This window comes from Lutjanus erythropterus, chromosome 4 (assembly GCF_056507025.1).
Source record: "Lutjanus erythropterus isolate fLutEry1 chromosome 4, fLutEry1.hap2, whole genome shotgun sequence".
NCBI lineage: Eukaryota > Metazoa > Chordata > Actinopteri > Lutjaniformes > Lutjanidae > Lutjanus > Lutjanus erythropterus.
This window is the reverse complement of record NC_139320.1, coordinates 26534158-26600681: the sequence shown is the minus strand read 5'-3', so window position 1 is coordinate 26600681 and position 66524 is coordinate 26534158. Positions and strand designations below refer to the sequence as shown.

Here is a 66524-nt window from a genome sequence, read left to right as displayed (position 1 = left end):
ACTTTTCGGCCATCTAGCAAACAATATACTGTTTCATTGTTTTTTTTAGCAAGCAAGCAAGCAAAAAAAAAAAAAAAATACTATTTTGTTAACTCAAACTAGCTAGAAAACAACATATTGTTTTGTTAACTTTTTAGGAGCTGGCAAACAATTCACTACTGTTTTGTTAGGGGTTTTTTTAGCTAGCAAGCAAACAATACAATGTTTTGTTAAGTTATCAGTTGCCCATGTTTTTTCACTTACTAGGTTTTCAACAGTACTCAGAAGTATTTTTTAAAATTTTGTTATTTATTCTTTGATTTTTGGAAGCATGTTGATTCAACTATTTAATTTCAGTTTGAAACTCTAAACTCAGATTTAGATTGGTATTTAATTGTTCAACACAGCTCTGCTTCATTTCAAATAGATTTACTCATTTTAAACCTAGTTTTGCTAAACTCCAACTAGCACTAACCTCAGATTAAATTATTTTTGGATGATGTAACCAAGTCTAATAGTCTAATAATAACAATAGTCTAAAAGTCTAGTTTTTCTTTTATAATCAAACAAAAAAATAATCATTGTTTTCGATGGAAAAGCTTTAAAAATTGTTTTTTGTTCCCTGCAGTTTTCTTATGCAAGCAGGAAACACTGAATACCAAAATATATTTCACTTCCTCTTTACAATAACCATGAGATATTTTGGGGCAAATGGGCCAAAAGTAAATGTTATGAGTCAACCCCCCAAAACAACAACCACATTATTATCACATCTTCTGGTGAATGTTCGTAGTTAATGAAACCTGAATTATGACTTTAAATGAGGACGAGTTGGAACAGAAATAACGTTTTTTGCTTACATATACATATATACATACATACACATATATACATATACATATATATATATATATATATATATATATATATATATATATATATATATATACATATACATATATATATATATATATATATATATATATATATATATATATATATATATATATATATGTATGTACAGTCCATTTTTGCATAACACAGAGAAGTAACTACGGTTGTATTTTTATGATATTTAAATCCATCCATGATACTGTAATACTTAATGTATATGTATACAGTAGTTTCCCTTTTTTAAATGTACAATTAGAGAATTCTGTTCCATTAAACAAAACTTTAAAATTTAAAACTATGTAAAACAAATAGAATTTACATTGCTGCCATAATTTTAAATATTATTATTGAGCCTAAACTTCATAATGACTGCTACACATTATACGATTATACGATAACTAAGTTTTCTACATTAAATTCATATTACAAATAATGTAGATCATCAGATCAGAATCAAGATAGTATTGCATTAATGTTAAATTCTAATATTATGTTATTTTTAAAGTCTGCACCGGTGTGAGCTATGTGAAGCCTGTGATCAAAAAGATGGAAAACACCCCCTCTGCTTTCATAACAAACACACACAGTGGGATGTATTTCAGCAGATTTCTTCCTCGCTTATTTCCCAAGTGAGTCAAGCGGAAACAGGCTTTTAACACCCCACTCACATCTGTGTAGGGGCATTTTTACAGTTCAGTAATTCACACCACTGTAGTTTATTAGTAATGTCTAATTTAAATATAATAATTTAAAATGCCAGACGCTGCTTAAATTCAAAAGTTACATCAATTATATTAAACAGAGTGCAGCTACTGGAAGGTGCCAACTAACAGTTACAGGACATTTTTCTACAGATTAAATCACAGCCTGTTGCTTATATGACAGCAAAGCTTTTAACATGCCACATTTAAACATCTTAATTTAGATTAGAGCAGAATAAACCTGCTGTATATGTGAGAACAACAAAGTCCTGTAAGAGACATTAGTTCTGCAGAAATGAACCTCTCTCTTATTAAGGATGTCTTACCTCAACTGCTGTGATTGTTACAGCCATGTGGTTCAATCTTGGTCACTTGATTATACAGTAGATCTTATGCTGCTGTAACGAGATGTGCCTCTGCTTCCTGTTTGTACCCGCTCTTCTACATCTGCTCTGCTGATTTCTGTTCCTCGGGCTGCATGTTGGTTAACACATTGTTAAAACAGACAGGAGCTTTACATATCAGGCGTCCTCCAGTCATCATGCAAGAGCAGTAATGCAAGTCTGAGTAGCTGCACCCAAAGTTGTTTTTTCGATTTTCACAGGCAAAATGAAACTAGACTGAACTGGTGTCACAGCCTGCATTCTGCTCCTCAGTGGTTTTCTGCTCACCCCACTTCTGCCTCACTGTACCTGCCGACCACTCCTTCCTGATCAATCTACTCCGCTCACCTGGTGTCACCGCTGCAGCTCGTCAGCCAATCAACCCAGCATTCAGGCCTCTTCGGTCTCTAATCCCCAGAGCTTTCATCTCTGGATTGATTCCCCTTTGCTTGTCTGACTGTTTGTCTGGTTTCAGATCCGCTGCCTCATCCACCTCATCTCCAATCTGCTCCTTCCTGGCACCGTCGCCTGAAGCTAAACAGAACTGTTCGGGTCCGTGGGCTCAAGGCTCCACTTCCGGTTTTGGCTCGGTTCGTCTTTCACGCCCGGACTTCAGTACGGTGGCCGGGAGGCGCAAACCAACATTATAAAATGTGAAACACTTTTACAAAGCTTGAGACAAATTTAAATTTTGGAAAACATTTTTATATATAAAACAAAATTACATTACCATAACACATTTACAAATCCCGAAACAAATTTACATTTCAGAAAACAAATTAACAAGACGCGAAACACTTTTACAAGCGCCGAGACATAAGGTGCGTTCGAGATGAGCCAGGCCTGCGCAGAATCGATCAGCGGTGGTCAGCGCACAATGCATGCCGGTTAGATTTGTGTCCGACTTGATCCCGACTTGCTCTGACGTCATGCACACGTGGGCAACGATAACCTCACGAGATCGAGGCGGCCGCAGTTTGTAGAGCCAGATGCCGCAGCTGCCCTCCACCGACTGCAAACGCCTGGCTGTTACCTGATCGACAAGCTGACAGGCTCTGATTGGCTCCTGATTTTGACAACAAACACCACGTGTTGTATAAAATACAAATTTTCTGTGTAATTGTAATATTTAATGCTCGACATATCCGTCTTCTGTTCTGCAAAGAAGTTTTAATCTGTCAGCAGGCAGATATTTAGTGTCTGATAATAATAAAGGTTATATATATATATATATGACTTATCAAAAGAACAGCTTAGTGCTTTACAAGGCAGATAAAAGAACAGATGTTACATGCGTCAAAAGGAGGATCTCTTCTATTTTAACATCAACGATCAAGAACGCACTTTATTTCTTCAGCTATGAGCGTGATCTGCAGACTACAGGTAACCTACAGGTGATCTAACAGGATGTTCGTGTCTCTTCCTCTAGTCTCTCCTAAGTCTGTTGAAAACTGTCCGACTTGATTGCAACTTTTTGTCTCCACCTCCTGCTGCGGCCGCCTGATCTCGTCTACTCTCCAGGCGAGGCGCAGTTCATCTCGAACGAACCTAAAGTCAGCGCTAGGATGCAACAGCGTGAACCAACTTTCGGTTTTCAAAATAAAATGGAAGCTATTGGGCTAAAATGCTAATATTTACATTAAACAACACACACACACACACACACACACACACACACACACACACACACACACACACACAAACATATGTGTATGTATATATATATATATATATATATATATATACATATATACATATACACACATATATACACACACTTATATATTGTGTATTGTTAATTTGTTTTCTGAAATGTAAATTTGTCTCAAGCTTTGTAAAAGTGTTTAACATTTTGTAATGCTGGATTGCACCTCCCGGCCACCGTACTTCAGAGACTGCGTTGCGACTCATTGTCAGAGTTACAAACTATTACCTGTGTTGCCTAGCCTGCTCAAGTTCCTGTTCAGCCTGAGTTATAATAAAGGTCATTCCCAAACATCTGTCTGTGCCGAAGTGCTGCTACCTGTTAAAACTGGTTAGATTTATTTGGTACAAAATCACAGATATTCAGAGGAATTAGCTAATCCTTTCTCATGTAAATATACAAGTTTTATTTGTTTAAGTTGATTAAAGAACTCATAGACATGAGCTCTTTTAACTTGAAATGGTGAGTAGAATGAATGTACTGATATCAATAAACTCATTGAATTATGTTTTTTAAGAAACAAACTGTAATGTTTTGTTAACTTTTTAGCTGGCTACTGAACAATATGCTTTTTTTTTCCTAGCCAGGGAGCAAACAATGATATGTTAACATTTTAGCTAAATACCTCACAGTGCAGTTTATTTTTAGTTGTTAACTAGTTGGCAAACAATGTAAACATTTGTTAACTTTTTAGTTTGTTGCCTAACAGTGTAGTGGTTTTTTCTTTGCTAGTTAGCATGATATTTTAACCTTTTATCTAGCTATATGACAATGCTTTATTTATTTATTTATTGCTATTCTTACTGCCGCCCTCACTTCCTTTCAGTTTATATGACACCTTACCTTTATTCCTCACCTTTTGTACTAGTTCAGTTTTGGCATGATGGGAGCATCCCTGAAACGCCACCACATGATTTCCCAGCAGTTGCCATTTTTTAATCGCAAAAAAATTGAAATATACACTCTGAGCTCCCCTCCTGCCAATAAAGGAGTCGGCAAAAGCCTCTGCAAAAGCCCAGCAATGCATATTTTACTGCGCTTAATAGATGCAACTGCATGTTAGCTTTAAATGATTTGGTTACATTTAAAATAGTTTATACAGCATTAAACTATAACCTCTTCCAGTCACTCAATTGTTGGAATGATTCATAAACCATAAACACACTGCTTCTGCCAGGGACAGAATGAACCACATAATTAAGATATTTTAGTGTGTGTAGGATAATATGGAACTTCCTATACAACAGCCAAGGGACATTATTTAATTATTTAATTATTACTAACTGGTATAAACAAACAAGTAAAATCCCAGTGTAAACCAGTTCATTTTCATTGTGAATTAGAAAATGGTTGGCAGGTCAGCCAGCATATAACTTTGGACTGTGGACTGCAAGGTAAGATACACTTGTATACTTGTTTTGGACTCAAAGCTGCTGCATCCCACAACATCCTACAAACATATAAACACAGATCAGGTCAGGTGTACATTGAAGACATGCTTCAGTTCATATGTTGAGCTTGGGACAGCTTCCATGAAATAATAAAAGTAATGACCAAGACAATAGTTTAAAATAAAAAAACAAAGTGCAACTAATACAGATAATAAATACCTGTAGTCATATACTATTAATTGTCTCTATTTAATATTTAGTTCTGTGCCTCCCTGAACACAGATTTCTCATATAAAGACTGAAGATGGTGCTGTTTGTTTTTCCCAAACATGACATACAAGTTTAGACTTTCACTGTCCTGACTGGTTGAGTATCACTGTTTTATCACCCTCACTTCTTCACTTTTCTAAGCTCTAATTTGAGCAGAAAAAGAAATAGAGAACTTGCACAGTATAAGCGATGTTGATGTGGAAGCACACTGGTTTGAAGCAGGGCAGACGTGATCACGTCACCACTGTGTGGGTACTGGGTGTTGGAAACAATGACATCAAGTCAAAATTATGTTTTTGTGTTATACAGTATGTTTACTCAGCTGTGGGCTTCACAAAGACAGACTTTGACTTTGGTTTAGATATAATAGACAGCCAGACCTCAGATAGACATCTAAATTCATCTGTTGCACACAGCCATTAAGTTCTTGACTATCTACAGGAGGACTATGGCACAATGAATTCTGGGTAAATAAACACCTTTTTCAGTATTATAAAAAAAATGGCCAACCAAGTGACCGCATCCAACCTCTCAGCTCTGTTTACCCTGCAGAAAAAAATATGTGTCTTTTGGGGGAATTCAACAGGTACAAGGACATTTTACCTGAAAAGTTTTGTGAAAAGTGTAACAATACAACAACAACAAAATCTGATATGGAGTGGATGCAGTGGCAGTAAACATCCCATTGTTGAGAGGAGCATGAAATATATATATATAAAAAAAATTTAAGATATAAAAATATGGAACAAGATGCAAAGTAAACATTGCTCTCTCCATAACAATGTTAGCAAACTAGAAATTATGAGCCATGTTTTCCTCTTTTTTTGTTGTTGGGTGCTACTGATCAGACTGACTGTTACCATGGTAACATGGGTCTGTAAGGTATAATTCACTCGAAAAAAATAAATTCAGTCATTATGTACTCACCCTCATGCCGATTAAAGGTAGGGTTTATTATTTTAGTCATGGCAGGGCATGCTGGGGCTTTAGGAGACTTGGATTACACAGAGTGAGCAGTATGGAGGCATTTTATGTTTTTGTTTTTTGTTTTTTTTCTGTTGTTCCATTCCCTCACATTGTTTGGGAAATTCTGCAATGCAGTTTTCCTGTGAAACTACAGCAGTGTTTTGTGGATAAATAAAAACTAAACCTGACCTTCAACTGGTATGAGGGTGAGTAGATAATGTCTGAATTTTCATTTTTGTGTGAACTATCCCTTTAAGCCTGAGTCAACCTGTGGGAAAGGGACCTTTTTTTTCTTACAGTTAGTGAGTCTTTATTTTTGTGAAATGTAGGTCTAATTTGCAATTGACTAATCTATGAGAAAAATTAAGACTAGTCTAGCACTAAAGTGCTAAAGTGTAGTCTAAAACATCTATGTGAAACCGTCTGAAAGTGGATGATTATATTTAAGTCAAAGAAAGCACTGAAAGTACACGATACATCAGCAAAGAATATGTAGTGAAATGGATAAGAATTATCGTAAAATAGTCTGACAATTTCATTTTGACAGGACACCCTGAAGGTAAATCCTTGATTTGAAATGAAACCAGCTGATTAGTTGGATGGGGGGCGGGTTCAAATACGAGTGGAAGCCATCTTGAACGGTTGGTTGACAAGACTCTTTCGTAGTCAGCTAAAAATTACAGAGTACACCTCATAAACACCGCATAGGGAACCGGATATTTAAGGTTTTCAAGGTAAATGTACGTACGTCTAAACTGTTTCTACTTATGAATGCTTTTTAAGCAGATATTCCAGCATTTTGTGGTGGCGTTTCTAATTATCGTTAACAGTTATTTCGCCATCGCTAGCCAGTTTGGTAGCTTGCTAGCAGACGTAGCACGACAGCCGCTCCGGCGGAGCGAACGCTGGCTAATAGCTAATCCTTGATTGTGTGTGTCTAGCTTTGTATTTAAATTAACATTTGGATATGATGTCATGTGTTATTTGCACTGGGATTATAAAACTGGTTGGATTAAAAGGCGTTGAATCCGCTATCCTAACACTTACTATGAAACAGTACAAAATTAGCATGACGCTAGCGGTTAAAGCTTCATGCGCTAGTTAGCCAGATGTCGGTGGCTAGCAGAAGGACGCGTTCAGAAGGGAACCCTGGACTCGCGCAGCTTTCGCGAGATTTCTAGGCGCCGTTTCCAAATTGTGCACCTCGTACAAAGTAATTGTGTTTTATAATGTGGCAAAACTCTGGTTAAAATTTGGCTTGGGTTAAGGACAAAAACGCTTAGGAAAAGGTTAGAAAAAAAATGGTAGTTGTGGTTAAAATCACTCTCGCGAGGTTTTCTGTGGGTCTGGGGTTCCCTTCTACACACGACCCTAGCAGAAGGGTAACTTAGCCTGGTTCCCTTGTAGTTAACGTTGGTTTGACTAAATGGAGAGAAAATGCTCCCGATCAGTGAGGTATTCAGATATTTATCCGCTTATCTTCGTAGAAGGCACAATCGTGGGTAACTGTTCATATTATTTAATGATGGGCTTGACTTTCTGTGTATCAACGCTGTTTCCACATTGTTAGCAAGGGTTAACTAGCGTTAACCACCGCTATGTCGGCTAACTTTTGACGTTAGGCCAGCTGCCCACTGTCAGCTAAGCTAGTTAACCAGCTAAATATGGACTTCGTAGCTCTCCCTATCCTCCTAGTGCACAAATTGCCTTTCCCACACAGCTTCATTCAGTTGTTATGTTATGTTTTTTGGTAGGGTGTTGTTTCTGACATTGTGAATGTATGTTTCAGGTTTGGAGAGAACTGGAAAAAGGACGCAGTGGCTCAGTTATGCTACACAAGATGGCTAGCTAAACAGTCAGCCAGTTCGTGAAAGCTACTTAAGCCCTCCTGGTGTATGGTTTTCCAGATAATAATGGCAGAATACATCTAAGCCCCAATTTACTAAAGAAATCCATGATCACAAGTTTCTAAAACATTGAAAAGAGGAATTTGTTTGCTGTTCCAGAATCAGCAATATTGTTGAGGAGTTTGCTGAGACAAAACATTTAACAGTTTATATTTGGATAATTATTATTGTACAAGTTGAGAGGGAAGGACAATCTTAAGTTTGGAGTGGTCCCAGCACAGCGGACTCACTTGATCTAGAGACTGTTAGACTTTTCATTGCTATTGTAACAGAAAAGTCAAGCTAAGTAAATATGAGTACCGCTAGGACAGAGAACCCAGTGATTTTGGGCTTGTCCAACCAGAACGGACAGCTTAGGGGCTCAGTGAAGCCTGCTGGAGCACCAGGTGGAGGTGGAGGAGGAGGCGGCCCTCAACAACAGCAACTTAACCAGATGAAAGGTGCAATCAACAATGGTAATTCCCAGCCAGCCCCAACTACCAACGCTGTCATCAAGTAAGTTATTTGATTCTAGAAATGCAAGATTTTTTTTATGAGTTCTGTATTTGGTAACTGTCATTTGATATGCCTTTTACTTAATGAGAATATCACCTTCTACAGGCCTGGAGATGACTGGAAAAAAAGTTTGAAATTACCCCCAAAAGACATGAGGATGAAAACTTCGGTGGGTACAAGATAGTGCTTTTAATGTACATTAAATATCAGGGCCAATAAAGCGTCCACTGATATTGGCCTATATGTATCACCATCAGTATATATCAGCTGATAAAGATCTGCTGTAATGATGTCTGATTTGAAAGATTATGCCGAAGCATTTAATTTGAATTCTAAGGCAAAATGCCATATAGAAGCTTAACTTTATTGGCGTACTTGTTTTGGTGTACATAACCAGAAAAACTGAAACATTTGAAGAGTCAGAACTGTTCTTTGTTATTCTAAAAGTCTTAGATTTGGTTTGGTCAGAGCAATAGAATTTCAATTCATCAGCCTTGCTCACTAGATCTTAACCTGTAGTTTATGCACAGCTCAGGGTAAGACAGGTCAAGTGAACTTATCTTTCAAATATAATGTGAAATTCTAAGTATTAGTCATGAGAAGCAAGTTGGCCTAATTATTGGTTATTGATATTAGCTGAAACATTCATTTTATGCGTCCCTATTTTCTTGTCATCGTGAGTCCTGTTAAGTTATTACTATTGGCTATTCTTATAAAGAGTAGGAGTTTATCTCACAATATTTTACCATAAACAAGAATCCTACTCACACAGGTCACAGTTAACTTGTAATAATTACAGAGGTTATCTGTGATCTTAATCCCATGTGAACCTGCCATGTCTAATTTATGAATTAAAAATTCCACTGCAAATTACTTACCATATTTTGCCAAACACAGAGATCTTGTGATAATATTAGTCCTGTGTGAACTGACATCACAGTGATTTGGGTCATAATATTTCTTTTAAAATCTGTTTCTGTTGTCAGAACTGAACAGTGTGATTGCATTTATTTGTAACATATGCAGGAAGTGGGAAGACAACTCTAAACTATATCGTAAGTATGGCTGCTTAAGAACAGGTGCTTCACTTCTGAAATGTTAAAGTTACACAGAGCCTTGACATCATATCTGGAGGGTAATGTCAGTAAATTTGACTAAAGTACAGGTTTTACCGATCCTGTGTGAATGTGCCACACATAACACAGATGTGGGGGAGTGATTTCTAAATGACATGAGGTCCCCTGATAATACTAGTCTAATGCAATTTGTTAATGTGTTGAATGAGGAAAATTTAGCCTCTGTTTTATGCTCTTTTAATTTGAAATATTCATGCGTTTTCAACTATTAGGTGATTAATGCTATATTCGCAGTTATGCCCTACAAAGCATTCTGCACTATGGTCACATCGTAACACATGGTAATTAAAACCTTTCATCTTCATTGTAACGTGCAGTGGTGTGATTAGAGTCAACGTTGATTCTACCCAAGCAATAAGGGAAACATGCTACTCAACTGTGCAATGTACAGATTTTAGTTTAATTTTTTTTTCTTTCTGTTTTCTTTTTATGTATCTAAAGATATAAAGCCACTAATTGTCAATTAGATGGGAGAAAATAAACTTCATTTCTGAAATAATTTACATTTCTGAAATTGGTTAACAGTTGAGTCCGTGTTTTGGTTTTCTGCTCTGTCATTGTTAGTGGGACATAATCCATCCGTTTGCAAACCCTAATTTCTAATTTTCATGATGATTACAGGATGTGACTGCAACTAAAGGCAATGAGTTTGAAGATTATTGCCTAAAGAGGGAGCTGCTCATGGGAATCTTTGAGATGGGCTGGGAAAAGCCATCTCCAATCCAGGTACATTCAGACACTGCGCAGATTTGACCCCTTTTAACAGCAGGACAAGAAGGTATCTGAAGGATGTGCATGGTTTTATAATTATGCAGTTGACAGATCAGTTCCATTCCAGCACCTTGACTTTGACACTAACAACATTTTTTGATACATTTGCAATTATGTTTATTGTTTAATAATAAAATAGCTTTTCATATCATTTAATGCAGCAGTTTACCACTTTTTGCATATGGCTCTTATTTCCCTGCCAACAGTGGGGATTTGTCTAAAATCTGCTTAGTGTGGGGATTAGGGGTTAAAAAATTGGACAGGGTTAGAATTTGATTTGGTCCCAAGTCAGACTCGACTGATGCAGCAAATAAGAAAATGAACCTTTACACTTGATCCCCTGACTGTTCTCCCAGCTGGTCAGAGTTTGCACTTTCTCCATGAAATATATGTTTAATGGATCAGCACCAAATTGTGCACAGACATTTATGATTTCCAGACTATGGATATTCTACTAACTTCGATCCCCTGAGTTTACCCCTAGAACTCTGATGTGGTTGATATTTTTGGGTCTCTTGAAATGTATCAACAACTGTTGAATGGATTGCCATGAACTTTGGTACAAACATTCATGGTCCCCAGAGGATAGATTATGATCACTGTTGTGACACTTGACTTTGCCACCAGTGACATCATCAGGTCAACATGTCATCTTGTTCAGTCTTTTGTTTTATGGGTGTCGGCTGACATGTTTTGGAAAAAAGTAGTATTGTGTATTAATCTGTTACTGTTTTCTCAGGAGGAAAGCATTCCCATTGCACTGTCAGGAAGGGATATCTTGGCAAGAGCCAAGAACGGCACGGGAAAGAGTGGAGCCTACCTCATTCCCTTACTTGAACGCATTGACCTGAAGAAGGACTGCATACAAGGTAAGAGTTTGTTTTCTGCTGTTAAGTCAAGTCAGAAAGGTGACACTTGAGTCTTGTTTAATTCAGTCAAAACATTCAACAAGAGGATGGGACTGAAAATGGAACTGAATACAAAAAAAAAAAAAACACACAAAAACATACTGAATGAGGAAAAAAATAATTCACCTATCAATGCTAATCATTCAAAGCCATTTTTGTGGTAATTAAATCACACCAAGTCATTGGTTGTTGTAATTAGAGCTGAAACTGTTGATCTATAAATTGATTTGTCAACAGGCTTAAAATGAACAGCAACTGTTTTGATAGATAGAAATGACATTTTCAAGCAAAAAAGCCAAAATACTAATTTTCCAGCCTCTCAAAAAGGACGTTCTATTGGCAATATGTGCAACATCCAAATAAAAGCACACCAATCAAGGTTTTTGAAACATTCTGTGTGACTCTCCAGTCAATTTCTGACTCTTATTGTTGCACCTTGATTGTTTTTAGTAGGTTGGAAAGCTTCATTTTGGTATCCAAATTAAGACAAAGCTGGTTCAGGTTAATAAATGTGTGAATTCTGTTTGTGGATCACGTTTGTTTTTTCCAGCTTTGGTCATAGTGCCCACCAGAGAACTGGCTCTGCAAGTAAGCCAAATATGTATCCAGGTCAGCAAACACATGGGTGGAGTGAAGGTAATGGCAACCACAGGTGGAACCAATCTACGTGATGACATCATGAGACTTGATGAAACAGGTAAACATTCTATACAAATGGTTTCCATCTGATGTTGAGATGAAAATAACTGCAAATATAATTAAATGTGGAAGTTAAAAACCTATCGATACGCAATACAAGGTCTGAGATATACACATTACCTAAAATACACAAGTCAACAGTAAGGATTTTAAGTTGCTTTTTGGTGAAATATGTTTGCGATCTACAAGTCTGCACAATTAATCAGTAATACTATTGATATAGCAAAGAGCAAAAGCCAAATTGCAGGAGCAACATTTTTTGAAAATGGAGACTGATCATTTCTCACTAATCAAAAATTATATTGCAGTAGTTTTCAAAACAATCACACTAAGATTTCTTTTCACCGTATCGTGAAGTCTATGTATGTATGAGAATTTAGCATATTTATATATGTATTAAATTACATCTCAAGTACAGGCCAGTGTATATGGTTAATTGTTCATAATGTTCAATGATCAGTGCACATGATGTCCCATTATTGCACTTTTAGCACCATAAGTCATAAAGCTGTAATGATTGTAATCTGCAGAGAGACAGTAATCAACAGAGACAGATGACGGATGTCAGACTGGCTCATACATTAACTGTGGAGTCTGGAGAGTCTCCATCTGATCTCAGTATCTAACTCAGATAATGAAAGGTTTCGATCCTCTTTGGTGGGTTATTGGCAGTCTGCTCTCTCCAAGGGCGATCTATTTATAGCTTAATGGCCACATCACAAAACCATGGTGTGAGGTGGTTGTTCGTTTCTTCTTGGTCAAAGCCATAATTATTGACAAACACTGTTGTTGTCACTATGGAGGAAATGAGTCCTGATTACATCAGTTTGTTGTTGTTGTTGTTGTTGTTGTTGTTTTAAATTCTGCTGGTGGTTGAACTGCTAAATTATTGGCAGACGAGGTGTTGATGATTGGCAGCTAGTCAGAACACATGCTCTGTGGCTGAGTGAATCCTGCCAAATCTCTCCACTGAAGTGCTGCATGCAGTTTTCTCTGCTGCCGTCATCGGCGGCTGAAAATTGCCTCTATGATGGACATGATAATGCTTCACTAAAAGCTATTGAGGTTGAGTCCAACTTTATTTGTATAGCCCAACATCACAGTTTGCCCTAGGGTGGACTTTACAATCTGAACAGTGTGTGACACCCTCTGTCCTTTAGACCCTCAAAAGAGTAAGAGGAAAAACTCCCCGCAGAATATCTTTTAATGGGGAAAAAATGGAAGAAACCTCAGGGAGAGCCATTTTTAAATCCTCAGTGAAGTGTTAATACTGCCATTCTTTTGTACAGATCCTTCATACTTAATATTTATGTACCACTATTTTATTTTTCAGTACATGTGGTAATTGCCACTCCTGGGAGGATTTTAGACCTCATCAAGAAAGGAGTGGCCAAAGTCAATCAAGTGCAGATGATTGTTCTGGATGAGGTGAGTTTACTTTCATTCTCTTTGACTAAGGATGGGGATCTTTGAGATTTTATTGATACCAGTATCTATACTGTTTATACATACTGATACTCTTTTTGGTGCCACTTGACGTTGGCATTTGGTGCCAAAAATAAGACATGAAGTCAAGGGAAGATTTGAAATGATTAAAGTGATTTTATTACTTTTTTTTGCAGAAATCATCAATCGTCAGTTTTACTGTAGTAAAGTCAGCCCACACTTTGAACATTTTGCTCGGCTGTTTATGTAACAACATAAATACCAATAACAGTATTGTTTGTCCAGAAGCTTATTTCACAACTGACCAGTCAGGAACTGGTTCTCGATGCCCATTCTAATGTTTGACCCTTAAAAAAAAAAAAAGTGTGACTTAAAACTTAAACAGCTACTTGAGATCTCTCTGTGTGCCTTCCCCCATGTCCCTCTGTTCTACAGGCTGACAAGCTCCTGTCTCAGGACTTTGTGGTTATGATGGAAGAGATACTGGGCTTCCTGGCCAAACAGAGGCAGATTCTCCTTTATTCTGCAACCTTCCCTCTCAGCGTGCAGAAATTTATGGTACATTTTTACTCATGTTTGATTCATTTCCTATTACGCCTTCATGAACTGTGACACAACCCTGACTTTATCAACTCTTCACCTACTTCACAGACTGCGCACTTGCAGAAGCCCTATGAGATCAACCTGATGGAGGAGCTGACACTGAAGGGTGTGACTCAGTATTATGCTTATGTAACTGAAAGGCAAAAGGTCCATTGCCTTAACACCTTGTTCTCCAGGGTAAGTGTTGCCTGTCTGCACTTGATGATCCTGACTTCAGCTGTGTCATGAAAACAGCAGAGTAGAAGGCCAACTTGAGTGCAGGCTTTTAATGCAAATGGATGCATTGCAAACTTTTGAGCAGTGATGGTGTCTAAAGGATATTTTTGAGGCCATTTTAACACTAATGTATTGGAATTTAGAAATATTTTTATTGGATACTCGGTGTTTGAATTTTGAGGTTTCCAGGCATTTGCTCTGATTTCACCAGGATTTGCTACTGTTGCTCTTCTCTTTCAGCTCCAGATCAACCAGTCTATAATCTTCTGTAACTCCTCTCAGAGAGTGGAGCTCCTCGCCAAGAAGATCTCCCAGCTTGGTTATTCATGTTTCTACATTCATGCCAAGATGAGACAGGTCAGCTCAAAGTACTGCTTCACAAATACCAGCATTAAGATCATAGTACACTGGTGTTGATGGAATATGTGCCAGAGTAGCTGCTACTACTACTTTACTTTTAAAAGTGGTGCATTGTGTAGACACCCATGTGTCTCTACTTGATGTGCTGCTACCAGTCACACTAGTGCTCTATTTCTGGAGTGTTGCTGCTACTGTTTGTTTTCCCCATGAGAAACTGTACATGGTGTCCGGTTATCCAGTGCCCTGTTGCATAAAACCACTTAGGCTACCCTTACATTTTCATCCAGTTATGCTTTAGAAAAATGAGCACCTTATGGATATCCTGGGGACATTGTAAGGGAAATCTCTGATCGCTAAGGCCCTGTTCAGACTTGATATTAACATGTGTCCTCGGCTATCCAATCATAAGTGAACAACTGAAGTTCACAACTGGCATTAGTGCCACACTGAACTCCTGTCAGCCCACAATGAGCCTCATATTTTACCTGCGCTCTCAGCAGCCTCAAAGCAGAGATGGTCTGTGGTGCACTTGGATTTTATAACTGAACCATGAGCACGAAACGCCCTTCTACTTTTTCTGACTGTGTAAATCTGATGTTCTCACATCACAGATGGTGAGGAAAGTCATTAATGACAGAGAGTCCTGGCGCACCGCAGTATCTCCCCTGTCTGCTCTTCGCAGCAACATGATGCATTTTTAACAGGGAACGAAACAAACGCAATTGCTTTTAATGCCAAATTTATTAAAAGGTACAACAGATTTAAAATTCACCATAGCAGTTTTATTTCCTCGCTGTGTATGCAAATAAACGCATGTTTTTATCCACCGCCCACTGGGACAGACAGACACAATGTTTGTTTGTTCTCCCACAAACAAAGACAATAAATTAATGTAACGTGTAACATTTGCCAAAGTCACTAGAGGGCCCAGATAATTACGAATTTGTCAGAGTCAGCTTTTCACAAACTTGATAAAGTATCTCCACACTCAGCCCTCTCTCAAAATGGAGTCTGAGTTTACATGGTTTTTCATAAACATCTGCTGCAGGTAAGAGCCCAAATGAAACTTGAGATGAAACAAATTAGGCTGTCAGTTGTGTAGGAGGTCTTTCAATGTGGCGCAGGACACGTGTGTGTTCACATTGCTGAAGGAATGTGGTCACATGCAGCCCAGACCACCCCTGAATCCTGTATTTTTTTATTTAAACTCACCACTTCCTGTTGACTCCTGTCAGTGTTTGGTTTGTGATCTCCTTTCTTGTGGTCACAGTAATATTTTCATATTTTTAATTACTTAATTTACGGTTTGTTTCACAGCACATTTGCCACATTGGTTAGTTACTTCTTGCCACATCTTCTGCTTGTTTATTTGTTATGGTCAAGTTAAATTTACTTTGTTTTATGTACTTGTGCTTTATATATACTTTGAAAAGACTAACATTGTCATCTGCTGTCCAATTTGGCTTTTTCTTTTGCATTTTTTGTCCATTTTTGAGAAGCTAGCTAACACAGACAATACTGTCTAATAACATTAAATAATGATGCAGTAAAGGCCTAAGGCTGTCCTCTTGCCCAAGGGCTCAGACTAAGGAGCCATGCAATGCTCCTAATTGAACCTCTCAGCTGCGGGAAATATTTTGAATAAGCGAAACTCTTCAGTTTTAAACGTATGCAACTGGACAGAGGTGCCTTGTGATTTGTCAACTACTGTTACAGATTGTCTTGAATACATAAAGTATTTACATCACAGCCTAGTTTTATGGCTTAGCTCATACTTTATGTAGTATTAAGTATGGTGACAATAGAACTAAATGCTGATAACGTGGTGCTTTTCCACAGCTAAAAATTCAAATTGTTGCACTCATGGGGGTTACATGACATGCTGCTGTGTAGTGTCTATATGTGAAGTAGACAGGAATTAATGTGGAGTCTAAATGCTCTTTTCTCTTGTGCTCTCCAGGAGCATCGCAACCGTGTGTTCCACGACTTCAGAAACGGCCTCTGCAGGAATCTCGTCTGCACTGGTAAGTGGCAGAGCCACATGTGTGTACATCTGCTGCATTTTACAAAGAGAATTGTGAAATTCTCTCAAAGCTGTTTTGTTGGAACCAGAAACTACACAACACCGCCAGACTCACTCTGCCCCAGTTTGAGCCGGTATTTTCCATGCAGAGTATTAATGAACACTGCTCAGATTGTGGAAGTTGGAGTTGATAATTTAAATGATTTAAATATCAACCCTGTTTGCCACAGACTTTTCAAAGCGTATCAAATCAAATTACAGTTGACCTAGTTTTATGAACACAAAGTGCCAGCGATGTAATATTTCTTGTCTCTGTGTTGAAACGGTGCAAATATTTTAAGCGTGATTAATATCTTTCTCATACATTTCTTTTATGATGATCTTTCACATAAGTATAAAAATATTGGCTAGGTCATATGAATTGGAAGGGACAAATGTGGTAAATCTTGGCTGAGGGGAAAAAACTGGGAACCTCTGTCATAGAGATGTAAACAAGATGTGGTTGCCACATAGCCTTTTACTGGAATTACTCGCCTAAACACGGAACAATTGAAGCATTTTGTTAAGTTTAGCTGACCAGCCAGAGAACACTGATGAAAGCCAAATGGGATACCACAGTTTAACCACAATGAGCTCACGTTGCCTGTAGGAGAACACCAGACCGTTTGGTTCAGAGTGCACTGATGGAATTGATGATTTTGATAGCAGTAAGATGGTGAGAGCATGGTGAGAGTTCAAAGAAGCGAAATGCTTAGTGTGACACACACTCTTCACAATTATGATGACTCATGCGCACAAACACTGCCGTGGTGTCATGTTGGTTAGACTGGTTTTCTCCACAGGTGTGACCACGTTTTTTTGCTGTTAAGGTTGCAGCAAACAGAACTATTATTATTGTTTACATCTTTTAGTTTTAGTTTGTAGTGACTGGGTCATAATAAACTACTGCTTCTGTTGAAGTTCTTATTCTGCAGATACTTAACATTTTGGTCCAGAAGTATGATGTTTTATTTCTTGCTTTGTTTCCCCTTAGACCTCTTCACAAGAGGAATTGACATTCAAGCTGTGAATGTTGTGATCAACTTTGACTTTCCTAAGCTGGGAGAAACGTACCTTCATCGCATTGGTAGATCTGGTAAGAGCTGGTCATGTTGATTTTGACTGTGCAGCCTCTTGTTCAAGGATGTTATTTTAGGTCAGAAACTATCATTTAAACTCTCTCGTCCTTAATATCCAGGCCGCTTCGGACACTTGGGTCTAGCCATCAACCTCATCACTTACGATGACCGCTTCAACCTGAAAGGGATTGAGGAGCAGCTTGGAACAGAGATCAAGCCCATCCCTGGCATCATTGACAAGAGCCTATATGTGGCAGAGTACCACAGCGAGAGTGGTGAAGAAGTCAAGCCATGAGCCAGTAAGTACACAGAGACCGACTAAACACACAAGTTCTTACTCTTTCAGGATAATTTTAACTGTTTCTGTTTCCCATTGTCTTTTTGATGTCGGTGTAACCTTTTTCACTCACAGGCCAGGATAAAAGATTTTATAATTAGATTGATTAATGACAGGCATTACATTAAGTGTTCTGCTACTGGGCATGCTGGGTCATTGGTACAGCTTACTGGCATCACCAAATGTAATTAAGACATTATTACTGTCATTACTTGGATGGTGCTTTTCCTGCTGTGCCAAGGAAATGTCCTCTGTCAGAAAGGTTGGCCACATTTTTAAATATAACAAAGGCTGTAAGACAGGAAAGAAAATGTGCACCACCTATAAAAGTGTCCTTTAATGCAGTTGTCACTGTGCTGCGACAAGGCTGCAGTTTTTCAACTTGAGACATTGTGTTCGGGCACCACAGAAGGTGTCTGACCTAAAAGTGTCCTTGAGCCAGACACTCAATCTCTACTAGCTGCAGGAGGGACATCCTTCATGCCATTTTCAAGAGTTTTCTGTTGAACAATATCAAAAGTATCTAGAGATGTCATGGACAAGTTTGTTGGCACCTGATCAGAGTCCTTTAATATTTAATTTGTTGATACGGAGTCCAATCAATACTCAATTTACCTAAAAGCTCATTAAATATGCATTTACACATTGAAAGAATGGGTGTAGCTGCTGAGTTTGTTACCATATTTTCCAAGTGCTTCTAAATACTGAATGTATTTTTACTTTTAAAAGCATCAACTTTCATTTATATCTCATCAATGATTTAACAGAAAAATGTGACTCCCAGAAATGGTGTGACCAGTCAGATTTGAGAGAAGACTGTTGGAGTTGGAGGAACTACAGATACTCTCCCCTCACATCTGTACAGTGGTGTTAAAGTTGACTTTGTTACCTCACAGACTTCTGCATTAATTAGCAAAAACTAATATGACCTGCAACCAGAGGTTACATTAGACTTTTCCTTTTCCATCGTTTTAATGGACAGTCATAAAAATTCTGTTATAATCTATTTCTACCCTTGACTTTAATTTTCATTTTTTAAAATGATAGACCATTTTTATATGATTTAATTTTCTAAACTGTCACAGTAACCTTTAATATACAGGACAAACCTAGAGCTTTATAAGGGCATGGAAAGAAACAAAGAGACACTGATTGCGGTCACTGCGCGTGTCAACAGTGGAGGTCTGTTGACAACACAAAGTGCTGCTTATTATACGGCTTTAGATGAACTTCTCCCTTGCTGCAGCTGACAGAACCACTCGTTACGAAGGCTCATCCTCAGTGTTTTAATTTGTTATAGTGACTGACGGCCTTCTGATTTCTGTCACTGTTTAAAAGAAAATAGCCACATGTCATATTAACCAAATGTTTTTTTTTTTAAACTGACAACTGTCTGCGTCAATTTAAGAGAAGCTGCTACTGTATGTATGCACACCCTGTGTAATTAAAGATGGAGGAGAGGTACAGATTGGTTAGCATTCGTTAGCGCTGGGATTTAACAAGTCCACATATTCTGCTGACGTCTGTGTCAGAACTCAAGAGTCACTTGTATCAGCAGGGCTCAACATTAAGGATTAGCTGCTTTCCTGTCGGCCACATGAAGTAAATCTGGAAACTCACTTGTGGTCAAAAAAACAAGCTATTTTAAGTGATTAATCATTAAACCCATTTCTGTCCACAGTGGAATTGTATAATTTCCTTTACAGCACCTGAAGCACTAGCTGAGCACAAATCCATTTAAATTTTTCAGATCAGTCAAAGTATCAGGCCGTTAAACTGTTTCTTCATCCTTTAAGTTGTTGGTCACAAGGGATCATAGGAACCTGTACTTTTGTGTTTTTGTGAAAAATTATAAAATGAGTAACCTTATGTGACACACAAATAAATATAAACTATTACATAAATGGCTGTACATCAAAAACTAAAAGGAGTTGCATCAAATGAGTGGTACCACTGTATTAAAAACAACTTCAGTTTTAATGATATGTGCTTTGATCTAAAGTAAATTAGTTATTTGGCATGTCAAATAAATTATATAGTTATTGCATTCTAAAGAAAATCTACTTTGTCAACCATTAAGGCATGTGAAAAATCTAAATCAAACATGTTGTCATATGTAGCCACACAAGATAAGACAAGTTAACACAGTAAATTTTGTTTCCACCTCTAACAACAGAAATAAAATCTGGGAGATTTTTCTGTACCATACTAAATAGTCATTCATGGGTTAAAGTCATTGTTCATGCAAAAATGACAGAAAATGCTGTTTTTAGCCTCTCATATAGGAAGATTCCCCACTTTTCCTCATTTATTATCATATAAAACTGACAGTCTTCGGGTTTAAGATGAAATGAGACATTTAAAAACATGACCTGGACTTTAAAAAGACTGGGGTCGACAGTTGTCACTAATTTCTAACATTCTACAGATGTTGCAGCTGTAGGATAAAAATCTCAGTTAACTTTTAGCCACTTATAAAGAAAACAATTTGTAGACAAATAAATTTTTACTTTTTTGTCCGGTCAGGTTGGTCTGCAAAAACATTCAACATTGAACCCTGATCAGTCCAACTAAATTTCATATTCATACTCCTCACATATGTGAGTGAAATCCTGGCACTGCAGGCCGACTTAGACGTTAGAAACGTGGTAGAATTAGCATGCTGAGGTGGACAAAACAGAAAAGACAGAATCAGTGCTTGATCAGTTTACTTTAGCTGATACTAAGCCATGAAAATACTCCCAGATGTCTTTAGTAAAATCTTAAATGTGGTTTGGTAAGTTACGAGGTGATGTAACAGAACATTTGAACACTTAAAAGTAGCCTGGACTGTTCTGAAATGACAGTTTGGATGTAAATCTTGAGTGAGAGAGCTTGGGTTACATGGTTGAAAACAATCTGGTCTAATTCAATTTCCCTTTTTCTCTCTCTACAGATCAGTCCATCCTCCATTCCCCTTTGTACCTTTTTTTCACCCCTAACCCCCCCCCCCCCTGTCTTGGAGTTCTTTTTTTATGTACAGTTTCTGTCTGTCTTCCTTTTTTGGCTGCCACCATGAGGAATGTGTATTTTGACGGACGCGTTTCGGAAGAACTCATTTGCCCTTTTCCGGGGCTCTGTGCTGCACCACCACACCCTGAAGACATAAGCACCGCGAGGAAAGCATGGGACCAAGTTGAAAATATATCAATGCACATTGTGACGATTCATATCCACCAATGACACAAAGCCAGCACCAACAGACCGCTACACGACACCCTCCATCCTCCACCTTTTATTTTGGAAGTTTTAACCAATTTGTATCAAGTGCCTTAACAAGCAGTTCAACTCCTCTCTAAAGTAATAACCCTTCATTATCCGCCATCTCGCTCACTTCATACCACACACACTCACGTTCACCTAATTGAAAATTTGTCACTAATTTAATGTCCGACCACGTAGGTGAATCCATAATTGTTTTTGGTTGGTTCATCCGTTTGCAAGGAATGGAGCTAATTAGAGGGAGGCTGGTCTGAAGTATCTTTTCGCTGGCTTTGGCTGCACTTCCGTCTGTCTGGCTGACCCATGAGGACAAACTTGGATTTTCCATGGACAGAGATGCTGGATTTTCTCCAAGAGACAGCCAGACTGCCCAGTTGTTCATGAAGAAGCTTGTGCTTCTAAAAGACCCAGACCCTTTCCTCTGTCTTCAGCATCAAAACACTAAAAAACGAAAAAGCAGCCTCTCAACACCATGAGTCATGAGGATTCCTGTTTCGGTGGAGTTTAATTGTAGGGAACGCTTTTTTTTCCTCTTTAATGTCCTGTGTTTCACTTTCCTATGGATGGCCATACTTAATTCTACGTGACAGACGTGCAGCTGACATGTGGGCTGCACCCGACACCTTGTGTATATACCTTCATTTTAAGATTGTTTTAAACAAGTTCAAAAGGCTGGCTGACAAAATGAAAAGCTTTTTTCCCCCTTCTCTCTTGTTAGCACTGGAGACTTTTTCCTTAATTGCCAGTTTGTTTGATCTGCAATATCGGCCTGTGAATTTATTTATAATTTTAGAAATTGCAGAATTTATTAGAATCTAAAAAAACATTAAAAGACCTTGTGCATGAAATGTTTTTGGAGGAAGAGTTCATCACTGATAATCTTTTTAGCCCCTCCAAATTTGTTGGCGAGTGCAATTCTCAAAAAGCTGCACTTAAACTGAGAGATTGTTTAAATTGTTGCCCGTGTTCTCCTGCGACCAGTGTTAACAAGTGCAGTCTACACAGATGGCTTTGTTAAACTCATGCATTTGAGTAATGAATTCTTTGTTGTCACCAGCCTTAACTTGTGAAACTGACTCTGGAGATGCTCTCTAAGATCTCCAGTGAGTGTTGTCATTGGAAGAGAAAATAATATTCTATCATGTAGTAGTACTACTCGCTGCAGTGCAGCTGAATTGGCAGAGAATTTGCTTTCTGGGGGAGGTATTAAGCTGTTACGTTGATCTGTGTGCTCTTTAAGCACAACTACATTATTTCACAAAACGTTGAGGAGGAAGCTGTGGATTTATTTGCCCCCTGTTGAAGAATGTCGGCCGAATGCATCAAAATGAACCATCTGACCTAAAATGTAGCAGGAATTCATTCTCTGTGCATTGCAAGTTGGCTGGCTTTGACTTAAAAAACAGCTAACAAAAGATGCCTCATTAAAAAAAACACACAACCTGAGCAGCAGGTTGGGCTGCACTTAAAACACAGAGAGATGGGTTCATGCAATAACACTGACTGCACTGCTTTTTGTACGCTCATGATGCCCAGATGAGAGAGGAGTGTGTGGTAGTGCAGAAAAACATTCATAAAAACAATTGGCATGGAGGGGGAATAGGCATGAAGGATTACAGATTTAATGTTAGTTGGACTGATTGTTTAAAAAATAACTTGGGCACTTCAGACTGCTGAGTTTGTGGCTTGATATTTTGGGTTTGGGTTACAGTTTTTTGCTTTTTTTTTTGCAACATGACAACCATATTTTGCATGAAGGTTTTGGTTGGTTGATCAGCTAAAACCTTTCTGCAAATGCGGTTCCCTTTTGTTAAGGTGAGATGCTCTCTTGACTGTTCTAATCAATGAGAATTATTATTATTGCACATTTAATTTAAGCTCTTTTAAAAAGATAGAAGCGTAACAATACTGATCAGTTTAAAAATACCATTTTATTTCTCATTGGTTAGGACTGTGATTCCTGTTTTCTCAGCTCTGTTGTTGTCCCCCGAATACTTGCACATCTAATTTGGCTCATTGTTTGGGTGGGATGGGTGTCTTTGTTTAAAAAAAAAAATCGAAATTAAATTAAACAGTAGTTGAGTGAACAGGGATCACACCGTGCAGACACTTGGCAGCCGTCTGTTTCTTGTCGGCCCACTGGCAATAATCAATGCTTCCAAGGCTAAAATCAACAACTCTTCAAAGTTTTAGTGTTCTGCTTTCTTTGATGGGATGCTGCTTTACTGCCAGTGGCTGCCATGTTGAGAACCTTAAAGACTGAGACAAGAGCATCTTGCCCCAGATTGGGTGATTTAATTGGACAGTTTGTGTAACTAAATTGTCTCATTCTTTAAGGTCTTTTTTTAAAAAAAAAATTGTGGGGTGGGTAAATTGGTGTTCTCGCTGCCCTGATGCACACATTCATCCTCCCTCGATAGTTCTGACAAATTTATGATAAAACACAGCTTTTGTGTACAATTTGGCAAACCTGTCGAGGAGGATGTGAGAGGAGTCCGGTCAGGGTTTCTTTCATAACTGGTGCATCAGTAAAATAACATGGGGAGGAGCCTTTGGGCATTACAGAAACAAGATGATATGATCTAAAGATCCAAAGTTTAGGTACATGGGTATAAAAAGGTTTGACAAAGTTGCCCTTAAATTTGGAATTTTTGTTTTCAAATGAGATGTTCATGTGGAGTACAACTTATTTAAAAAGTCTCCAAATTTAAGTGAAGAATTTAAAGCCTGAGTTCATCTTTTCTTTTTTTGTTTTTGTTTTATTTGATGGAAAATTGGTCGTTATTTAATTGGCAGATTTTTCAGTGGAGCTAATTTTACAATGGACTTAAGTTTAAAGGATGTCATCAACATTATTGGATACGATTTGAAAGTTTTGTTGAAAATAAAGCTCACTGAAATTTATTGTGTGTTGTGAGGGTTTTTTTGTTTTGTTTGGTTTTTCAGTGTCGTGTTAATAAGCTCTCTCAAAGCTAGGTGTCAGTGTGTCTCTGCTGCTGCTGCTGCTGCTGCTGCTGCTGTGTTCAGGCGTCATGTCTCAATATAAACTCTGACCTGGAGGCAGTTCTCAGACCGCAGGCATACTCGTACTCGGGTGTCACGTCTGTTTATAGCTCAAGATGCGCAACTTGATGGTGTTTTGCTTCTTGCTTTTAGTTCCTCTTTTCGCTTGTGTTGAGAGTGTTTTTCCACCGCCATGTGACAGGTGAGATAAATGCCTGAAAGGGGTTTTCCTAAAGAGGTTTTTATATACATGAGAGTGTATTGAGACCGCTGCCTGTTCTGATTCTTGTAATGACGAATTGATGGCTGTAAATCGAAAACGGGTCTCCAGGCAGCTGAGAGGATCCTAAATCTTCAAACTTTTTCTTTTAATTTCAGTTTACCGCCAAAAATAACTTATGTTTAGTTTTAAACAACTTGAGTTCATGCTGTCTGCACTGTTGGGATACTTCCTTTTTGCAAAGCGACTTGTGATTTTGTCCTTTTATGGACTTTCTTTCCTACTGTGTTTGAGTTTTCTGTCTCTGCAGCTTCGAGCTGTTTCGCTCTTGTTTAACAAAATGTTTGTGGGATTACGTCAATGTTCTGCTGCTGCTGCTGAAACCCTGGATGGACTGTGTTTTTGTGTGTGTATAAGTGTTTAATCCTCTGCCTACTGCAGCCAGAAAACATCATCAACAAGTCATTTTAAAAATAATATTTGTATATTTTAACTTTAAGTTGTCAGCAGACCTTTACCCTCACCTGATTATTTTTAGTGACTGAGAGGGTTTTATTGCATCCTTGCAAGACTCTACCCTAAGAAAAAAAAACAGGAATTCATTCTTTAACTTAACACTAGTATACCAGATTTATTTATCAAGTTAATATAGCTTAAAATGTGTAGTATTTTATTTTAAACACTCCAGAATGTCTATCGATTTGAAATGTGTTTAGTGAATATTGTACAGAATTTAATCAACGCATTAAATTTAGTTTCCAAAGAAACATGATCAGTATATTAGAAGTCCCAGCATGCATTGTTTGAGTTAAACTTTTTAAGTTATGTTTTTAGCAAGTTATGTTTTTAAGAAAACATAACTTGCTATGTGTCTCTAATGCACTTTAAGATGAGTCACAGTTTAGTCGTTATTCAAGTGCTCGAACCAAATAGCTTCAACAGGAGCGGCTGAAGGTTAAATTCTTTGTGTGAAATGAAGAAATGACTTTTTAAACTGAGAAAATGTAAAACTTATTTGTATTGCTTGTCACTGTGAATGAATGAATAGTTGTGGATTCAGTTTAATATCTTAAGCTTATTGAACAACTGAGTTGATATCAAGTTTATTTGACTAGAAAAGTTTTTTTTAATCTATAAAAATACTCCAATTCAGTCAGCATAAAAGTTTAAGACCGCACTGACACATGTTAAATTTGTGTGTAATGTATTTTTTTACAGTGTAACAAGATATCAGTGTATTGCACTAATGCGTGTTTGTCCTTATCTGTTTAATAATTCACAACTCTCTAAATGGATTTCAGTGAGATTTACTGCACAGGGCCCATCTTGCATCAGGTGCAGGAAGCTAAACTGTTTAATGATGACAAGTACTTTGTTGACATGAAGCTGAGGGAACATCCTGGTAAGTCCAACGTCAGGAAATGTCCTTTTTTTTTTCATTGTGTCCAGTATGTGGCTGCTGCTGCTTCTTTTTGTTTTTTTCCTTCTTCTCTCTGTGTCTCTTCCTGCAGATGTTGTTTTGGCGGCCTTTCATAACCTCTCGAATGTGTCACCAAACTCGACCGTCCCGCCTATCAGACTGCAGGAGTTCCTCAGTGCGTACTTTGACAAACCAGGGACAGAGTTCGAGTCCTGGACACCAACAGACTGGCACGCAAAGTGAGACCCAGTTATTAGAGGACTCACACTCATTGATGATAATGTCATGTTTTAATAATGACTGGTTTATATGGGTTGATTGTGTGTGTGTCTGTGTCCCCAGGCCAAAGTTCCTGGAGCGAATAGCCGATCAAGAACTTCGGATCTGGGCTGAAGAGATCCACAGTCTGTGGAAGTCTCTCGGCAGAAAGGTGATGATAATGACAAAAGTTGAAAATGAATCACCAACTGTTTGGTAACTGAATAACCACTGAAGTGATTTTAAAAGGAAAAATGCAAGAAGTTCATTGGTTTTAGTGTCTGTAATGTGAATTTGTGATGGTTGTCTTTGTCTTCAGTGATGGTAAACTGAATATCTTTGGGTTTTGTTTTGTTTAAGCTATATTTAGAATATTTTCACCGTCAGAGAGCTTTATCAGACAGGAAACCAGCTGAAAAGGTGGTTTCCTTCCAACCAACCAAACTTCATTGATAAAATCATTAATTTTATCTCGCTGAACTCAGGAGTTGCTTATCTACCGCTGCCTTGAATGATGAGTTTGTTTGTGTTATTGTGTGACTCCAGTGTTTTAAAAGGCTAGTTCTGATTCACCAATGTCACAAAATAACACAAATTAACTAACAGATCGAGGCAGCGACACACCAGCAACTCTTGTGATGTGGGAGGTAAAATTACTAATTTTCCCAATAGAGCCTGGTTGCTTTAGACAGAGTGATGTTTGGCTTATGTAACAATGTGAATTATGTGCAATTTCCCATCGGAAAAGGCTGACGGCAAAGTAAAGTGGTGTACCTCATCCAACCCCACTTCAAAAAAATTCAAACTATCCCTTTAACACCAATGACTCATGACTTCACTCTGACTTCAGCCTTTTGATGTTAAAATACTTTACCTTTCCCCAGGTCCAAAGACCACAAATCAATTAATTTCCCTTAATTTCCTGAATCGACTCAAATTCAACCCCAGATCAACTGTTTGAACAATCAGACAGCATCCAATCAAGTTGCCAGAGAAAACCATGAAGAACTAACATTATGTTGCTGAAAATTATGCCAAAGATAATTTCAGTCTGTACAAAAGCTATGCAGAAGTCAACTGAAAATGAATAGCAGCGTGCAAATTCTTTTGACAAGTTTAAGTTGCACAAAGAACAAAGTAAGTCCAGGCTAGTAAAAAGTAAAAAGTCTAGTAAAAAGTGCACTGGGACTTGAAACTCTTAGGACTTGAGTGCAAAGACTTCAGACTGACTTGTGACTTGTAAAACAATCACTTGGTCCCACCTGTCGTGATGCACATTTTTGACTATTTTCTTATGGTTTGTAGACCAAACAAGTAATTGATACCAAAGATAATTCAGTATATATCCCAGCTTTTTTGAAGTATGTTGCAGGCATCAATTCAGAACGAGTTTATATTTACAAAAAAATTAAGTTAATCAGTTTAAACATTAAACTTCTTGTTTCTGTTTGCAGAGATTTGCAGATCGTTGCATTCCATTTTTATTTGTGTCTTAAACAGCGTCCCAGATTTTGTGGAATTTGGGTTGTAATGAGGTTTTTCAAACTCTTCCAGATCCGTGACAGTGTTAGAGATCACCCTGAGCTCTACTCGCAGATCTACGCCCCACATCCTGTTATTGTGCCGGGGGGGCGCTTCAGGGAACTCTACTATTGGTGAGTGAATGATGAAGCCTGTCTCTCAGCTGTCTGTCTGAGAGTCGGGAGTCGAGTGAGGTCAGAGCGAGGCGAGATCACAGCTGGGCCCAGCCAGGGGTCTCCGCTGAAAGCCCACCTAGGCGCCTTGTGTGCAGACAGTGACATGAGCCGCTCTGTGCCCAACAGGGACTCCTACTGGGTCATCAACGGGCTCCTGCTGTCAGAGATGACAGACACGGCCTCTGGGATGATTCAAAACTTCCTCTACCTTGTCAACAGGTGAGCCTCAAAGCACCTTTCATCCTTCACAGCGCTTAAAAAAGCGTCCGTCCTGCTGCGGGTCTTTCAGCAGCCTCGTTGTGAATAAGTCATTTAGCCACCTAACTCTGGATGTGAAACACTCAGGGTGGGTTTTAAGATTTGTGGAATAAAAGGTTTTTTTTCCTCTCACTCCTACAGATATGGCTTTGTTCCAAATGGTGGGCGGATTTACTATGAAAGGCGCAGTCAGCCTCCATTTCTCACTCTAATGGTGGAGAGCTACTATCAAGCAACCAAGGATAAAGAGTTCCTCAGGTGATATTTAGGCCTGAGCTGATGTCCTGCCAGACACATTATCATTCTTCAGCTGCCTCGCGTCTCCTCCAGCACAGAAAAAAAAGGCATATTAAACGTCAAACCCTCAGAGCGCATGTCTCTCTCTCTGCCTCCGGTGTTTCATTTCTCCCCCAACATGCTTAATTAGGATGTGACACCCCAACGTTTGTGTGTAATGTAAAGCACTGTGGAGTCTGAATTAAAACATCGCTCTCAGCTGTCTGTCTGTCTGTCCCAACTCTGTCTGGTTTAGAGCGGCTCTACCGGTTCTGGACCAGGAGTATCGATTCTGGATGCAGAACCGTTCTGTGGCTGTGAAAGCAGAAGGAGCAGAGTATGTTCTGAACCGGTATCATGTGCAGGTGGGCCTGCCCAGGTACGTCTGTGATTCTAGCTCACCAGCCAAAAAATTTGTGTTTCCTCTCACCTGTAGAGCTATTAATCCATCAGGACAGTTTTGGTGTGAGTTGCAGAGTTTTGGAGATATCAGCTGTAGAGATGTCCGTCCCGTCTCCAGTCAAATGGAGCTAGATGGCGCTCGGCTTGTGGGGCTCAAAGCGCCAACAAAATACATTTGAAAAACTCAACAGCAGCGTCTCTTTTTGAAATATCATGACCTGAAGCAGTATTACAGAAACGTCCTAACTTGCAGGTCATATCTCAACTGTTAGGTAACCATGGTGATTAGGATTAGGACCTGATTTATGAAAAAAGCCATTACAGGTGAAACATTCCTTTAATCAATGTTCCTGACCTTACAAGCACCCTAACTTTCCCAAAGTCTTCTAACTTTAGAATAAATGTTATGATGTCCAAACTTTCACTTTTCCACCTCTAGAAGTTGCTAACTAACTAACTAGCTAATGGTATTGTAAGCCAATGATCGTGTTTGCTAACATTAGCGCTAGGTAACAGTAGCTTATATTAGTTTTTAGCAAAGAGTACCTAATGGTAGTTTTTAGCTAACAGAAGCTTAAGGTAGTTTTTAGCTAACAGTAGCTAATGGTAGTTTTTAGCTAAGAGTAGCTTAAGGTAGTTTTTAGCTAACAGTAGCTAACCATAATGTTAGCTAACATTATGGTTCACTAACAGTAGCTGATGGCAGTGTCAGCTAACTTGTTTAATCAATATAGCTGCTCTTTCATTGCTTTTAAACAATGGATGCTGGATACTGCAGAGTCCGTGTCTGCAATCTTAGTGTACCGTCTTTCTTTTATCTCCTTTAGTTAGCATTGTTGTAAACTGTCCTAAAAGACAGTCTTTAAATTTTTCCACACATGTAACTAAAACCTCTAACTTGTTTATCTTGACATTAAGTGAGCATTGTTGTTTTTGCTCCATCTATATATCTTTCAAATGTATGTTTCAGTTTGTTTTAAAATAAATAAAAAAAAAAAAAAAAAAAAAAAAAAAAAGCCAACAGTTTTCTTAGCTTGGCAAAATGAGAAAAGTGGTGTTGGTTGCTTGGTAACAGACATAAAGGGATGTTGGATTGAGTATTAAAGATTTCCTAACCTGAGATTAGAAGAAGTAAGATAGGATTCGCTTCTGTAATACCATATTGGGTAAAATCTTCCTTTCCTTCCTTAAGACTTAAGAAGTTTCTATAATACAGATTCTGGTTGATCAAGATAATTCACAAGTGTGCATCTACTCATGCTCAGCTGAGGAGTTTACATGCTGCACTGTCACGAGTACGAGCCTCTCATCCATGAGTAGATGCACGCTTCCTTCTGCGTGGTGGTGCACTTTAGAAAAAGAAAATGGTTCCAACATGCCAGATCAGGGTCTGGGGATGATCTTAAGTGTGTCGTGATTTCTGGAAAAAGACATTCCTGGCCCACAAGAGAAGGCTGCAAAACTTTGAAACACAACCAAAACTATGATGGATAAATATCACCACAGGCCAGAATATGCCAGAACAGGCCAAATATGTAGTTTTGATTTTGAGGTGAACTGTCCCTTAAAGATATGTGGGTGTTATAGAGGATGCCTTCATCTAAACTTATCATGTCTTTCTAGGCCTGAATCCTATACAGATGATCTGGAATTAGTTGAAGGACTCACTGATGGTAATGTCTTATTCTAAATATTTTTGTGCCACGGTCATTTTTATTCCATGAGAGAGAAAAGAGAAAAAAAATGAATGTACAGAAGTTTATAATTGCTCCTAAGTAGAAAAGAGGGAACACATTCCCCTGGATTCAAAGGATTGTCTGTGCAAAAACAAATTTGCTCTGAAAATACCTCAGCACCATGTTGTAATGAATATTTAACGTTAAACACATCCATTCTTTCACATCGCCGCAGAACAATTTGTCCACGACTTTTAAGAAAAGCTGTTTGAAGGGAAGAATGTTGAAGTTTTCTGCCGCCAAAATGTGTTTACTCCCATTTCTGAAGATTTTTCCCTTTTGTGCACGAATATGTTTTATTAATAACAAATTGTCACGGTCATTAAGTTATTTCTTCTTCCTTGGAAGAGACGTTTAATTTTCTGTCTCTAAAGCTTTTGAAAAACTGTAACATGTTAGTCAAAGGCTGCATATTTTACTTTTTTACTCATTACAGTTTAAAGCAGGGGTGTCAAACGTACGGCCTGCGGGCCAAAACCGGCCCGCCAGAGGGTCCAGTCCAGCCCGCGGGATGACTTTGCAAAGTGTGAAAATTACAGAGAAGACATTAATTTTAGGGTTTAAACCATTCCTGGAGTAATTTGCAGACACTGTGATGCTGTTCAGTCTGAAAAGGTGAAACATTTAGTGAGTTGTCGTCATGTTTTGAAAGTTAAAGTTTTTGTTGCAAAGCACAAAGTGACTCGCATTTCAGCAGCATTTAAAGTACGAGTGGGCGATTGTAGACTGTGATTAATGGCTTCAGATGGCTCTTAATGTCAAGGGTGGAAGTAACTAATTACAAATACTCAAATTACTGTAATTAAGTAATTTTGGGGGGTAATTGTACTTTTATGAATAGATTTTCAAGTCTGTACTTTCACTGGTACTTAAGTATTACAAGATGTAATCTACTTACTAAGTTGAGTGCAATCTGAATTCATATCCAAACCTTTCATGTGCATTTTAGTAGCCAATAAGGTGATCTGATCACAAACAGACCGATGAAAACCAGGACGTACAAATGCAAAACAAAACAAAACGCTGCAGCAGCACAGGTTTGGAGTAAGGATGTTAATAATTAATGGATATTTATATTATATTTTGACATTGTTTTGTTCGGTGGAACCATTTGTTGAATAAGGAAAATTCAACTTGGACTTAAAATGATGAAAAAATACCAAAAAGAAAAAAAAAGAAAGAAAAAGAAAAAAAATGAAAATGAGAAAAAGAAAACTTGTTTTATATCTTAAAAATGATTAATGATTACTCAAATGTTAGCATTTTCAACTATTGGTTCAGGAAAAGACAAAATATGGAGAGCTGCTGGTGACATCAACAGTTTTAAGTAACTAATAGTCTGAGTAGTTTTTGAGACAAATACTTTGTACTTTTACTTAAGTATATTTCTAACACCAGTACTTTTACTTGTAACTGAGTAATATTTAAGCAATGTAGCAGTACTTGTACTTGAGTACAGATTTTTTTTGTACTCTTTCCACCACTGCTTAATACACAGAATTTTGTGTTTAACATTATCAATTAGTAAATTGTGCTCAATTTTAACTGTGTTCTCAGTATTTATTTACTGTTAGACCAGTCGACAAGTCTAAATTAAACTTGTTTAATCGACAGTGAAATTAGTGTCCAGGAAAATCCCTAAAGACAAACCACCAGTGTTGAGCCAGCAGTATGAGAAATGTATGCCTGAAAGTATGAGCACACCTAAGTTTTTGATGAAAAGTGGATCCATTAAAGATAATATTATCACAGTCCTGAAGCTAACTTCTATTAGCCTCTTTATGTGTTAGCATTGAGTTAATGGACTAAGTACTAGTTATTTATCTATATAAAAAAGTCCAATCCAAATCCAAAAATCAAATCAAGATGCTTTTTTCTCCCACTACTCTTGAGTTGTGGTGAGTAGTTGGGGAAAATTGAACCCCCAGTGGAAACGGACAATTCAGTCTGATATCAGGCTGATGTGTTTTCTTTGTTGTGTTTTGTTTTTAATTGTGTTCATATTTATTAGGGCCGAACCAAATATTTTTTAACAGCTTCAAAGCTTCTACCGTTGTGATGGTGATCGACATCCAAAAGAGTATTTGAATTGATCAAAATCAGGCTTGTGCATGTGAGTGCAGAGAACAGTAATCCACCAGTGAAAATCATTTCTGCTCCATGTGCATAAATGTGGTCCCATGAGCACGGCGCTGTGAGGAGCACTCAACCTGCTCCTTAAGGTGAATTTCCAGAGTTGGGAGGCAGGGATGGCATCTGGTGGTAATGCACTTCCTGCTTTTTTACCAGCAGTTTTAGACTAACAGCCAGTTAATAACTGTAGTTTTCGAAACCCTCATGTTCTTTGTCAGCATGATTTTGTGGTACATAATGACTAGATTGGCCCTGACCTTTACTTTGAGAAAAGTTGTAGATAACTGCTCAGAAAAAAATCATTTGTTCCAGACCTTACAGTGATGTATAACTTTGCTTTCAAAAGCAACAAAGGACAAAGGACGAACGGCACACAGAAACTGTACATGTGAGAAACTCTCATCAAGCTCACAGTGCTGCTTTAGGTAACATTAGTTTGTCTGTGTGCATATTTGAAGATTCATGCAAATCAGAAGAACTTTCCTATTATTGATTCTCACAGAACATTTTGGAAAATGTTTTTTATTGCCATATTTTACATGCTGTTGAATTTAAAAAGGTGCTGTTTAAGCAGGAGAGTCTTTGGTAAAAATTAATAGACAGGAGGTCGGTCGGTTCAGTCGAACTGGTTGGAGCAGGGGAGTCAAACGTACAAAACCAGCCCACCAGAGGGTCCAGTCCGGCCCGCAGGATGACTTTGCAAAGTGTGAAAATTAGTATTGATGAGTGCAGACATTTAAATTTTGATGTAATTTATTATCACACGGCTGCAGCATCTCTCTTCTCTGCGTCAATGCAGCTCCTCCATACACACATGTACAGTACAGACACATGTACAGTACAGACACACACGTACAGTACAGACACACACATACAATACAGACACACAGAGGAGGTCAGTGTGATTCTCTGACTCTGTCTGTTTCTGATCTGTTGACTTTCTTCATCAGCAGGATGTTTTATAAAGACAAAAAGACAAAACCTAACTCACATTCTGTGTTTTTCTCTACATATTAATCCACCTGCGATTCAGCTGCGTGTGGAGGAGACTGTTGTTAATGACGGAGTTTATTACAACAGAAACTAACATGATGGTTAATGACATCGACACCAACCAGATGCACTTATAAAATTAAACAACTGTATAAGAACGTAAAACAGGAGAGTCTGTGTTTCTCTGTGAGAAACTTTCAGATCTTCTCACAGCAGAGTGAACAGGTGAGGGAGGAGAGGAGGGCAGACTGATCACTAATCAATCACTGATACCGTCGTCCTCTCGGTCTGATTAAAAAAATAAAAATGACGAAATTATTGACAAACCAAACCTGGGTGTCCACACAAATAAAGTCTTTGTGTGAAACACTGCAGAGTTTAACATCATGCTGTTTACAGACAGAGAGACAGAGAGGGTCGTGTCTAGAAGGGAACCCTAGACCCGCGAAAGATTGCGCGAGGTTGATTATTTTATTACAAATAATGAACACAAATCTCACGAGAGTTGTGCAAATCAAGAGTTACCTTCTAGGCACGACCGAAAAAGGTGAGCAGCTTAAAAAGTAGATGTCGTGGTGTCGATGTTTTTAATGTGGCGGGCCGCCATAAATAAAACACTATTCACTGAACCACAGAGAGTCACTGAAACACTGATCACTGACCTGCTGTGATGGAAAAAATACTCAGATTTTTATTGCTTTTGTTGTACTTTAAGTTGTACTTGTTGTATTTGTGTTCGTATTGGTATTTTTTGATGACTAAATACAGACCTGCAAACTCATAAGAGGAGAAAAAGGTGTCATGTTGGTAAACCAGTCCTCTGTCCTCTGGGGGTCTGGGAGCATCTGTTCTGCTCCAGAAGAAAAATGTGGTGATTTTAACATGTTAACAAAACATCCTGGTGACTGTTTCAGTTAAAAGAGTTAGTAACATCTTCTGTTTGTGGTTTCTGCAGACATTACTGCCTTTACTTTTACCTTGGTACTTGAAAAAAAAGTAAAAGTAAAAACAGTAAAAGTAAATCTACAGTAAAAGTAAAGTTACTGAGTATTTTTACTTTAGCAATTTATAGTTGTTCATTTAATAGACCTGTCTTATCTTCTCTTTTGTATATTACCATTGTTCTTAAATAAAACAAAAGTTGTGGCACCCCTATAGCTCAGTTAGTAGGGGGTGTGTACCATGTATTGAGGCTGTCAGTCCTCTGCAGCAGCTGTGAGTTCGATTCCTGCCTGCAGCCCATTTGCTGCGTGTCATCTTCTCTCTCTCTACCCCCTTTCCTGTCATATCTTCAACTGTCCTATCTCAATAACGGCAAAAAAGCCCAAAAATAATCTTAAAATAAATAAATAAATAAAATAAAGCAAAAGTAATGTAATAGAAAAAAATGCAGAACATTCAATATTTCTTATCTGATTACTCGATTAATCGGCAGAATAATCAATAGATTATGCTTTAATTTTACTGGTCCGGCCCACTTGAGATCAAATTGGGCTGTATGTGGCCCCAGAACTAAAATGAGTTTGACACCCCTGGTTTAAAGGGATAGTTCAACAAAAGGTATTTTAGACACTTAAACTATCTTTAGGATATTGCCACCACTTTACTTTGCCATACAACCTTGTCAGACAGGAAACTGTCTCTATACAAGCAAGATATGTTTCCCCAAACCAACCAAATTCCATAGGCAAAATCAGTAATTTTACCGGAGGTGCTGGTCTACTGCTGTCCTGATCTCTGTTAGTGTTATTTTGTGACTTTGGTGACTCTGAACTATCCTTTTAAAACACCAAAAGCACTCAATAATACAAACTAACTAACAAACTGGCACTGGTGGACCAACAACTCCTGTGTTCTGTAGGGTAAAATTACTAATTTCGCCTATGGAGTTTGGCTGGTTTGGAGAGAGACATATTTGGGTTATGTAGTGGTTTCTCATCAGAAAAGGCTGTCTGACAGCAAAGTGAAGCAGTGAAATTCCAATTATAATGTACACGTAATATGACAGTGACTTTTTGTAGGTGGTCCTTTTTAAGGAGGGCTGGGTATCGTTAAAAAAAAAAAAATACGACACCAGTTGCAATACCACTACAATTAAAGTGATACAAATGATGATGGAGTACTCTATCCAGTACCTTTTTTTTACACAGTGCAGCCGCTTTTCCAGGTGCTTCATCATGTTGGCCACATTCAGTTTTTCCTGAAATAATCCTTCCACGTTTTTTCTAGATCTGGGCAAAAAAAGGGTTGAATGCAAGTATCATTTGATTGGAGAAGTTTCAGTTATACTTGGTTCTGTGTTATATCAATCGATACCTGAAAGGTATTGAGTATCGATACCCAGCTCTATTTTTAATTGGCCAAAATACCATTTGTTGCTGCCCCTGTCACCTCATATAACCCCACTTTAAATAGTCAGAACTATCCCTTTAAACAAACAAGACTTACACGAATAAGTACCAAATTTTGGATGCTTATTTGTTGTGGCTCTGTTAGTGAATTCATGTTGTGTGTTTTTTGCCCTCAGAGCGTAAAGAGCAGCTGTGGATGGATCTGAAATCGGGAGCAGAGTCTGGTTGGGACTTTACATCCCGCTGGTATGTAGATGGTGACGGCGACGACAACGGCACCCTCAGAGAGACCCGCACCAGTCAGATCCTGCCCACTGACCTCAACGCGCTGCTGTGCCTCAACGAGAAGACTCTCGCTTCATTTCACAGGATTCTGGGTGAGCGCACGAGCAGCCGTTGACCTTGGCACTAACTTTGGGGCCGCACGCTGCTTTTAGCTCCAAACGGGTTGTTGCATAACGGTGATGTGCTGGTTCCTGACAGGTGATGGTGACTCAGCGGCACAGTACGACCAGGCTGCAGCCCGCAGACTGCAGGCGATCGAGTCTGTGCTGTGGGATGCTGAGAGGGGAGCCTGGTTTGACTACAACCTGGTGACGCACTCCAAACACTTTGAGTTCTACCCCTCCAACCTGGCACCTGTTTGGGCACGGTGCTATTCTCGGGCCGAGATGGGAGAGAGGGCGGTACAGTATCTGAAGGTTGGTGGATGTTCTGGGCTTCGTTGTTTTCTCAGTTCACAAATGAATGTGGAGGAACTGATGATTTTATCTTTTCAAAGTGTCTGATGATGGAGACACTCACCTCTGATGGTATCAAGCTATGCAGATACTGTAGATTTTCATCATTTTGAACAGAGGAAAGGAAAAGTCTGGCAGCTGACACCACTTTTTCATTGTGACCAAGAATGAAGCTATTGGGTTTTCTTTAGTCCCAAAGAACATATTAATTTAAAAAAAGTAAAGAAAATCATGTCTTACAACTTGTACTGTCTTCAAAAGCAAACCAGTTATTTGACACGGAATGAACCTTTTATTTAAAAGCTTAACAGTTATTATTTATTTGTTTTATTTGACCTTTATTTAACCGGCGACAAATGCAATGAAATACAACAAATTAAACAAAAATCCACTATAAGATAACAACAATTATTCAAACGTAGCGTAATGTCTCCGTCACCTCATTCTTTATGATGCCCTTAATTCATCAATAGACATGAGCGTTTCTGATTCAAGATGTTTTTGTAGATTGTTTTATGTCCGTGGTGCATCGTAGGAAAATACAGTTTTCCTCAGATCAGTTAAAACCACTTGGAGGAGCAGAGCTGGTAAATATCAGAGCTGACACAGAGAGGGGAACAGAGGAAGCCCAGTATCGCTTTATAGATGAAAATGTACCAGTGTTGTTGTCTATGAGTGATCAGTGACACCCGACCCACCAAATCATAAAGAATACAGTGGTGAGTGAGGGACTTTGCATTTGTAGTTTAAGAAATAAAGTGTGCCAAAAATTGTTTTGTAGTTATTTATTCATTCACTCGTTTGGTTAAAGCTGTGAAAACAAAAAAAACCCCCATAAAATTAAATAAAGTGCTGTGTTCAAATTCATACTTCTCAGTTTCTTTAACTGTGAGAAAGAGAAAATGTTTGAAAGCGTAGCTGATTGTGTAGTTGATAATATCAATACCAACAGTTACTGACTGGTGTCCTGCAGTGTTTGGTTCTATAAACGTTGTAGAATGCAGACATTTATTAATAACTACAATATGAAATAATGAGTAGGCTTGCATAATTTTTATTAAATTGTAAGAAAACCGCTCTCGTTTCCTTATCCTCTTTTCGACGATCGGCTGTTCTGGGCTGCTTCTGTTCGCTGTGCACGCTCACAGTACGAGCTTGAGTTAGCGTTGACTTGAGATGACACTGAAGTTAATTCAAGCCCGACTTTTTCATGTGATCTACAGCAGTGATTCTCCAATAGGGTCCAGCCCCCCCCCCCCCCCCCAGAGGGTTAGTGGCACTCTGTGAGGCTCTCTATAAATGATCATAATATAAAACAATATTCATTTATTCATTCGTTTATTTAACAGCTCCATTAAAGCCTGCATTCTTTTTATGATTAGACCTTTAGCGATCATTACTTATTTACAAAAACTATTTCATTTCCACAAACACTTTTATAAGCCTGCGTCCCAAGCTAGACCTCAGAGTTCTTTTTATGTTTTTTTATTGGACCTACTTTATTTTGTTTATGTTTTATATATTATTTAGACTTTTTATTTTATAAGTGCACTAAGAGTGAACACTCTTGATGTGTTTGTATGTGTGTTATATTCTGTTTCGACATGATGGATGTATAATATCCTTGTGATACATTTCTCCCATGTTGTTCTCTCACAAAACTAAGTAGTGTTTAAAAAAGGCTGTTTTAACATATTCCAAGGGACAAACAGGAGTGTCCCTGCTATATTTTCTGTCTTCTAATGCATCCTTGTCTGAGAACGAATTTAGAACCTCTAATCTGTTATTTTTAGGTGTTTAAGTAGTTTCTATTAAAGGGTCAAAACAGCCAAATTACCAACTATCTTTCACCAAGCAGCAGAAAGTCAGAGACGGGTATCTCAAGGCCTCGCCTGTGTGGCCAGAACACATTAGGGGGGAAATGAGATAATAAATCGGCCACTTTATGTAAACTTGTACGCTTCAGTACAACAACTCTGTCATAAATTCTACCTTAACAACGTTTATACCGTTCAGTTTTTATTGACAGAAATATTTACATTTAATTACATTTTTACTGAGGTCATAGATAAAGGTTAACTTTGGTATTTTTCCCCCATGTTTTGTGTCTGAGTGATTAATGGGAACAACATTTCTTTTAAATTTGTCCAGTAGTGAGTGAGACAGCTGCAGCTGTCAGCTGTCAAACAGGCTGCGATGTAATTCTTATGGCCAGTTGCACACCGTCAAAGTCTGTCCACTAAAAGTGCTTGTTTTTGTCTCTGACAGGCTCAGATTGTTATTCTAAGTGTCTGACAGCATTATGGGAAGGATCCCTACAGAGAGAAACCTTTTATTGAAAAGCGTAAGATCCTTTTTGTTTAACCAGAAACAGACGATGTATCGCTCTCGCCAAAGCCACCAGACTGCATTTACAGAGAGAGTAATTTTATCATCATAAAGAAAACTTCATTAAGACAAAATAAAACTCACCAAAACTGACTTGGCTCGTCTGTATAATCTTCCAACAATCACCAACTCCGGTTTGGTTTAAATAAATCCTAACAGAGTTAGATGTGAAAATATTCTCTCTGATGTCACATCTGATTTCACATCTAACTCTGTGACTTAAAGGTTTATTCCAAGTGTGAGTTTTATTTCATTACCGTCGAGTTTGAATGAAGTGTATTTTTTTTGTCAAATAGGCTGCGTCTTACTCTGTAACAAAAAGGTTCGTCTCTGCAGGGATCCTTTCCATCATATTGTCAGACTCGTACAATAAAAATCTGAGCCTGTCAGTGTCAAAAACAAAAACTTTCAGTGGACGTACTTTTGACGTTTTACAATTGCTTCCTTGGATAACATCGCAGCCTGTTGCACAGCTGACAGCTGCAGAGATCTCACTCAATTCTGGACCAATGTCAGAAATTGTTGCCCCTACTAGTCACTTAGACATTAAGACAATACGGAAATACAGCTCAGGTTGCTCAGTACTGAAATTACCCTTTAAATGTGGTGTTGCATTGGAATGCAGTGTTCTGAATTTCTGTCCTCCCATGAGGGGAACAGAAACACCAGAATATAATGCAGTCCAGCACAACAACAACTCTCTGACCTCTGTGTTAGATGAATGAATTAACACATTGTAGAAAAAAACTGAATGTTATAAGCATCATAAAAAGATGTTAATAAAGTGGCCATTGTTTGTTTGTTTGCCTTTAACCTGTATTTATCCAGGTAAGGTTGAATGAGCACAAGTGACCTAGAAATATATATAACCAGTGTCCTTCTGTTGCAGCTGCAGCTCCACTCTTAACAGTTTAGTCTTTAAATTCCAACTGAAATTAAATTCTTTTTTTTTTTTGTCCTTTTTCTGTCGTCCTTCTGAAACCAAAAGGGAGAAACAGGCTGGTTGAACGAACCATCAAACAAAAACTGACCAGTTCGCAGGTTAGATAAGTGACAGGCTGCTCAGCTGCACCACATTAAACAGCAGGAAATATTATACACTGTCGCTACGAATGGCACTTTGTGTGTTTAAAAAGCTGAGATGACAAGGGGCATTTCTGATTTTTCCGACAGTGAAGATGAAAAGGTTTTAACAATACGTGTTAATGAAAAACACTAAATATAATTTGAAGTTGGGTTGTATATGAGGCACTGTCAGTCGGCACGCGCCCAGAGATGCAGAGAGGACAGAGGGGCACCAGCATGGAAGCTGAACAATGTACTGCTGTGGACGGGGTTAGCAAAAAAAAAAACATATTTGAGCTGCTTAAAAAAAAGGTCCTTCTAAAAAATCAGTATCAGTTTAAGTGTATGCTATATTTAGAGTATTTTCACCGCTTTTCTTTGCCATCAGACAGCCTCTTCTGACGTTACATGAGACGAATATTGCTCTTTCCAAACCAAACTCCATAGGCAAAATTAGTAATTTAACCTTGCAGAACATGAGAGCTGCTCTTCTACTGCTGCCTCGATCTGTTAGTTTGTGTTATCGTGTGATTCAATGAATCTGAACTAACCTTTTAAAACACAGAAGTCACACAATAAGACAAACTAACAGATAAAGGCAGCAGTAGACCAGCAACTCCTGCATTCTGCAAGGTAAAATGACTGATTTTGTGTATGGGGTTTGGTTGGTTTTGAGAGAGCAATATTTCACATCTATGAGGGCACTTTGCCATTTGAAAAGACTGACATGTTGGTAAAGCGGTGAATATATTCTAAATATAGCAAACACTTAAGCTGACATTGATTTTCTTAGCTTCTGTCCTGGTGCCCCTCTCTGCTTCTTGACTTTATACAACCCCTACATCAAATTATCCAAAATATCCCTTTAAATATTTTGCTGAAGTGCTTCTTGGCAGCTGTTTAGGCAGGTGAAATTGCAAAATCTTTTTATTTACCAATGTGAATCCCACCTAGTAGGGTGTTGCATGCGCCTTCTGAACTGTGCTCATTTGCTCCAGCAGATGGCAGACACACACTGCACTGCTGTCATCTGGTTGCTCTTTCTCTTCATGTCTGAACAGGGGAGTGGTGCTCTCCAGTTCCCCAACGGAGTCCCAACGTCGCTGAGGGAGTCTGGGCAGCAGTGGGACTATCCGAACGCTTGGCCTCCTTTACAGCACATGCTCATCGATGGTAGGTGGTGATTAATCACTCTGCCATTGTGAGAATTCCCTCAAACCCTGCTGATTATTCACCAGTTGTTCAACACGTTGCTCCGTGGTCTTTGCATAATAATCTCTGGATATGCACAGTGTGAGCAGGGTGGTGGGAGTAGCTTTATTCTTTTGGCTCTTGCTTTTCACTCCAGCGCAGGGGTTTGAAATGAAACAAAGCTGGTTAAACCGCTGACCTTCAGCTTTAATTTGAGGGTGTTTACATCCACTCCTCTGAAGGTGCCCTGTGGAGTTTCTTTGAAAACAATCAAAAGTTACGTTACCTTGAGTGTTGCTCGCCGAAATGCACCGCGTGCGTCCTTGAGCTCTCACAAACATGTCGATTCCTCCCTCATAAAAGATTTGCAAAGACAATTTTCTTAAAGGGTCTTAAAACCAGCATTGTTATCCTCTGTACTTGCAAGCAAATGTGGTCTTCTTCTCTGCCTTTACTGGCACTTTGCTGCATTTCTTGGTGTCCGTCATTGGAACTGTGTGAAAATATTGGCAGGAATGTGTGGATATCATGTCATCAGAGTGCATGTGTCCTTGTGCGTGTGCAAAGTACAAACAAATCTCGTGTAAAAACACTGTTCAGTAATGCAACCAGAGATCAAAAACTCCACAGGATGCCTTTAAAGGTTAAAGGGGACAGAAAGTACTTTATGTACAGACAAAAGAGAAGATAGACTCTTCAGCCCCAAAGGAAATTTGTACTGGATATGTGCACACACTATCTGCTGTTAAAAGACAGAGAAAAACATAGTTCATGCACACAGTACATACACAGAACTATCAGTAGTCCTACAGAAAATGCACAGACTGCAGTGCACCAAATGGCATCTTTTTTACAGTTATCTTTATAATGCTGGTTCTGCACGTCATAGAGCTCTTCATGTTCCTCTTCACTGACAATCAGTCTTTCCTTCTCTATTTCTCAAGTCAATTAACTCAAATGATCCTTTGCTAAGCCCCGCTCTCCTTAGTTACTGTTGCTAAGCCTGCCAAACTTTCCATTCTGGCTCTGCATTTATACAATTTACAGTAATGGTGGCAGATACGACATTGAAATTGGGGGTAATTGTTGAAACACGAGGTCTGCGATTCCTTAGAGACATGAACAAAAGCAGCTTCTCATTTCTAGCTGATCACGGTGGATTTTGTCGGCTGAAATAGTGACTCACAAGCAGATTTTATAAGTGTAGCTGGCTGGCCTAAGCTAATGCTAACTCCGTAACTCTGCAGAAAAGTCCGTTGTAATGTTAACATCTGAAACATTTTAAAATAAGAACCCTGTAAAAGTGTTTATGTAAAGTTACCCAGCAGCTGCGTGCATGACGTTACTAACGTTAATGCAAAAAGACTGAGGCTAAAGCTAGCTTACATCTCAGCAAACATTGATCAGATGGTGAGATGTGGGAAAAGGAACTGCAGGGACTAGGTTAGTGCAGTGGACTTGGAGACAGGTCACTCAGCCGGGCCGCAATCGTGGAAGATAGCTGGGATAAAAGCTAAGCTGACTCGGCTTAGACCTGAGACGGCGAGCCAGAGTGAGATGCATTGTCGTCGACCCACTTTGATTCTGAATCAGTCCACATCCTCCTCCTCAAAACCCCACAGAACGAATACAGATGCAGTGATATCTAACAAGTTTGTCTGGAGGTAAAGTTACTGCAGCTAGTTAGCTAATCTTAGTTAGCTGAACATGCTAATGCTTGCAGCAGATGAAAAGATGAAGTAATATATTTTCAAATTCAACAAGTACCTCTACAAATAAAGAAAGGAAAGGTACATATTCATGTTCATTTTTGGCCAGAAAAAATACAGGAAACACATATGATAAAAAAAAATCAGATAATGTGAAAGACATCATTTAAAGCAATTTTATACACTATTTTGTGAGCATGCAACAAAAACAGAACTGTTTTGTATTAGCTTTATGCTTGCTGCATTTACATCTGGTGTAAATGCACACAGTCCACGACCATTCTAATTAGTGTATTCTGTCTGCTGCGGATGCTGCACAGCAGATGTACAGCAGTTGTGCTGCATGTGGTGTAAAATGATAGTCAGGCTCTGTCTCGCTTGCCGTTTAGAGCAGTGATGGACAGGGGGACAGAGGAGTCGAGTGGTTGAGCCGACACTGTGGGACTCTGAAACGTCTGCCTGAGGGAAGAAGATGGTCCTCAGTCTGGAGGAAATGAGTGGAGGCTCTGATAATCCTCTGGGTCTGTGTGATGATAGGCGATAGTCAAACAATAAAAGTGATGACTTTATGTAACTAGCCTGATTACTTTCTAATCTTGGAACCAATCGGCTATCGTCTGATGACAATTTAGCATCTGGGGGTGACAGCCAGCGCCTCGGGGGGCTTCCAGTGTAGCCAACAAATATCCAGGCCAAGACTTTCTCTTCCGTGCACCAGTCATTGTTAACAGTCCAATTAGCAACTTGAGAGTTTGTCAGCAGCCACCCAATCTCTGTAGACACACATCAGCATATCTGCTCAAATAAAAATATGTGATCTGATTTGAGAAACAGGCACTGCAATGACAGAATCTTGATTTAAATTTGATATTTGATCCGTCTGCTTTGACAGTTTCATGAGACCATGCCGGACAGGTTCACTGGTTCTGTTCAAGTTCTTGGAACCTTTGTTTTGAGTGGAACCCTTGTAATCACGGATGTCATCAACAGAGAGTGCGGCACAATGTACCACAATGACATGCCCACTTTAAGTTGTTGTTTTAGTTTCGGTTGGGAACAAAATTTCAGCTTCCGAACCTTCTATTCTAATGGTTCAAAATTCGGTGTCTGAATCAGAATGGGACTGGTTCCACGCTGGTGGAAAAGTCCTATGAGAATGACTCGTTAATCAGAAGGTAGCCCCGCCCTAAATCACTCCCTGCTTTATCATCTATTTAGGTCTAAAAGAGACTAGTGCTGGGCAGTATATTGATATTATATCGTATCGTGACATGTCATAAGTGTTGTCTTTTCCTGGTTTTAAAGGCTGCATCACAGTAAAGTGATGTAATTTTCTGAACTAACCAGCTGTTCTATTATTTGACTTTAATCATTATAACCACATTACTGATGATTAGCAAAAAATCACAGACGTTGGCCCTACAATATTGTTGAAATATCAATATTGAAGGATTTGGTCAAAAATATTGTGATATTTCATTTTGTCTATATCTGCCAGCAATAATGCATTAATCTGATTATTGATTAATCGATGACTCATTTTCTCAGTTAATCAATTAGTTGTTTGGTCCATAAAATGTCCAAAAATTATGAAAAGTGTTGATCAGTGTTTCCCAAAGCCCAAGATGACATCATCAAATGTCTTGTTTTGTCCACAACCCAAAGATATTGAGTTTACTGTCAGAGAGCAGTGAAGAAACCAGAAAATATTCAGTTTTAAGGAGCTGGAATCAGAGAATTTGGATTTTTTTTCTTAAAAATTATTCAAACCAATTATCAGCTATCAAATTGTTGCAGCTCTACTTACTTTTTCACCTGAGCTGCTTCCACCCTTTGGAGTAAACAACATGTCAGTCACGACCTACATGATCACTTATTATCTACATCGACCGATTTGAAACTTCACTATCATGATAGATCTCCCTGTCCTAAATGAACATCATACTGTGTAGAAGAAGACTTACAACCAGCGAATGAGACCATAAACTCATTAGGAAATTGTTTACTCAGATCATAAATGAAGTGAGAAGCAGGGTCATTTTCTCAACAGGGTAAACAGCAGAGTCGCCCCCCTGCTGGCCATTAGAAATAATGCAGGTTTCACTTTCTCAGACCCAGAGGCTCCGTCCAATATTTATCTATGGCAGCGACACTTAACTGACTTTGCCCGGGGGTCACATTTGCAAAATGACAGGCTCATCAAGAACAAGGTTATTCATCAGAAAAAAATATATAATTTCAAAATAGAGCTTGACCAGTATTGGTCTGATACTGACCTTTCACAGATACATCAGCCTGTATGTTGTTCAATATGTGCTAATATGGAATTAATTCAGGTTTAACATACCCATATATTTTGCTCTATTTGTGTTTTCCGGCTCAAAATTATTTAGAATTACTAAAAATATTTACTGTTTCAGTGTCCTGATGTTATTTTGGACAGTAATGTCTATTGCTGAACTCTAAAAGATCCTGCAGCAGTTCATATCTTTGTCACAAATGTTAACCAGGGATCATTGCAAAAAAAATGTGCTGATGGATAAATTTTACATTCTGTCAATTATACTCTGTATAAAGAACATCAGCTGATATTAAATTGCTAATTTAACTTTGTAAGGACTGACATAAAACATATATTTTACTGTATTTAAAAACTGCAACTGTATTTTAGTTGTAAGTACTTTAGTAACAACATTGAACTTAGCTGAACCTTCCTCCATCATGTAATCACTGAAATGTTGGAATAATTAATAAACACAAACCATGAACATGACCTGCTCCTACCGGGGGCAGAATGAAGAGCATATTCATAAACTGAATACACATTTATGTGATGAGAATTAGCTTCATTTCTGTGTAATTTCCGCTCCTCTTCAGTTAATAGTTGTCCTCTCCTGCAGAGCTCACCGTCTGATCCTGCTGCTCTCTGCACATCAAATCAGGCCATCCAACAAAGATCAGCCTCCTCCGTTACTAACAGCCTCATTTATCCCATTAAACCAAACTAATGTATCTGACCCTCCTTTCTGGGAAAAGCAGTGCAAATCTATTTATTCAGAGGGTCAACCAGATTTGTCCAACGGCAAGTTGAGCATCGCCAGCCTATGGTTATCTGATATTCATTTGGAAGCCCTGAAACATTGGTTATTACCTGCAGATGCTAAATCATCATCATCAGGCGCCGAGATGGGAAAGTAATGAGACTTCTTGCATAAAAGTCATCCTAGTTATTATTTGACTTCAAATCTAACCACCCACAGACATCAGAAGACACTTGGCATCCGCCCTGGTGACGCTCTGCCAGGACCGCACTGCAGCCAGCCTCACTTCTTGTTTATTTCAGAGGATTTTTGCCTTCAGTTTGGTCCTTAGTGAGTGTGACACACGATCAGAGTGTGACTGATTTCTCACCCTGAAAACTCTTTGGTCGTTAGTCTGCATGATTGGGATCACTGTCCTGCTGAACGCTCCTAAAACTGGGAGACGGCGTGCCATCAGCGGTCACACCTAAAAGGGCTGCGACTTCATCAAATACACTAAAAGCTGAGAGTCAGCAGCATTTAAAACTCATCATCATTATTTAATTTTAAACCAATCTGCTGGAGTGCAGAGCCAACGCAATTAGAAACATGCCACTTACCCTCACATCATTTATACTTGTTTAAAAAGACCTCCTTAGCTTTGTGTTCTGATTGACTTCCTCCTGTATTTCCAGGTTTATCCAAACTGCCTTCACAGGATGCTAAGCAGCTAGCGTTTGATTTGGCCCAGCGTTGGATCAGGACCAACTGGTTGGCATACATGACGTACGGAGCCATGTTTGAAAAGGTGAGTCCTCTGAGGTTTCATTATTTCACATCGAGCTCGTGTTGTGCAGCGATAACGCGGCTGGCTCAGAACGTGTGATTTTCTTCCTCCTGACAGTACGACGTGAACGGAGACGGAAAGCCAGGTGGAGGAGGAGAATATGAAGTTCAGGTATTTGCTTTCATGTGTCGGCGGTAAAACGAATGCGCTTATAGTCACAAGTCTTTCTAATTTCATGCAGGGGCCTGTCGATTCTTTCTAGCTCACCTCTGCTTCTTAAAGGGACAGTTGGGATTATTTAATGTGGGGTTGTGTGAGGTGCTGGTCGATACTCGGTGTGTTAGCTACAATAGATGGTGGTCGACATTTTCTCAGTTTGGATAAGCAGACGGGGCACCAGCACGCCACACTGAAACTACTTAGTTTTTTTGTAAATTTACACTTATCCTGAATTTGATGCCTGCAGAATGTGGCATGTTTACCACTGTGTTACATCACCTTTTCTTTTAATAACACTCAGCCAGCGTTTGGGAACTGAAGACACTAATTGCTGAAGTTTTGAAAGTGAGATTCTTTCCCCTTCTTGCTTGACGTCTGACTTCAGGTGCTCAACAGTTCAGGGTCAGATTTTGTGCTTCACAGTGCACCAAACATTTTCAGTGATCCGGACTGCAGGCAGGCCAATCTGACGGCCACACTTTTACTACAAAGCCACGCTGTTGAAACACATGCAGAATGTGTTACAATTGATGAACTGAAATAAGCAGGGACATCTGTGAAAAAGACGTCGTCTGGACAGCAGCATTTGTTGCTCCAACTTTCCCGGTCTTTTGTTACCACCTTCTCTGGAACGTGTTGCTCGCCTCAAACTCAGATTAGTAGTTGTAGTATTAGTCGTTTATTTTGGTCCTAGTTAACTCTTTCACAAAATAAGTAACAATAAATAACAAAAAGTCATTATATTGACCGACAAAAGACTGAAGCTTTAGCTCATTATACCTACCCTTTTTACATAACATGTTCTAGTAAGCAACACTTTCACTCCCGGGTTTAAACCACCTAAAAAACATTAAATCAACATTAGTTTGAAGGGGTTGTCTACTCCCCCTCATGCTGACTGAGGGTCAGGTCTGCTTTTCACAGGAAAAGAGCAAGGGAATAGTGACCAATTTTCAAATGTAAAAAAAACACAAAAACCCAACCCCCTGTAATTCCTCCATACCATACGCTCCTGTGAACAGCATATCAGGGCTTTAGGAGACTTGGATTACACCAGACGAGCAGTGTTTTGTGGACTAAAGAGCTAAACCTGACCTTCAATGAGCGCGAGAGTGAGGAGATGATGTCTGAATTTTCATTTTTAGGTGTACTACCCCTTTAAAGCAGCTTTAATCCATGTTTTTATGATAGCAATGGATCAAATGACTGTGTAAAGCTGAAAGGCGTTGCTCGTAATGATGAACCCATTGAGAATTATCATCCGAGTCTGCGGCTCCTGTCAGATCTACAGAGCTTTATAGCCACTTTCAGCTAATTGTTTTGTTTTCATGGCATGCAACTCTAATATTTAGGTTCAGTCTCACTGCTATTATAGTGTTTCCAGCCGCAGCAGGCAGCTGTTTTCAGTGAAAAGCTCTAAAAGCCCCTGTGCACTACCAACTCAGTATCAAATGGCAGACTGATAAAGTTAGTGACTAGCTGGCTGGCAGGTGAACATAATGGAGCATTTAGCCGCTACAGAGCCAGATATATTTTCCCAAGCAGTTAGTAAATACTGGACTTAGATTCACCAGGAGGCCAGAAACAACACAAATGTTGCTCTGTATTTGCTGGATGACTAAAAAAAGCAACTGCACACAACCAGACTTCCCATAAAGTTTTGTTTTGGTGCCCCTATAGCTCAGTTGGCAGAGTGTGCACCACATGCACTTTTGCGTAGTTCGTTTGTGTTATTGCGTGACTTTGGTGTTTATATTCACCAAAAGTCACACAATAAGACCAACAGACTATGAGATCAAGGCAGCGGTAGACCAGAAATTTACCGATTTCGCCTATGGAGTTTGGTTGGTTTGCAGAGAGCGATGTCTGGCTGTTCCTGTCTGATAGCATACACTTGAACTGTACCTTTTTTTTTAAGTAGCTAAAACACATTTTGTTGTTGACTGACCCACAGCAGTACAGTCCTTAGCTTGCATGCTGGTGCTCCTCTCTACTTCTCTGACCTAAAGGCGTGTCGATCGCATCGACTGTAGTTGATATACTGACTCTGGACAGGTACCTCATACGAACCCACGTCAAATAATCCGACTATGCCTTTAACTTGAACACATTTGCATGCTCATGCACACATACTCTCGCTCTGCCTCACATCTTTGTCATTATCTATTCTTGTTGTATAATTTTCTACTCTGTTGGGTCTTGTTGTTGGCTACTTTTCACTTTGGTTTTCTCGCTATCTATCAGCGCAAATTAATGACTTGTTTTATTTCTTTGTTGTGTTTCTTTTTATCGTTGCATTTTATCACTGTGTTTTCGCTGCTTTGCTAAAGTGCTAAATAAAAATAAAAAAACATCCCTCATGCTCTGTTGCGTTGCCCCTCTCTGTAGCTGGGTTTCGGCTGGACCAACGGCGTGGCACTGCAGCTCCTGGACCAGTACGGGGCGATTCTCACCTCAGGAAGCGGGCGTCTGTCTCCTGGCCTCCTCCTGCCTCTGGTCATCTCAGCCGCTCACATGCGCCACTGAATCAGAGGTGACAAAAGAGCCCCGACTGGAGGCTGGATTTTATTATTCCTGGTTTCTATTCCTGGTGATAAAATCACTCCAGTCTGCTGACAGACTTCAAACAAACACAAATTGACACTCAAAATGAGACTAAATGGTGCAGATTTTAACGAGGTCTGATACTTTTCTACATCTTAAAAGATCAGGATCACTTATTTGCAGAAGGAACATCATATGATTTATCCTAACTAAGAATTCCTTCGATGAATATTTTAGTATTTATCCTCAGAGGTAATATCAGAGGAATGCGGATCATGCAGATGCTGCTGGATTCTCTCCAGTGATGCACCCTGTTAGGATCAGAGCATTAACTTGTCCCGGATATTGAACTGACATTACAGACAGTTATTCACCTAATTCAATTATGAAGTTTATTGCTGAACTGTAGCTTAACTCCCTCTGAGACCATCTATTTGCATGCAAACTAAGGCTTGAATGTAAACAAGCTCATGTGAGAAATAAAATGTGAAGTGAATGCATAAATGATGTTTAAAACATGGCAGTCTGATTCCTCAAGAGACTTTTTATTCTATTTTTACGTCAGACAAGAAAGTGTAGGTGAAAACACTGCAATAATATCACATGTTAAATATAGTTATAACTTCCTGCACACTGAGTTTATTTGAAGTGTCGTGTTGAGGTCACAGACCTTCCTGACCACAACGTTTGACCTCAGTGTTGCAGTTTCACTTCATTAATTTCTTTGTCATGATTTTATCTTCCTACATCCTCTACTAAGCACCAGTTAGACAACAATCATCATCAACATATCATTGCATGATAAATTACCTAAATCAAATTTCCTGCATTTTTACTCCACCTCACCTCTTGGATGAAGTCAATGAACAGCCTCCTGCACAAGACCAGATTAGTTAGAAGTAGTAGGCTGCAGGCTAGCAGGGGTGGAAGTGACTAATTACAACTACACAAGTAATTGCAATTAAGTCAGCTTTTTGCGTACTTATACTTTTACTCGTACTTAAGTATGCATTACAATATATAATCTATTAGTTCCTTTTAAAATAATAATGGAGTTTGCATTTTTGTAGTGAGAAAAGCTATCCCATCAGGACAGAAGTGTGTTGCTGCCAGGCCAGAAAACAGAAACACTGATCAGTATCACATTATAACATGAAAAGTTTATCGTTATAACAACATATTTACTCGTTATAGTGGTATCATGTTAAAAGAGAAACTTTTGTTATAACATGATTACATAGGTTATAACACAAAACATTTATCGTATGATCAATCTACTGTTTTTCTTGTTATAATGTAAAACATGAAATGTTTTAACATAACATATTGTTTAAATTACATGACTTTGTTAAATACTTGGCTCTGATTGGCCAGTTTCAACATTGTAAGTCTGTTATTTCTGTATAACAGACCGTTGCTAAAGACACAGTTCTGAACAATATTGTTGAATCACTAAAATCATTTTAAAATTAATATTTTGTGTCAAAGTATTGATTTTTTTGGTTCATAATCATGTAATAAGCAGGATAATGGACAGTGAGCAGGTCGTTATTGTGAAATAAACCACTTCAGGATGATTCAGGACGCTCCGCTTTGTGTTGGGTTCTGCGTCAACCTGTCAGGATTTATTTCACAAGAACGACCTGCTCACTGTAAATTATCTATTACATATTGTGACGTTATAAAAATGTTACGTTAAAACATGAAACAAGACAGCATATTGTTCTAACAAGAAAACTTTCCTGTTATAATGCGACACGTTTGTATGTCTAATGTGAAAATATCTTGGTAGAAAGTTAAAAACATCATGTTAACCATGTTAACTCGTTTTATAAGGTGATACTGATCCGTTTTTGTTTATCTGGTGTGGCAGCAATTTGCTACTGTCAATCACAAACAAGTAAAACTGTAACATATAAATAAAACAAAAAAAACATGCAGCATGCTCAGGTTTGAAGAGGTGACCACAGACCAGAACAGAGCAAGAGTTTAATTTAGACTGAAGATTTGGAGAAACCGAGACATTAACCCCCTGCTATTGATAATACATTAACATCAACAGTTAAAAAGCAGTAAAAGTAGTTTTTGAGAGGAATACTTTATCTTTTTTACTTTGTATTTAACACCAGTAGTTTTACTTGTATTTGAGTACAGATTTTCAGGACTCTCTCCAAAACTGCAGGCTGCTACGTCATCTACAAGGTCAAACAAGGATAAGCAATTTATATAAATAAAACAGCCTTACAACACATCACAGTATGATCTGGATAATTGAACCTGGCTAAACATTGTTTAAACCTGAGGGTTCATATTCTCAGTAATCACAAGGCCATCTTCAAAGTCTAACAATCGCAATAAAGTACAAACAGTCTGGTTGAAAGAAACAGCCTTTCAGACACGTCTAATTCCACTCCAACCTGTTTGTTTTGCACACAGGTTCTTAAGGGTAGCTATTCTCAAAAGCACCACTGGTGTGTGAGGTGAGGGAGAGAGCAGAGCAGCGAATTAACCCGAGATATTAACAATAATTGGAAAAAATCACTGAGGATTTAGTGTTAAAATAAAAGGTGAGTAAGCTATAAATGTCTGCTGGCTAGACTGCTAAGTGTTCAGTCATTTTAAACTCAAATAAAAGGGCGAGTAAATCCTATGTTGCATTTGAAAAAGGTGGGTAAACTGTGTTTAACCACCATATAAAAACAACAGGGCTAATGCAAAATATTAATAGCGATGTTATGTCTACTCTCCACAGCAGAATCCTGTCTGATCAGTGAGGTAACATCAGGTGGGCGGCCTGGCAAAGTGAGCTAACTCATAAATCGATTCGGTATTTCTGTGACAGTACAGTCCTACTTTTAGCTGCTTTAAAGTTTGGCTGGAGTCAGCGGGGCATCGGGTTCACTTTGCCTATATTTTCCTATGTTCCATTTTCAGTCCTTGATCACAGTTAAGCTAAATAAAATGTTTCCCACCTTTGTAAACAGATTCCTGTGTGGATTGACAGACTGTGATTCACAGCCAAAGCATGCTATAACAAACGATCAGCGACAGGTTCAACCGGTCCAAAAAAAGTGTGATTTTTTTTTTATTAGACTACTTGTTTTTGTCAGAGCTGAAAATAGTGAAATGATAGGCTGATTAAATATAATTATCTGATTGCAGGGACTGTTTGACAATAAGATTTTTTTTTTTACAAAGGCAAAAAGTAGGCAAGCAAAATCACAGCTTTGCTCTCCCTTGTTTAATAATGGGGACACATTTTCTGTGCTGCTTCACAATAAAGTAAAAGTTAAGCAGTAGCAGCATCATTGATAGTATAGTATTTGTGGTGACTTAATAAAGCTCTGACACAATATAAAGACAGTGAACAACAAACTGATGCCAATATCATTGAGATAAAATTAAACTGGATTACATACATGCATTGTTTCCCCATGAATCCCTGGTCATGTGAGAGTAATATGAATCCAGCATGGGAGTGGCGGACTCCACCACCAACAATTAAAATGGCTACATAGAGGGGTAATGACTGAATGTAAATACATAAAATGGCTGTTGCAAAAAAAAGGAGTGTAATGTACATCCGTTTAATGAGCCGTACATTTGTTTACTTCCTGTCAATGCTATCATAACGTTACCCACAAACTTCATGCTTTCATCCTTAAATTTGTTACTTCACTTTTCACAGTTAGCTCTGAACATATTGTTAATAGTAGTTACTGTTTATTTTGTATAGTGTCTTTAAGTATTTAGTCTTAGATGACCGTTAGCAACTTGGCTTGCCAGCTAGCATCATCATTTTCATTCAGACTCGACAGAAACAAATTAAAACTCAACAAAACCATCTTGGCTCATCTTTTCACCGATATCACTGATTTGGTGGTCTAAATAGACACATTTTGCATTAGATGTGGTGAATTGTGGAAACAAATGAGAGGGGAAAACTAAATAAAACATATTTTAAACCTAACTAAAAGCTTGTGAAAAAAAAAGATTTTTAGTTTGCTAAAAGTGAACTTTGAAGGGCGAAATCACAGCCTCAACTGATACCAAGGACGTGTATCGTTCACCTCAGCAGACAATGGCCGCATTTGCGTACGTGTGCCCACAGCCTCAAAGGTTTATTCTAGCTAGCTAGCTAATATGGCTAACAGTTATCAAAATGCTCAAAAACACTGTATACAAAACAAACGGTAAATAATGTGAAAATAACTCACCTAAGGATGAAAAATCACTAAGTTTGTGGGTGAGGTTAACGTTCAAACATTGACAGAAGGTAAACAGATGTGCAGTTTGTAAAACGGATGTCAGACTACATTGTGCAAGTAGAGAATCATCGTTATTGGCTGAAAAAAAAAAACTTCACATCATGTATCCCTATTCATACTTATACAGTTCAACCCTTTTGACATTACGAGTCAACTTTGACATCGTGGGTTATTGTGTTTAGATGACTGATGATCTCATTTTACTCCAGTTTGAAAAGTCTAAAGGTTTTTAAAAAATCATGAGGGCACTGTAAACATCTGTAACTCTCACAAATGTTGCATTAATTCAAAAAGAAACAAAGACAAGTCAACATATTTTTTTGCCACTCCTGATTGTTGCAAGTCACTCTGTCTTTCCCATTTGTGCTTACATCTGTGGTGAAATGCAGGTCAAGCATGAAATTAAGTCTATATATATATTCAAATGGTTATCCAAAAAAAAAAAAAAAAAGTAATGAGAAATTTACTTCTTAAAGAAGAAATTGCATCCCTTGTGGCTATGGAGATATGCTAAGGAGATGGATGCAGAGAAATCCCTGCGTGGGCCTCATGAGTGCACACAAAAGATTGACTATGCAACTTAAATGGGCAAAAGGCCAATAGGTGCAGCGGTCCGTGCAAACCCAAAGATCACACTCTAGTAATGTGCTATTGTGAGTCTCCATCTACAAGTCATATCAGCGGCTTCTCTTCCCCCCATGCAGAACTGTGACACCCATACAGTAGCAGCCGTGTGCATTATGCCGTGTTTAGAGAGGTTTAAGCAGCAGGCAGCCGTCATTATGTTTTCAGTCCTCGCTGCTGACAGCAGTAACTCAAGTAGAACCTTTTGATAACTCGCACATTACCATGCCGTTTTAGCAGAAATGTGCTGTGTTCAGTTAATGAGATCGAGCTGTAAAGTGTGGGAGAAGTTGTCCGGCAGTTAAGCGGTGATGAGGTGAAACCGCGCCGTGTTTGTGTTTGCGTGCGTGCACGTGCGCGCGCCGTTCTAATTACAGGAATCTGAGGACGTTATCCTGAGAGGCACGTTCCATGGGCGGTCCATGAATTGTAAAGCAGCAGTGACAAGTGCGTTACATGTTGTTGTGGAAGTAAAGGTCAGGGTGTCTTGTCCTCACCAGTCATCCAGTAACTGCCACTGCATACAAACGAGCACGCACACATACACAAAGTTGTTTTTTTGTTTTTAGAAAGTGCTTCGTGTTTTTAATTAGACCCAGAATCTCAAGAATAATTCTTCTTTATGCAAGATTTACAGTTTACAGACAAGGAGATATTTTTGAAGGAGAGGTGTCGGGATATACAGGTATTGACGATAACTGATATTTAAAAAATGAAATATTTTTCATGTTAAAGGAGAAGTGTGCAAGATTTAGTGGCTTCTAGATGTGAGCTTCTGGACTGCAAACACCTGGTCTCACTCCCCCCGTCACCGTGCAAAAACAAAAGGCTGAGGTTAATTTCAAGGCAACTTCTTTACTAAATTTTAGCGGTTTTCAAACTACTTTTGAAATAAACTTTAAAAAAAAACAAAAAACACTTTGCCAACCTGTAATCTTCAGTTGAGGTAATTTGCTTTTCCTCTTAAAGGGACAGTTCACCCAAAAATGAAAATTCAGTCATTATCTACTCACCCTCATGCCAACTGAGGGTCGGGTTTATCTTAGTGATTCCACAAAACACTGCTGGAGTTTCGCAGGAAAACAGTGTTGCAGAATCTCCCAAACAATGCTCATCTGGTGTAAACCAAGTCTCCTAAAGCCCTGACATACCATTTACTTGCATGCACACGCCGTCACACCACACACATCATGTATCCCTATTCATACTTATACAGTTCAACCCTTTTGACATTACGAGTCAACTTTGACATCGTGGGTTATTGTGTTTAGATGACTGATGATCTCATTTTACTCCAGTTTGAAAAGTGTAAAGGTTTTAAAAAAATCATGAGGGCACTGTAAACATCTGTAACTCTCACAAATGTTGCATTAATTCAAAAAGAAGACAAGTCAACATATTTTTTTGCCATTCCTGATTGTTGCAAGTCACTCTGTCTTTCCCATTTGTGCTTACATCTGTGGTGAAATGCAGGTCAAGCACTTTTTTTTTTTCATACTTTTGTTAGTAGTAGTAAGTTATGGTTACAGACTCCCTACGCTCTTAGTTTGAATGTAATTAAGTTGCCAACTAATAGTGAAAAAACAATAAAGTTAAAGATGACTTTGACTGATAGCTTTAATTTTTTGCCTGAATTTTCCACAGATATCATAATAACATCATTATCTTTAATTCATGATAATCATGTAGTGAAATGTTATTTATTCATACGTCTTAAAAATTCTACATGATTCTCTACAAGGCTTCTTTACTGCCTGTACCTCTGGTTTCAGATACATATTTAAATATATATATATATACACATATGTATATTTATGTATATACTACACTTTCCTACGCAGTCCCTTATTTCCATAATAAGAATGAGATGCAGGACGATGAGTAAAATCCTATCAAAACGCTGCAAAAGTGAGAAAGTGGTTGCGGAGGACAATAGATGTGGATTCATATCCTCGAATGTGCGTGTGGCTTTAGACGGAGGCCTGCGCTTCATTACTGTTCCCTGGCTCAGCCCTTCACTCACCCCGGCAGCACACATCACAAAGACTGCTCATTATCCACCGAGTCCTCGCGGTGCCGCCGAGACCCGTTCGGTGCTGCGGGAACCCCGCTCTGCACTGCCAGGATAATCCCCACCCCACCCCAACCACGCACCCACGTCTGTGAAGACCTGTGACGGGGGCCGTGCAGAGAGGCCGCCTGCCTGTCCTCTGATGGAGAATCAGAGAGCCAGAGATGGCTCCTCAGCTCCCACGGACTCCCATTCAATAAGCCCTCATCAATAACTCATTGAGGGACCATGCTTGTCTTCCTGTGTAATGTATTTCCCTAATTATGACCGCGGTCTCCACAAAAAAAAGGGTTTGTTTCTGGCTTAGCAGCTAAATTGTTTGGAGATTAGGCCAACTCCTTGACCTCTAAACTGGAAGGATTGGCTAACTGGAGGCATAATACGAATAGATATGAGATAGCTTAGTAATATTGATTCTGCGCTGTCCAGAGATATCAGGCTTTTTATAATCAATAACTCTTGAGGAATCGTTCCTATAGAATTTCTCCTGCTTAAGAGGAAATTTTAAAATCCAATCTAATGGAAGGAAGAGCTATCAGGGAGAGAGAGAATTTAATATTGTCTCAGCTGATCTGCACCCTTGAACTCCAGACTGGGAGGAATCTAAAAAAAAAACAAAAAAACAGAAAACTGCATCAAAAGCAATTCACCATACTTATGCAGTTCACAAGTTTTCTTTATTCCTTTGTGTGCGAGTCCTAGTTGGCTCTTACATATTTCTCTATGATACTGTCAAGTGCAGCTGCCTGTATCTTCTGGCTTTATGTTTTGAATGAATGATCAAGTTTCAGTCTCACCCAGCAGGTCTGATTCAAAGATGCAGAACTTACCATAAATCTTAAAGCTAAATTATAGAATGTAAGAAATAGGCAATGCAGTAACAGAATCTTGCTCCGTATTTGATCAGAACTACTTATTTCAACAGTTTGAACTTTAATGAGTCTGGTATATTGCGTTGGATGGAGGTCTAGAGGAAGAGGTCTAGTCGTGATTATGCAAGTTATTCAGATATGGCCAACCGTCCGTCAACTCGTCGCACTGCACTCCATCAAAAATAATTGTCTAGAACAGCCACAGATCATTCCGTCTTCCTCAGCGCAGGCGTATCATGACGCAGCTGCGCCTGGTGAAAATTGCGTGTTAGTCGATTAGTTAGTTGTTTGCGAGCAGCATGGACCGTTTCTCTCGTAATGCTAAAGTCATCGGTGCACTGCTGCTAACACTGCTGCAGTTGCTATTAGCTAGTTAGTTCAGTTAACCATCCTATTAGAGTGGGACACAGCCTCCCAGACTGATGGGGGCCAGTTTGAGGAGTACTATGTTGATTTACAGCAGCTACGTCTGAGGACGATGAAATCGCGGTGGGTCAAGTGGCGACGAGAGGCTTGAAGCAGTTGAGGAGTGAGTTTGTGTATTTGCTTTAGTGAAGTTGGAAGTTATTTATTCCTGTGTTTTGAACAAGAAAATCTATAAAATGTTAAGTTGTTGTTCTTTTGTCGTTAGCATTTAACAGGCAGCTCACTTCGTGCCCCAAAAATATTTATTTGAATAACTCATAAATGTGATAACTAGTCGACAAATGGTTTTAACTAATGACTACTAGTAGACAGGAAAGTCTTAAGTTTGAGGCAGTGAGCCCAGTTTAGTTGCCTGTTCATAGCATGACACCAGCAAGGATTATCTCCTGCCCTGGGCCTGAAAACTTTCTCCTAAGTGGTCCAACGCTCCTGTGTTAGCTGTGTAAACACCTACTTCTCATGTGCTCTGGGCTCCGTGTCTGGGCAGTAGCTAACTAGCTAACAGCAGCTAAATCCAGCAGCAGATTACTTTACTGTCCATCAGGAAACACTGTAAAAATCACAGAGAACTGAGGCGGAGCACCCAGAGAGGAAACTAGAAAACATTTGCTCCATAAAATGTAATCTTACACACTTGTTGCAAGCAGCCCACCAAAGTTGCACATTATGTAGTCTTGTGACAGCAGACAATTGAAGATCTCCCCACCTACTGACCTTCTGGGGTTTCTAAACATACCACAGTCTCTCCCCTCAGCAGTAAAGCACACGACTTCTACCCACTTCCAAAGTGTTCAGTGACTGATATGTGAGTCTAACTATTGCAGGAAACATTTCCTGCAGAGTGGGAACAGCAGACACACCATTCACCTTACTGCAAGTCAGTGTAGCATCAAACTGATTTTGAAGCTGTTATTTGAAGACAGAATGGTTGATTTAGTTTTTATTAAGGTTGTAAAGAGTTCACTTTGCACATATCTGTAACTATTTGACTAAAATGGAAATTACAACGACTTAAAGACCCTGAAACTATCACATTAAATGTTCATCACTGAAAATGGAAAAGTTACAGTTGTGAGGAATATAGTTATGAAGAGATTAAAGGGAGATTGTGGAGGTGTGGTTTTATCTGGTTTAATGTTCTGAACAAAGCAAACAACTGCCCATCTGTCATCACATTTTGATTCAAACGTCTGATTGGTGGAACATTGCCTTTTTCCAACTGGCCTCGGCCAAATCAGCGAGAAAAAGATGAAAACACAAAAAAGAAGAGATCTCCTCTGTGAGATAAACACAACTTTTTACTGAGAAAATAAGTTTTCAGGGCCTTTAACGTACGTGAAAATTAGAGCTGTGACGATTAATCAGTTAACTGATAATTTATAAATTATTAAATCAATCACCTATTTTGTTAATCGATTTGAGTCGTTTTTCAGCTGCTTAAATGACAAACCAACTAAACTGATTATCTTTGAGTTGTGGACAGAACGACATTTGAGGACGTCATCTTGAGCTTTGGTCAGCACTTTTGAGCATTTTCCGATATTATATGGACCAAACAATGAACCCATCAATAGAGAAAATAATTGACAGGTTAATTGACAGGGAAAACAGTCGTTAGCTGCAGCCCTAAAAGTAAGTTTGTTGCATTATCGCTGTGCGATTTAGACAAAATTAAATATATTATATTGATATTACAGTAATATTGGAGGTATGTCTATTGGTGCTTTCACAAAATATTAACACAATGAGATTTCTGATAAATAATCATCAGTAATGTGGACATAATGATTGAGTGGGTAAAGTCAAATAACAGAACAGCTAGAACAGTTTGGTAATTTCAGAACACTTTACTGTTTCACTGCAGCCTTTAAAAGCAGGAAAAGACATAACTCCAATATCAAGTCATCAATCATCTAAGACAATACCTAGTCTCATATTACGATACGATATAATCATGGACCAAACAACTAATCAATTAGGAGTAAATGACTGACATATTGATCGAGAAAGACTTGAAAAATAGATCCAAAACATGCAGCGCACATGGACGTACCTCCTGATGTTTGGGCCCATTTTTCTACTAAAATGATCGTGACAGGATTAACTAATAAATCATCGTTAGTTGCAGCCCAAGTGAAAATGGCTTATTATCTTTAAATTCCACTTAATTTGAAAATTAGTTGCATATACTTTTAAAATAGGAAAAATAAATTATCAGGGCTATTTACAGAAATAATGAAATTCTCAGTTACTGGTTGGGCTCAAAGAATCCTTACTGCACGGCTCAAAAGTTTGTTTTTTCAACTGTTTCCCCTGTTTTGTTGTCGGGAATTTGTCAGACATCTCAGAAGGATGAACACACAGTTTTTCTACTTGATGTCCCTCCTCCTGTCCAAAACATTTAGGGACTGTTGCCCGAATGTGCCACTGTGAGGCAGTAGAGCTCTTTGTTGTGCTGGGATGATCCGCCTTGTCCCCCCCCCCCCCCCCAACTCATGCTATTTCGTTCTGGTCGGCACACAATCAATATGGACACCACAAAAGCCTATCACCGTTTGTAGAGCGGCACAGTGTCTCCACCTGCTGATGGAAGGCTTTTACCAGACACTTTACATGGTTAAAGAAAAAACTAATCACATTCTCCGAGTTGGTCTTCAAAGACAGTTTTGTTGTGTTTGAACCATAAGCCAGGAGAATCACACACAATATTTCACACTGATTTTTCCATTATCCAGCTGAGTGGGATGTCAGTGTGATGACGGGCTCAGATCAATAGTGGGCTGTCGGTGCAGACTTGAATTGTTAGATCAGGGCTGTACACTCTTCACTATGAGAGGGAGACGGTCCGGTTTTGTTTGGGTAATTGAGAGTGATCACGCATCTTGTACATGCCATGCTTAAGGTTATCACATGTGCACTTGCAGCACACGGAAGATGAAAGCAGCGTGGCATTAACTGGCCGCGCAATGTCGGGATGTGACAAAAGCGTCTGAGCCATTTCTGCACGGCAGCTCCATCGTGGGATGCAAACAAGTCAGTCAAACAGCCTTGCAGGGGGAGGCCGCGCCTGGTGAGAGGGATGAGCCAGAATCAGGAGGGAAGAGAAAGCAAGGGAGTGAAAGAGAGCACATGAGGAGTCCTGCTTATTACAGCTGCACAGATGGTGCAGCAGATGAGATGGGAGGGCGAGATGGATAGATAAGGAGCGAGAGTGAGACAGGGAAAGAGAGAAATGGCACGAGAGCACGTGTTTGACAGTGTACATAAGGAGCGCCGGATTGGAGAACTTCCAAGGGAAACACTTTAATATTTATTGTTCTGTGGCTGGTCGGAAACTTTCTTTCCTCCTCCAATTCGTCAGCAAGAAAAATGGCTGAGGAGCCGCCTGTGAAATATTAATTCCGTTGCAGAGAAGCGGGATGCTGAAGGTAGGAAGGATAGAGCGGCATATGGTGGGAGATCCTGAGGGAAAGAACGCCGGGAAAAGAACACACCGCCGACAAGAGAGGGTCGGAGTGGTGAGGACGCGAAGAGGAGTGGAGGGAAAGGAGGAGGGAAATTAAATTATTGGGAGGAGGATTCAGTGGAGCTCATGAGTCTGCATTTGCAAGGGAGCAATATTTGAATAGGGCAGACTTTGTGCTTTGTAAGCTATTATTCCAGGCATAGTCAATATTCATTCGGTCCGTCTACCAGTGATAAATGCAGAGGTAATAAGAGGGAGATGACATTTCTCACTCGTATTAAAAAAGGAAACCTCAGCCGACACAGAGGCTTCGGCAGAGCTTATTTGAAAGGCTGTGCATAAGACTGACATGACACCATCATAACCGCAGCATCGATATGAAGGGGCCTTATTTATGACTACTGTCATTAAGTGTCTCTTGGTTAATTATATGATTTTTAATGCAAAGTTGACATTGTTTCAGAGGTCTTTGTTATGACAATTTGAGATTAAAGGGACAGTTTGAATTATTTACTTATCATTGATAGTCAGTAGATGGCGGTTGACATACCCCCTGTTTTGAGAAGCAACAGGAGAACCAGTGTAGGAAGCTAAGCAATGCACTGCTGTGGACACGGTCAGCAATAAACGGTATTTTGGCCACCTAAAAAGGTCCACCCAAAAAACCCATCGATATCAGTTGAAGTGTACGCTATATTTAAAATATTTTCACCTATTTACTTTGCCATCAGAGAACTTTTTCCAATGGGAAACCACCGTTATACAAGTCAAATATCACACTCTCCAAATCAACCAAACTTCATAGGCAAAATCAGTAATTTTATTTGTATAACACAGGTCTACTGCTGCCTTCATCTGTTAGTTTGTTTGTATTATTCTGTGACTTCTGCATTTTATAAGGATAGTTCAGATTCATCAAAGTCATGGAACACAAACAAACTAACAGATTGACGCAGCAGTAGACCAGCAACTCCTCTGTGATCTGTGAGATGAAATGACTGATTTTGGCTATGGAGTTTGGTTGGCTGGGAGACAGAGCCGTTGGTCTTATACAATGGTAGTTTCCCATCAGACAAGTCCACTGAAGACAAAGTAAAACAGTCAAAATGATCCAAACTATTCCTTTAAACATGTCAAAGCAGGGATAATTATTAAACTTAAAGACACTATTTTGCTTTATGTGTTAACATTATATTAAACTGTCATGTTGTTAGTTTTGACATGATGTTTTTGACATTTGATTTCCTTGATGGTATAATTTGGACTTGTCAGAAAGATGTCAACGTTTTATTACACTATCAAATTATCTCAAATACAGAGGTACAAGTTGGACTTGAAGATGTCAATAAATGTTCTGAGGCCAGTTTGGAAATGGGGAATACGGTACTAAGGTGATTTACAGAGTTTCCTGATGGACAGATAGCTCTACTTGTTCTCTAAAGTAACCGCTAACTGTAAATACTGTTTGCTAACTGTAGCTCAGAGAGCCATGCAGCTAGCGGCCCTGGCCCACGGGATACCAGGAGCCAAACTTGGCAAAAAAACCCACCTCAGTACTATACCCCCTGTCGTCAAGCTGGCCACCATCCGCCTTGGAGGCTATACTGCTCTGACTGTGTTCACTGGGAGCTCAAAACTGCCAGCAGATAAGTGCTATTTGATTCAGTGTATTTTTGTATTTCCTGTAAAAACAGGAAGCTAGAGAGAGACTTGTTGTGGATCGTGATTGTTGTTTACAGTAGTACTGAATGTGCATTACGGTCCGTCGTCATGCTAGTTGACTCAAGGACTTGGAGCTAACAGTGAACAAGGCAGACTGGGACCCAACACAGCCTCCCAGGATCGACCACGACTAATTTAACGACAGGGAGTACGGTACCAAGGCGGTTTGGCTCCTGGCACCCCAGGACTGAGTCAGCTACAGGACAGCTATCTGCATGGGCTAAACAAGCTTACTAGCTAACAACAGCTAGAGTTACCAGCAGTTAGCAGTTAATTAAGCAACAAGCAAAGCTATCAGGAAACTCTGTAAATCACCTCAGTGCTGTATTCCCTATTGTTAAACTGGCCTTATGACATTTCATGACATCTTAAAAAGATCAAACTGCATTGAGGTGGTTGAGGTCAAGGGAGTCATTCATGATGCCATTATAAACACATTTGACAGTGTAATAAAACTTAATGGCATTTTCGCGACAAGTCTAAATTGTACCACTGTAGTGAGGAAATTATTCATGAAACGATTATAATGGCCTCATGACAGCCAATGTCAAAACCAAAGTACTGTGACAGTTTAATCTCATGGTAAAACAAAGTTTAATAGTTAATGAGGCCCGTTATAGCATGTTTATGACAGGTTATGTTGTCTTGGTTAAGTTGTCATTACAAACACATCTCAAACAATGTCAACTTAATGACAACAGTCAGAAATATTCATAAAGACCCCTTCATGCTCATGACAGGTCATGGTTATGACGGTATCACGTCAGCCTTACGCACACCCCTTCAAATAAAGTTTTACTTCAGCTTCACAGTTCTCCCCTCTAGTTTAAAGTAAAGTGCCTGATGATCAACATTCAACCTCAGACCCTGCAGAGTTCAGATAAGTCATATTTGTGACAGATTTCAGATCATAAATTACATTTCAAACAGGAAAAGATACGAGTGCAGAGAGTGATTACACAGTGAGTGTGATTGGGTTTTTGACGTTAGTGCAGAGAGGAACAGATACTCCTCAGTGATTAAACCCCATCGAGAATTAATGGTCTCATTCCGCTGCAGTCTACACACTGCTGGTGGTGAAATAACTGAGCATATGGCTTCTGGTAGTGTACCTACTGTATGATTCCCTCAGTAAATTTATCTTTTCAAACTGAAAACAGCCCCATGCTCCCTCTACATACAGTACAAAGAATAATAATATACGTTTTTTATAGATCAAAGAAATCCATCCAGGTACTTTACTCCTGCATCATGTTTCCGCCCCTTTTTGTGTGAAAACAACTCCTCTAATTTATCTGGCAGTCAGTACAAATTCTGAGGTATTTTCCAGTTTAAACGCATAAAATAAGAAAACTGAATCACTGCTGAGCTATTAGGAGCCCAAATCCTGTGGGCAGTCAGGTGAGCAATCGTGCTACGTCTTTGCTGATCAACAATAGGCGTCATTACATAGAAAAAATTAATGAAACACGGGTTAATGAAGGTCTGCCTCCATCAAAGTGGAAGAACGATTCCACTGTTTTGCTGTTTTAGTCGTCTGTCCACTGTAGCGTTATGTTAAACTAGCTATGTTGCCAACTTTAATTTTGGGGTGGCAGTAGCTCAGTCTGTAAGGACTTGGCTCGGGAACCGAAGGGTCGAGGGGGTCAAGTCCCAACGGACCAAAGTACGAAGTGTGGACTGGTAGCTGAGAAGTCCATCTCCAGGGTAATTTTTAATGTCTCCATTTGACACATTTTAAAACAATAACTCTGTAAAAGGGCGTTAAATAAAATAAATAAATGTGAAGTTACTTAACAGCTGTGTACATGATGTAAAGCTAATGCTAATGCTAAAAGTCAGCTGGAGCTACAATGGTTGGACGGTGAAATACAACCCGTAAGTATACGACAGACAACAGAAATACACCCGTTTAGGGTGGGAAAAGGAAGTGCAGAGATTTGAAAAAGTGCAGCAGACTTTGAGATGGTCACTCAGCTGGACCAGCTGGACCGTGATCACCCCTCCTAACACCCCCCAAAGTTTGGCTAGAGATAGTCAGCTAGTTTACCTGGCATGGTAACGTTTGCAGTATATGCTAGACCCAGAGACAAAGTTTCATCCATTCCTGACATGTTTGCTCTTGTGTTTTAGGTTTTAGAAAGACTACAAAGAAAGCCCTTAAAATTCATGAGACGTCAAGTATCTCTCTTCTTGGAGCCCCACGCACGCCGCTTCAACATGTAGAGAAATGAAAAGCTTGGCAGTCCTGTCATGTCTAGTTATGGTTGCCAGTCTATGATTGGACAGTCAGGGGAGGCACTTAGCAAATTAACAAGATCAAAAAATATGGGAAAGTTTATTATGTTTGTTGCTAATGTGGACTGTAATAATAAAACACCCTAACAACCAAATTAATCACTTAAGGAAAACAAACAAACAAAAAAAAACATTGGGGCCATCATTGCTGGCAATTTTTAGATCTCAGCAATTAATTTGGTATGTGCAAAGTTACAAAAATAAGTGTTTTCCTTTTAACTCTTCCTGAACCATTCATGTTGTTGGAGTACTCTTTTTAAAGTTTTCAGTAAACAGTCAAAAACTTTATCAAATAACACAATACGCGCGGAACGTTCCAGTATTAACATTCTGTTGGATGAGTGGGTTGAGGGAACACAGGACCTTAGTAATACCGCGACGACCCCGTGGCGACTGAAGACACTCCTTCCGCTGATCTTCATCTGAAGGGGCCGGATCAAACCCGGAGCAGGACTTCCTGACGAGCATGTTGAACAGGACCCGGAGCTCTATTCCCCTCTGGATCGTGATGAGCTCAGGAGGTGGTAGAGGTGACTCACATAACCGCCGCCCAGAGCTGACACCTGGAGACAGCAGAGAAGAAGAAACATTTTTAAAATCTCACTGTAGTGGAGGCTGACGACAAAAACAGCAACAAAAATAAAAAAGTAAATTCACTTCCTTGTGGGTGTATGACTCCACCAACCAGTCAGGGTGCAGTTTACATCCATGTCTGTCCAGACTCATATGACACATGTAGCAAAGAAAAGTGTATTTTTGGCAGAACCAATGAATTAATATTTTATTTTTGTGTTTGGT

At 39.0% G+C, this 66524-nt stretch overlaps 2 protein-coding genes across 3 annotated transcripts; both read left to right on the top strand.

The window, feature by feature from the left end:
- Positions 1-6890: 6890 nt before the first annotated feature.
- Positions 6891-24473, top strand: ddx6 (DEAD (Asp-Glu-Ala-Asp) box helicase 6). The gene is made up of 14 exons (XM_084717434.1): positions 6891-7023; positions 8079-8691; positions 8797-8860; positions 10449-10553; positions 11338-11467; positions 12057-12203; positions 13539-13633; positions 14087-14209; positions 14303-14431; positions 14711-14827; positions 16791-16854; positions 17887-17988; positions 18091-18270; positions 21244-24473. Exons 2-13 carry the CDS (start codon positions 8489-8491, stop codon positions 18264-18266), a joined length of 1455 nt encoding a protein of 484 aa, XP_084573560.1. The 5' UTR covers positions 6891-7023; positions 8079-8488; the 3' UTR covers positions 18267-18270; positions 21244-24473.
- Positions 24474-24580: 107 nt separating this feature from the next.
- On the top strand, positions 24581-50291 carry treh (trehalase (brush-border membrane glycoprotein)). 2 transcript variants are annotated; one of them, XR_014769982.1, is made up of 15 exons: positions 24581-24774; positions 26094-26194; positions 26304-26451; positions 26555-26642; positions 28025-28125; positions 28294-28386; positions 28567-28683; positions 28958-29080; positions 30727-30776; positions 36493-36693; positions 36800-37017; positions 41571-41682; positions 47125-47237; positions 47307-47387; positions 49824-49879. XR_014769982.1 is itself a non-coding variant. In XM_084717433.1 (15 exons), the coding sequence occupies exons 1-15, from the start codon at positions 24689-24691 to the stop codon at positions 49959-49961; spliced, it is 1743 nt and encodes a 580-aa protein (XP_084573559.1). In that variant the 5' UTR covers positions 24581-24688; the 3' UTR covers positions 49962-50291. The 2 variants fall into 2 exon arrangements, 1 of the variants encoding a protein (XP_084573559.1); XM_084717433.1 differs by having other exon boundaries at positions 47334-47387; positions 49824-50291.
- The last annotated feature ends 16233 nt before the right edge of the window (positions 50292-66524 follow it).

Excerpts from the sequence above, each read along its gene's own strand:
- treh (XM_084717433.1), top strand. The coding sequence starts at position 24,689 with ATGCGCAACTTGATGGTGTTTTGCTTCTTGCTTTTAGTTCCTCTTTTC. Across the intron at positions 28,126-28,293 it reads TTCAGGGAACTCTACTATTG|GGACTCCTACTGGGTCATCA; the intron begins GTGAGTGAATGA and ends TGTGCCCAACAG. Across the intron at positions 47,388-49,823 it reads GAGGAGAATATGAAGTTCAG|CTGGGTTTCGGCTGGACCAA; the intron begins GTATTTGCTTTC and ends CCCTCTCTGTAG.
- ddx6 (XM_084717434.1), top strand. The coding sequence starts at position 8,489 with ATGAGTACCGCTAGGACAGAGAACCCAGTGATTTTGGGCTTGTCCAAC. Across the intron at positions 8,692-8,796 it reads ACTACCAACGCTGTCATCAA|GCCTGGAGATGACTGGAAAA; the intron begins GTAAGTTATTTG and ends CACCTTCTACAG. Across the intron at positions 14,210-14,302 it reads TCAGCGTGCAGAAATTTATG|ACTGCGCACTTGCAGAAGCC; the intron begins GTACATTTTTAC and ends CCTACTTCACAG.